General features: G+C 38.6%; 4 protein-coding genes, 1 long non-coding RNA gene and 1 pseudogene across 5 annotated transcripts in view; all 6 read right to left on the reverse strand.

The window, feature by feature from the left end:
• Nucleotides 1-1,308: 1,308 nt before the first annotated feature.
• Nucleotides 1,309-2,553, reverse strand: LOC139738828 (uncharacterized; annotated as a pseudogene).
• An 18,293-nt stretch (nt 2,554-20,846) lies between these two features.
• Nucleotides 20,847-26,691, reverse strand: LOC139738822 (uncharacterized). Its single transcript, XM_071649458.1, has 6 exons — nt 26,604-26,691; nt 26,009-26,137; nt 25,065-25,196; nt 23,848-24,041; nt 23,017-23,232; nt 20,847-22,030 (listed from the first exon to the last, which is right to left on the reverse strand). The coding sequence occupies exons 2-6, from the start codon at nt 26,133-26,135 to the stop codon at nt 21,902-21,904; spliced, it is 798 nt and encodes a 265-aa protein (XP_071505559.1). The 5' UTR covers nt 26,136-26,137; nt 26,604-26,691; the 3' UTR covers nt 20,847-21,901.
• Nucleotides 26,692-28,824: 2,133 nt separating this feature from the next.
• Nucleotides 28,825-31,708, reverse strand: LOC139738829 (uncharacterized). The gene is made up of 4 exons (XM_071649463.1): nt 31,109-31,708; nt 30,359-30,517; nt 29,493-29,840; nt 28,825-29,015 (listed from the first exon to the last, which is right to left on the reverse strand). Exons 1-4 carry the CDS (start codon nt 31,137-31,139, stop codon nt 28,825-28,827), a joined length of 729 nt encoding a protein of 242 aa, XP_071505564.1. The 5' UTR covers nt 31,140-31,708.
• A 2,656-nt stretch (nt 31,709-34,364) lies between these two features.
• Nucleotides 34,365-37,318, reverse strand: LOC139738830 (tigger transposable element-derived protein 6-like). The gene is made up of 5 exons (XM_071649465.1): nt 37,058-37,318; nt 35,737-36,719; nt 35,365-35,544; nt 35,050-35,172; nt 34,365-34,839 (listed from the first exon to the last, which is right to left on the reverse strand). Exons 1-5 carry the CDS (start codon nt 37,316-37,318, stop codon nt 34,365-34,367), a joined length of 2,022 nt encoding a protein of 673 aa, XP_071505566.1.
• An 8,138-nt stretch (nt 37,319-45,456) lies between these two features.
• On the reverse strand, nt 45,457-51,199 carry LOC139738823 (uncharacterized). Its single transcript, XR_011711466.1, has 3 exons — nt 50,906-51,199; nt 49,514-49,658; nt 45,457-46,617 (listed from the first exon to the last, which is right to left on the reverse strand). It is a non-coding gene; the product is annotated as an uncharacterized lncRNA (long non-coding RNA).
• A 17,433-nt stretch (nt 51,200-68,632) lies between these two features.
• The window catches only part of LOC139738838 (guanine nucleotide-binding protein G(s) subunit alpha-like), a 43,352-nt gene continuing 39,895 nt past the window's right edge, over nt 68,633-72,089 (reverse strand). Inside the window, exons 11-14 of the mRNA XM_071649474.1 lie at nt 71,795-71,919; nt 71,047-71,130; nt 70,026-70,099; nt 68,633-68,941 (exon numbers count right to left, since the gene is read on the reverse strand). Coding sequence (XP_071505575.1) covers nt 68,786-68,941; nt 70,026-70,099; nt 71,047-71,130; nt 71,795-71,919 — 439 coding nt within the window. The 3' untranslated portion in view covers nt 68,633-68,785. The remainder of the gene's footprint in view (nt 68,942-70,025; nt 70,100-71,046; nt 71,131-71,794; nt 71,920-72,089) is intronic.

Consider the following 72,089-nt stretch of genomic DNA (forward strand, 5'->3'; position numbering starts at 1 on the left):
GATCTAACATGAGATTTTATTATCAGGGTATAACATTTTACATTCAGTATTCAGATGTCTTTCACAGGCAGTTGTCGAATGGATCAACATTTAGGCGAAGCTATGCAAAATTTCCATCATATTTCATGGATGTATGAAAGGCCACAAGATTACAAAATGTGAGCAAGTAAGTGGTTTTTGCATAATTAATTTACTAAAAATAGAAAATCAAAATTTTTCTTTTGTATGACTATGTAATCTTGAAGTTGACATCCGGCTCTATTTTCAGGCGAAATTTTGCGGCGATCGCGTGATCGGAGGCCGAGATCTCATTATAAAACAACACCTCTTTCGAAAATTGAATACATTCGACACTACTCGCCAATCACTTTGAGATCGCGCAAAACACCTTTCCTTGGCCGCGAGCTCGGGCTCTGCTGCCGCTGCTAGATACGAGTAGCTGGAGCTAAACATGTTCGGATTGTGTATGCATAGTACGCGTGCTCGCTTGAGGGGAGTGTGTGGACATGTGTGATCGAAAATTCACTACTCCTGAAACAAGGTGAACAATGGTTGTGTTTACGCATTCACCGTCAAAATTGCGCAGGGCTGATCAAAACATTTTCTGGTAGTAAGTAAGAGCTTATTTATTAGTATAACACATATGTGAACATTAGAATTGTCTACTTTGAGCATTTTTATAGGTGATTATTTTAAACTGACATTTCTTGCAGAGGAGGCACATGCTCACTCACTTTGTACAAGAGAGAGAATCTCACCAAACCGTGCGGCAGCATATGAATAATCCATGAGTGCCCAAAATCCTGGTATTCTGGGATAATTCGCGATCTGAAAAAAATGGGACTGTACCTCTCCGATAGAACATTTAAAAGCAAATTTCTAGGAAATTAAACATATTGCTTCATAAACGCGACGTTTGTACTCTGTTTTTTTATAAAACGTCCCTACTGTGGGAGGGGGGTATAATCTCCCCTCCCATACCCTTCCCCTGCTCTGTTTCACTTGGCATTTTTCCTTCGGTGTCTTTACGACACTTATTTCAGCATTTTTTAAAAACTTTTTACAGCATTGCAAATGTAAGTCCAAAAGAGTCCTGGTATCAGTTGTAATTAGTCATTGTAAAGCGACTGTACTTTGTTATCCGCTGGTATATAAAATGAGAAAAGAAACAACAACAAAAACTGCACAATGGAAGTTTCACAATGCCATACTTAGGGAAAGCAAATTAGCACCCTCCTTCAAGAATACTTTTAAGTTCAGAGATACCCTTGGGGAGATTAATTCTTGCTTGTTTGTGAACATGAGAAATCCAAAAATTGACATTCTTTTGCTGATGTATGGCAACTTAGATATCTTAGGAAAGAGTGAACAATTCTTTGAAAAGTTACTGTTCTTGCCACACGTATGAAATGGAAATTACACTGTGTTCTGTGTTCTATTCAATTTCGTACTTTTGCAGTGTAACACTAACAGTGCGTTCTTATTGACCATAAACAAGTTCACACCAGTGACTGTGAGTCTTCACTGGCGCGAGTCCCTTTACCCTTCACTGCATGCTCGGCAAGAGCTGCTGCTTCCCTCTCACTTGTTGTCATGATGTCACTTTCATTTTTTCTCCTCGGAGACACAAATATGAGTTCTGGGAAGCGCTCCATCAGTTGCTGTTTCAGTCGGGGTTGTCTTCTATGTCTGGGAAGCGCTCCATCAGTTGCTGTTTCAGTCGGGGTTGTCTTCTATGATGATGCCTCTTGATCTTCATTTTTCCTCACAGCGCAAACAAAAGTTTGCTTCAGAAATGCGAGGCACAGCAGCTCTTTTCCTCAAGTGATCCGTTTCTCAACGATATCGCCAAAATGTTGGAAGGAAACTATTAAAGGACAAGTTCACCTTCATAGACATGTGGGTTGAGTGAATGCAGCAATATTAGTAGAACACATCAGTAAGAGTTTGAGGAAAATCCGACAATCCGTTCAAAAGTTATGAATTCTTAAAGTTTCTGCTCAGTCATGGCTGGATGAGAAGACTACAATAGCTTGTGATGTCACATGAGTACAACGGTATAAAGAAAGTATAAAGAAAATTCACCTTATTTTCACTTTTCTCGCATAACAAAAGAACACTCGACTTCTCTCTTTCAGAAGGCAAGGGGAATAATATTATCCTTAACATACATCAGTAACAAGTCCAAGACATGTGCACTTTATTCAAAAAGTAAAATTTTGTGGAATTCTCTTTTTATTTTCATTATATCGTTGTACGCATGTGACATCACACACTGTAGTAGTCTTCTCATCCAGCAGTAATTGCGCAGATACTTAAAAAATTCATTACTTTTGAACGGATTGTCGGATTTTCCTCAAACTTTCACTGATGTGTTCTACTAATATTGTTGCATTCACTCAATCCACATGTACATGAAGGTGAACTTGTCCTTTAATGAATGTCTCCTTCATCTGGGAAATCCATGCCTGTTGAGCTGCTCAGAGGATCTGTCACACAACGTGTGAAGTTTCTGTAGCACATTTTGTGATACTGCATTTCAGTAGCTACCATATTCCTATCCCTTTGTGGAAAATGGTGTAGATCTGATTGGTTGTGGTTTGGGTGTGTATTATTTGAATGTCCCTAATATTCTATAACATGATGTTTACCTTGTACAACTCAAACGACCCAGCAAAATTAACAATTTAACCAAAACATACATTCCTTTTCCTATTATTTCATTCCAGAAAAATTAAAATGCTGATCGAGGTCGTACAAATTCCTCTTTCTTTCTTTTCTTGAGGAGAAGTACAATCATGCGTTGGCATACAATTGGTCATACGTACTCTTCATCTATTTATATTACGGAAACTGTCATTTTGTCATGTTACTTCAGTCGTATTCAAGTATAAAAGTTCCAGTTTGTGTTTTGACTGTCTCTTGGAAAAGAGTCGTATATCATTTGGGGCAGAATGTCGGACCACACAATCTTTCTTTCAAGTTATCTGGAATAATATAAAATAGAGGAAACCTATTCAGGGCTGCTGGTCTTCAGTCCATGATGACAGTCCACTTGTTTGTCCCATGATGCTGGGAGAAGGACTGGGTAGATCTCAGTGACCTCAGACCGACGAATAACCCTACTATTGAAATGGAAAGTTATGGTCCTCTTCTCCTGCATCGATATCAGGATTTTGCAGATGGGAAATGGTTTCCCATGCCGGTCTCACATCTCCCTTTTCCCTGGCACTTATTAACCATTCTAGGGTTTTATCTTGAGCTGTACTTTTCTCGACTCTTCGTGTCCAAGGGTACGTAGGTTTAGCCGCGATGCTCTTGACATTCTTGACATCAGTGAATAACGTACCTCAGCTGTTCCATTTCACCTGCCCGTCGTTTGTTGAAGAATGAATGTCAATCTTGCTAGAACCAATTCCTCCAAATGTCTGTATTCTACTTTGATGGATACATTCATGTACATTCTCACTTGCTCCATGATCAAGCCTGTGCATTACTCCATCTATATCAGATTTGAGGTTGGTGGAGAATCTGTGAATGTCGTCTGAATCAGGTGTTTCTTCTGTCTAATGCCTGGCCATATTTCCACTGTGCCAAAGCTGTCAGTGCTAGTGAACTTTACTTTCTCAGTCATTACACAACAATCCATCTCCAATGTTCATAGCATGGGTGCGTTCTAGGGTGGACGATGGTGAGATTTTTTTGCTTGTCGTTAATTTACCTTTCTTCTCTTTCCTCCTGTAAATATACAAATCTAGGTCTGTTTCTTTCCAGTCAAATTTTGGCTTAGAGGGTTTCTTTGGCACATAATGCTTCTTTCGTTCCAAGGGAATTATGAATGAGGGTGTTTGCGGTGATACGCATGAAACACTACTGATATGCTGCAATATAAAACACTCTAAATCATACACAAATAGACATTGGCCAAATGAAGATAGGTGAAGTCCATCCAATGCAAAATGTGGCAAAATCTTATGTACAATCAAATACAACTGTAGCCTGGGTAAAGAACGTGATAAGCTTATGACCTGCTCATTATAGTACACCGAGTTCTCATAAAGTTCTTGACAATCCCACCGTGCTAGTATCAAAGAGAAAATAATCACAGTTCCTTTGAAAATTTCAGACACAATTCTGTAAATATCAATGTAAGGCGCTCTGTCCCTCTCTCAAAGGTCACATTAGGCGTGGTCTGACTGGCAAAAGATCGCGAAGTTTAAGATCGGGAAGTCTTCTTGATCTTTTGTCGTGTGGTCACACTGGCAGCCAAACTTCTTGATCTTAAGATCGAGAAGTTTGGCTGCAAGTAGTGCACGTGTGCGATAAAACAGAAGGGATAGTTGTTATCACGTGGCCAACGATCAGCTGTGAACGTTGCTACGTGTTGTGTTTTTTATCTTATAGCTATAGTAGCAGCATTAAACCAGCACCGTGACCACAACAAAATCTCTAACAGGGAGAAGGACGGGGTTGATCTCAGTGACCTCAGATCGACAAATAACCCTACCATTGAAATGGTAAGTTATGGTCCTCTTTTCCTGCATTGATGCAAGGATTTTGCTGGATGGGATGGTGCTGTGTCCTGTGGTCAGTTCGACTCCTTGGGGCAGGAATGAGGAAGCTGGAGACAGGGCCGGGGTAGGGGGTTTACTGAAGGTATGCACCTCCTCATCCTCATCATCTGATTCGGATGAATCGGATTCCTCCATGCTTTGCATTAATAGCATTGCTAATGGTTTGAGAGTTTTTCTTTGAGGGGAAAGGAGAAGGTACAGGCCAGGCCATAAGATTTGGTATAAGCTTGTAGATGGGAAATAGTTTCCCATGCCAGTCTCACATCTCCTTTTTCGCTGGCTCTTATTAACCATTCTAGGGTTTCATCTTAAGCTGTGCTTTTCTCAACTCTTCGTGTCCAAGGGTAGGTTTAGCCGCAATGCTCTTGACATTCTTGACATCAGTGAATAACGTACCTCAGCTGTTCCATTTCACCTGCCCGTCGTTTATTGAAGAATGAATGTTAATCTTGCTAGAACCAATTCCTCCAAATGTCTGTATTCTAATTGGATGGATACATTCATGTACATTCTCACTTATTGCTCCATGATCAAGCCTGTGCATTACTCCATCTATATCAGATTTGAGGTTGTTGGAGAATCTGTGAATGTCGTCTGAATCAGGTCTTTCTTCTGTCTAATGCCTGGCCATATTTCCACTGTGCCAAAGCTGTCAGTGCCAGTGAACTTTACTTTCTCAGTCCATTACACAACAAATCCATCTCATTGTTCACAGCATGGATGCGTTCTAGGGTGGACGATGGTGAGATTTTTTTATACTTGTCGTTAGTTTTAACCTTTCTTCTCTTTCCTCCTGTAAATATACAAATCTAGGTCTGTCTCTTTCCAGTCAAATTTTGGCTTATAGGGTTTCTTTGGCACATAATGCTTCTTTCGTTCCAAGGGAATTATGAATGAGGGTGTTTGCGGTGATACGCATGAAACACTACTGATATGCTGCAATATAAAACACTCTAAATCATACGCAAATAGACATTGGCCAAATGAAGATAGGTGAAGTCCATCCAATGCAAAATGTGGCAAAATCTTATGTACAATCAAATACAACTGTAGCCTGGGTAAAGAACGTGATAAGCTTATGACCTGCTCATTATAGTACACCGAGTTCTCATAAAGTTCTTGACAATCCCACCATGGGAGTATCAAAGAGAAAACAATCTCAGCTCCTCTGAAATTTTCAGACAGTTCTGTAAATATCAATGTAAGGCACTCTGTCCCTCTCTCAAAGGTCACATTAGGCGTGGTCAGACTGGCAAAAGATCGCGAAGTTTAAGATCTGCCATTTAAGTGGTATGTAATTGTCCTCTTCTCCTGCCAGGATTTTGATGCCAGGATTTTGCCGGAAGGGATGATGTTGCTTTCCGTGGTCAGTTTGACTCCTAGATAGATGGTCGATGACCAATTTCATCGTCAAAGATGTCGAATAAGGGGCATGTCTGTCTCCCTGCCCCACTCTTCTTGTTACTTTTTTTTCACATCTTTGTACTTCATTTTTAGCTTCTTCAATTTGTCCCGAAGCTGATCGGAAGTCCGATGGTATCCGGCTTCTTCCATTCTTGTGGCCATATCACAGAACACCTCTTATTCCCGACAGTTCCGTCCAATTGTCGCTGGATTACGGTATCAGACCATAGATTTAAAAAGAATACAACCCCTCTGTCCACTGGGCTGTACTATCAGAAATATGTTAAAACACAAAGGAATAATCATGCGTGGGATATCTCCATCTGTGTCCTTCTTGTACAACTTCAGGCAGTTTTTTTTTGTCTTCATTATAGATGCAGCATTAACAAGAACATTGTACACTTTTGTAGAACGTCCTTGTGTTCTGCCTGGCAAATCCTTTTGAACACTTGCCCCAAGACTTTTAATTTTGTCTTGCAAAGAATGCTGTGTCCGCTTTTGCCCTTTCTGTGGAGGCACACTACCTACCGGATCAAACGATGCCCCCCTGAAAACATTGTGTTCTGCTGAGTGCAGTCTCAGTGTGCATGGTATACCGCATGCCGTGAAGATGTCTGATACTTCTGTGCTCTTGCTCAGTGACAGGATTCCTATTCCAACTACATTTTTGAGGTAATAACCACGAAAGTATGACTGAATTTTACAAGCTGCATGGTGCTGCTTTAATGTAAATCTAAACAAAAATAAACCAAAATGTTTGCTATCAAAGTTGTCCATACCTGACATTGCTGGTGAATCCTCCTCGGATCCAAGTCCCCAAAACACCATTTGCTTAATTTAAAGTGGCCGATCAAAACAAACAATCATTATGTAAGTTATCTGGAATGATATGAAATAGGGAAAACCCATTCAGGGCTGCTGGTCTCCAGTCCGTGATGACAGTCTACTTGTTTGTCCAAGAATGCCTGAAGAAGGACGGGGTAGATGTCAGTGACCTCAGATGGACAAATAACCCTACTATTGAAATGGTAAGTTATGGTCCTCTGCTCCTGCATCGATGCCAGGATTTTGCTGGACGGGATGGTGCTGTGTCCTGTGATCACTACGACTCCTTGGGGCAGGAATGAGGAAGCTGGAGACAGGGCTGGGGTAGGGGGTTTACCAAAGGTATTCATATCCTCGTCCTCTTCTTCCGATTAGGACGATTCGGATTCCGACATGCTTCACATTAGCATGGCTAATGGTTTGCCAGTTTTCCTTGGCGGGGAAATAGAGAAAGTAGGTGTGCAAGCCAGAGATATTGCGGGACTTGTAGGTTTCGTCTCTTTAGATTCTACGGTGCTCTTTTCGCATGGAGCGCTTAATACAGTGCTCGAGGATTGGCATAGTAGGGACCGGGATCGGGATCGGGATCGGAATGTAGGAGGTTTGCTTGCACTTGTTTGATTCATGTGTTTGGTACATGTACTAATATGGTGGTTCAGTTTGCTCCAGCGACAGGTTTCATAAGAACAATTTCTGCACTTGTGCACTTTGCTTGACCCAATGTTATGGGCCTGGTGCAGATGATCAAATAGTTTTGCCATCTGCTGTAACTCGGCTGTGCAGATGCGGCACACATTTTCTTTCGTTAGGCGGTACTGGTTGGCCATTTGTAATGAAAGGGAGAAATGTATAAGTACAAGGGCTTGTCATAGGGTAAGTTAACTGATGACTTACTTCTCATAATCTTGTAAGTACTTTGGGGGGGGGGGCTTCTGCATCGCCTTGGATACCTCGAATTTCTATTCTGGTCTAGTGAGAAGCATGGACTGCCACTGTATCCACTTCCTTGATCATTATGTACATCAGGTACGTATATCAATGGATTTGTCCAATGGGGAGGAAGGGGGATGGGAAACTAGTTCCTCGGTTTTGTCTATTTCACTAGACGTCTTTTCTTCTACTTTACTCTCTCTTCGTTTTCTCCAGCTAACACCTCATCCTCTTTTTCCTTGTCACATTCAACTGTGGGGTGTGATGGATTCTTCCACACCCATTTTTCTAATTCTTTGCCTCGATAGGGCTTGAGTCGATCGCTATGTACTACTACTGGTTTATATCTCAGAGTGGCTTGTATTCGAAATACTACGTCTGATAGCGTGGAAAGTATGAGATAAAGATCTTTTCATCTTGGCTGCAATTTTGGGGAGATACCCTTTCTCTTTGATGGATCTAGTGACTTGTTCTAGTATTAGAAGTTACAATTTTGTTGATCAAGACCTACTTGTTTTCCAACTCTTTTGATGGTTCTCCGCCTCTAGCTCCTCATCGCATGTACCACTGGGCAGCATGGAAAACACGTAAGACCACAGGTGTCAGGCACACGATGTTGAAATCTGCGTTGGCAGTGATACAACCATTTGGTTGGAGTTTTCGGCAGCGGCCAATGTCTCTACAACAAACACATTCCCTGGCCGTTGGCATTCGTGTGCAATTATCGCACACGCACCACACAGTGCTGGCCAGCCTTTGCGTCTCCGTCGGGCACCAGCGGCAGCAGTTCTGCAGTTGAAGTTCCTCAGTAAAGGCATGAACGACTGCATGAGCTGAAATTGCTGTTGTGAACTTTAACGCTAGCAAAAACAGTGCTTCTTTACTTTAAACCAGAAGGGCAGATCATCCTCAGTGCCCTGTCCTAACTTCTGAGCCTTATCTTGCAAGCGTTTATATTGTGACCGAGTCCAATTCATTTTTTCTTGGCAGGCTGCCCAATCTCGTGGGACATACGTAACCTGCACTTGCCAACTGCTCTGCGAGTCAGGCGTATAAGATGGCCTCGTTTCAATGCTTGCCTGTAGGACTTGCGGATTCTCAGGTTCGGTCCATGTTACCAACAAACACCTCAACTTGTTTGGTGCCGAATTTCCAACTTAACTACTTTTTTTTTTGCATCTGTCAGTCTGAATGTGTTTAAGTTGTCTCCAAAGAGCCAATCTACAGTCACTCGTACCGAGCTCAATTTTCTTGTCTTCCTGCTGGGCTCCTGTGAGGCTGTTGCCTTTGAAATGACACTGAAAGTGGGCCCTCATAGGGTAGGCAGAGGCACTATACATATATATCAGTATGCATGAGACACTGCCGTCGTGGTCAATGAGTATTGTCATAGCTCTTACAAGAGATCTGACTCCCTTAAGTAGCAAGTAACAGTCATGCCTCCTCTGTAGTGGACTGTGCAAATGAGCAATGATACAATTGACATCCCATTGGAGAGCGCGGTAATCGCCTCATGGTCGCCAGTCGCTGATGGACTTTTTCGGCACCATCCGGTGGGGCGACAACCAGCTACTTTTTAATTGTTGGACGATGCCGAGTTCCAGCATGTGACTGAATTCCTGTCTTGCTGCTTCAAGGCGATCAGACGCGAGACAACGTGCTCGAGCGGAGATGGGGGAATTCGAGTCTCGATGTGGCGGGTGATTGAGTGCGTGAAGCTAGACGGTGTGTAGACTGACTGAGTAATTGAGGGATGCTACTAAACGAGAGTGTCGAAACGAGTGTCAGTAGAGTGTACCATTTTGAGATTGAGGTACGTTGCTGATGCTCTGCTTCCTGCATGACGATCAGCGGATCGCTCGACGTAGCCATGATTTGCTGCACATTTGTTGGCATACTGTAATATATAGTGTATATCTCCAGAGGTACTTGCAGAAAAAAGGATGAGCTCGTACACAAGGTTCTTCGTTCAAAAGAGCTATTGCTCCTTTATTGACAACAACGATGAACAGGCAAAAGGTAATGTGTGCTGCCAGTGTATGAGAATCGAGCAACTAAAGGATCGGTCTTTACTCGATGACCGTCTGACCAGCTCTCTACATGAATGTCCAGTCTGATCTTATGGCCAGCGTGCTTCTCGACACATCAGCAAATTTGGTAGAGAAGTGGGTGTGGTACTTGGACCAATCATATGAGGGGGAAGTCATTTTTGGAGGGAAAGTTAGCTTGGGGGAGGGTCATGTTTTAGATGGGACTGGCCTGGATGTTTGGAGCCAGTGGGGGAGCCGAATGAACCTTGAAGCTGAGTGGGTCATAATTGGTCTGAATGAGAGCACCTGTTTGGGGAGAAGTCTATGACAAGTGGTCTAATCCTTTGAGAGCCTATGATTTAGACATGATCCAGGGAGGTGGAAGCATTCAGGAAATCAGGGAAGGTTTGCAGACTGGGAGAAATTATACAAGATGGTTCATTAAAAGGAGGATGATTTTAAAGGTGGGATGGGCTCAGGAGTACTGAGCTAGTTTCATACAACTGAATGTAGACATTATCAAAATGTCCTAAATACACATTACAATACGCTGGACGAATGCCTGCTAAAGAATGCTGTCGTCAAATACGCGAATACCCAGCAGCTGCTTCATTCGACGTAGGAGTTGAGTTGGTTTCCGATCCCCCAATTCTTCTTCCATTAGTAACTGATGGAGTCTGCGTTGCTCCAACTCAGATGTCCGAGCAACATTCATTTGAATCTCTTACTTGTCTGTCACCTGTTCTATTTTCTCTCCATGTACGAATTTGTACCACAAATCGTATATATTTAATCCCTATTAAAACATCAGAGTACCTGAGAGGATCAATCTGAATTGTCAGTTCTTCTATATCTTCTTCTCTGAGATTTGGCAATGTAAGATGACAGATACCTACAACATCACTTTGAGTTTCTGCTAAATTAATATCAAATCTGTTTGGCATGTATGTCTATTGAAAAGTTCTCCAAATTGAAATTCTCAACATTCATCACGGCAACTGACATCTTGAACTTGGCATCAGATGCTAGTTGTACATTTATAGTACATCTTCCCTTGCGATTTGTGTACACATAGTCGTCGTCCCCAAGGTGGCATCCATGGAGACCGATGTGTGTGCCGTCAATGACGCTGAGAACTCTCTGAAATGCAGTGATATTGTGGAACTGTTGCACAGTTTTTAGCCACAACTTCAGGATCTTGAGGGAATTTGATGACCTGAAATTTGTTGTCAAGACGAATAATTTGATATGAATTTGAATACTTTGAATAACATTGTCAGTAAAAGTTTAAAGTAGAATACTCACAGTATGGTTCTTGTTAAGTAGTTACCATGATGTTGAATAAATTATTTTTTTCACATCATATAAACCTTACTTGATATCAATTCATTTTCTCTTGTACTCTAGACTATGTGATTGTTTGATTGATTGATTGAATTTATTGCCACTTCATTTATTGCTGGTTTCCATAGGGGTCCACATACATAGATTACATGAATAATGGTAAAAAGTGAAAAATACATACGGTGTACATCTTGAGTAAAAACAAATATCATGAATACAGAGCAATATGTAGAGAACGATCCTAAACACATAAAGCAAGTTTAGATTCAAAAGTTAATTATGTGTTGTTCAGGAGAGACAAAAAGTTGCGAAGCAAATCAAAAAGTTACTTCCCTCAAGGAAAACTTTCAAGCACACCAAAAAGTTACCTCTCTCCAGGGGAGGTTGTTTCCCTCATCTGAGTATGTGTATGTAATTTCCTCCCCTTGCTCTATTTGCCTTGCGGCAAACAGACAAAGATGAGGACACCCCTCAAAATTTATCTTTTTCATGGTGGAATTCGGGGCTCGGTGTTCATCATTCACGTACTGTCATAGGCATCAATGCTACAGATGAGAATTGAGAAGAAGGAAACAATTTATAGGGGTCGATTCAGTGGAAAGTGATCCAGTAATCCTTTGAGAGGACCAATCAGCTGAATTCAACATATTACCAACTTAACCATCACCTTTAATCTTATATTCCCAAAACGTTTCTCAATCTTTCTCTCCTGGTAATAGCCATATTCTGCAACTTTGGTTAACCTGTTCAAGGCGATTAATTCTTTAATTGATGCAATTTTTAGCAATAATGAAGATTTTAAGCATTTTGAAATAATTATGTTAAGTTTTAATGATATAATACTAGTAATTAGTATTATCAAGAATATTTTTGATCATTTATAATGAAATTGATGAAATCTCTCATCTGCAGTTCAGACATTGAGCCCAGCGGTATATTGGGGGACAATTTGGGGCATTATCCTTGATATCAATTGATTTGATATCAATATCCTTGAAAGAATTTGTACCCAAAAAATCAGACTCCCCTGAAAATATCCAAACCCTCAACATCAGAGTTAATGATAATGATAATGAATAACATTTATATAGCGCTTAATACTGATGTTTCTAATAAAGCGCAAAGAGTTCTTGAGAGGGTCAATCTGACATCTCAGTTCATCTTTATCTTCCTCTCCAATGTAAGATGACAGATGCCTACAACATCACCTTGAGTTTCAGCGAAATTAATATCAAATCTGTTTGGCATGTATGTCTATTGAAAAGTTCTCCAAATTGAAATTCTCAGCATTTTCCACTGCAACCGACATCTTGAACTTGGCATCACCTGCTAGTTGTACATTTATCGTACATCGTCCCTTTCGATTGGTGTACACACTGTCATCATCCCCAAGGTGGCATCCATGTAGACCAATGTGTGTGCAGTCAATGTCGCTAACAACTCTGGGAAATGCAGTGATATTGTGGAACTGTTGCACAGTTTCAGCCACAACTTCAGGATCTTGAGGGAATTTGATGACCTGAAATTTGTTGACAAGACAAATTATTCGACATCAATTTGAATACTTTGAATAGCACTGTCAGTTAAAGTCTGAGTTACAATACAGTGTGGTGCATAAAGTAATTAGCATGATGTTGAGTAAATTATATTTTTTTTTACATCATTAAAACCTGTAACATCACTTTCAGTTTCCGTTAAATCAATATCAAATGTGTTTTGTATATCTAATAAAACATTGTCCAAATTAAAATTCTCAACATTTTCTACTGTGCTTATTGCCAAGGACCTACACCAGCTACTGCCTTTTCCAATTCCTTATGAAGACTGAGACTTTGTACCTTCTCAATGACCAGAATTCTGACTGAGTTCATAGATATGGATTTTTCCAACCCGGAGCCAATCTTGATGATATAGCAGCTTGGTTGAAAGTACAAAATGTAGGTAGGTAGGCCTAAAATACAAAATAAACTTTTATAAAGGCAAATAAATGTACTAACATTGTTCTTCTGCTGGCACAAGGCCTCGGCAACAGCATGCACACACTGGGAGACTTTGCTTTGGTGTACACCGTGGATAGATGCCACAGAATCAAATACTGAACCGGTCGCCATGAAATTGAGTGCAATTAATACTTGCAGTTCTCTGGGGATGGCATGGTTCCTTGCTGTGTTTCGCTGTAGATGGTCATCTAGCATGTCAACAATATACATGACACCATTGCTAGTGATCCGATATTTCTTCATTAGTTCCTTGTCGCTCAGAGAGTTGATGTAGCAGTTCATTGAATATAATGTATAATGTATAACATAATACAATAGACCAACAATAATGTTTTTAAAAAGACCAGCTGAATTAAGTTCAAATTATAGAAATTCATTCTCAGTCAGTAAGTTTAGCCTTAATTCTTGGAGGGATCTGAGTAGAGAAATGAATATACATTGTACATTCATGATCATGAAAGTCATGAAAAATCAATTCAACTACTAAAACCAACTAAATTGATTATATTGAGGATTTTAAATCTCTTTTTTTTTGGGGGGGGGGCAAAGATATCGTCGCCTCAATGGAAAAAGGGGTTAACGCATCCGAGCTACGCGGGGCTGCGCGAAAAAAGTTTTCGAGATAATCGACTTTAAAGGTTTTTTGGCTTCAAAATTGGGTTTAATCAAGGTTGATTCCTTCATTTCTTATATATAGTGTACATTAACGATTAATTACTTTACAAGCGTACTTTCAGCGATAATCCTCATTAAATCTTTGAGTAATTACAATTTTTCCATTAGTAACCTTAATACAGCCATATCTTCGCGTGCTTTTGAATGGCAAAAAGGGGTTAACGCTAAAGCGCGCGTCGATAACCCCTTCTTGCCATTTAACATCGCACGAACTGACGGTGTTGAAAGGGTACTGTCACTCCATAACATGTGTGCATTAAGTTTGTCTGTACCCAATAGTGATTTTAACGTAACTGCTAGGCTTTATCAGTCGTGTCTTTTATATACTGTAGTGGGGCCTTATCCCCATTTTATTACTGGAAAATTCTAAATTATAGGATTCAATATATTGTATTTGTGAGAAATGCATTAACCCCATGCATACCAGACCACATTCCTAAGAGGACATCAATCGCTTTTTAGTATTAAAATTAGCAACATAAATTTCTTCATTTCTAAGTCAATTCTATGAAAATGTATGCTTTGTGTATACAATATGGCATAAAAACATGTGGCAATCCTTTCCAATCGAAAAAGTTGCCAATTTGCACCTACAACAGTGTATAGAATTATGTTGCCAATTTAAGGATTTGCAGCTTATTTTGCCTTTAGATAATTCCTGCAAGCTATTTCAACATATTTTGCCCGTGACAAAAGGGGATAATATTTTGCAGCATTGGTTATTTCATTTGGTACATAATTCATAATTTTTAAAGAAAAAAATAATCAAGAGTTACGCATAGATAATACATGTATATTGTACGAGAAAATTTTGAATGTGGTCTGGTACTAAGCACAGAGATAGTTTTGGGAATGAAAAACAGAAAATAAAATAGAACTTGCTCTTTATATCTTAAGACATTCTCGCAAGTGTTTCTAAATAATTTTCACGCTTTGAACAAATATTAGACTAACGATTTATTCATAGTTACACCTTGTAAACTATAGCTGATAATGTGCATGTATTCATTCGAATGCCCTCGAGACCATTCTTAAATAACTCACATAAATTATTTAGAAATTAATGAAGAAATTTAGAGCAATTACTACTGCTCAATGACTTGGCACAATGATCATGATCAAAATTAATACTACAATTTTTTGAGAAGTATTTTTCAAAGGTTTTCAGATTTATCAAAGCTATCTTTGTGCTTTAATGGTCTAATGTAGCTGACCAATGAAATACCAACAATGAAATCAAATCAAACACCATGTATGTTCAAATGAGTTTATTATATATATATATATACAGCCAATTAACATTTAAATTGCGGCATCGGTCTACCTGACATGACACTTTTAAGCTATATATTCAAAATTTGAAGTCGATAAGTCACGCGAAATTCAAATAATACACATAAACAATACATGATTGATAGTTCTTGCTCAGACAATTGACATGTTTATTTGTTGAAATAATAGGTTTCTGCGTATAATTTGAAAAAAAAAACAAATGTTGAACATATTATTCATTATTGTAGAAGATATTTTGGAAAATATTGTAATAATATGGTAAAAATAAGGACTTCACACATCATTACATAATTACAAATAGGGACTGTAATACAGACTGATATTTGTTTCGAGGTATGAAAAAAGGTCGTTTGAAATTTAACGGCATAATGTTTTGCGTGTATACATCAAGATTCCAAACGTGAAAGCTTCAGATTGTCTAAAATTACATTTTAATCAACTTACGATGTTGCATAGCTATTCAAGGAACGAACCATCTTTAAGGCAGTTAATACAATTAAATTCATTTTATTTATTTTCTCAAAGTTACCTCATTTTTCCACAAAATGACCTCTGTGACCTTTGACCTTTAACCCAATGACCCCAAAATCGAACCAAAGTATTATTCCCCCCCCCCCCCCCCCCCCATATACCCTCATACTAAGTTTGATGTCAAACCATCACGGTTCTTGAGATATTGAAAAAAACAAAATGGGACGGACATACGCACGGATGGACGACCCGAAAACATAACGCCTGCGGCCACTTCGTTGGCGGAGGCATAAAATATGAAACAATGCTAAATATCAAAATATTATTCACTTTCTTGTTCATGCTGTGCAGATATAGTTACGAAAGTGAAATCGACAATTAGATTAATACATTTCGAATAATACACAGTGTTGCATCTATGCAGGACTTGTGATGACATTCTGCCAGGTATATACTCGCGTCTCTAACTATGATACTTTTTCAAAACTTGTTGACATTTTTTTACTGTTCTTGCCTTTATTTACATTAATATGAATTCATGCTCTCCTTGCTGTCATTGCATCGCAGAATATCCAAATGCTAATCACAATTATTAGTTATGTTGTGAAAGTAGTCTAAGAAAGTGAAATCGTGGCATTTCAAATTGCAACTTAGAAATCAATTTTCAAACAACACATTTGTAATTTTGCAGGGCATGTCACATTCTTCCAATACTTACATTTCAAAAAATAAAGATAATGGTGTAAATTAAGCATAAATTTTCTTCACTTTGGGCGAAAAACCCCAAATCTCATCAAGTTCATCGGAATATTTTGAAATACAAGAAGACATGTATTCAAATTTCCCAAGGTTTGAGGATTTGCAGATTCGATTCAATTCGTTTTGTAATTTATTATGATACAATTGTCACACAAGCACACATTATACCAGGTATTTCTGTAATTATTGTTAGTGTCCTTATTTGCACTTAATTTTGAATATTTCGAATTACCAATGGAAAAACAGAATTCCTAGAATACATTTTAATTTATCCAAAAATGTGTACATACTTACTGTATTTTCTAAGTACAGGCCTACGTGTTCAATCTAAGTAATGTCCAAGTCCAAGTCATTGCATTCTCCCTTCAATGTGGTGCCCTAGTTGGGCAAAACGAAGTAAGCGACAAAAGTGATACTCCTTGTAATGACCAAAATGTGTCTCAAATTTGCAAGGGCATCAATGGAATATCACAATGTATAACCTATTATATCTCTGAGCAAGGTGAGTGTTTGTGCATTAAATTTGACTTGGAAGAAGAGCACATTAGGTGTAATATAAAAACGTCAATTAGGGGAGACCCAGGAGAGTTGAGCCACTTTTTACATAATTTGTCATATTTTCCCCTAATTGTATTTTGGGCTGAAGACTTTCTTATGGTTGGAAGTTAAGATCATAAGTCATAATCCAGTTTTGTTAATTATACGGAAGGTGATTGCATTTCAGAATAAGAACCCGTTCAAAAAAAGATGTCAAATGGCACAAGTCTCCTGTAGGACGAGGAGAGTTGAGCATACCCGCAATGAGAGTTGAGCCACCCATGGGAGAGTTGTGCCACACTGTACTAGGGAGTGGGAAAGTCGTATATCTCGTGAGGATGGGCCCGCATAAATACATTTAATGTCCTGTTCTTATCGAATATCACTATTTTGTGAATTGAAATACTATGACTCTAACAGAGAACTATGATTTTTTTTTTCAGATAGAAAGAACTTCAAGATAGGCTTTACAAGTTGTAGACAAATTGATGATGTCATCGAAATGTTCTGACTTAGAGTTGGCTACCTGGGGCCGACAATCAATAACTTTAAAACACTTCCATGACATATGCTCCAGCGACAAATGCTCCGGCACGAATTGCTAATGTTGAAGCTTACACAAACCCTTACTCCTACCCTAACCCTAACCCTAATCCAAATGCTTACCCTGCTCTGACCCAAAAACTCAATCATACTCATTAATGTCAGAGCAATAATTGTCGGCGGAGCATACGAGTATGTCGTGTCACCCTTTAAAACACAATAACTTCTTTGAGAAATCATTACTCAAGAAGACAATAATTGAGAAAGCGAAAAACCATTGGCAGCTTCATTAAAACTTTAAAACAACATTAAAACACAACTGATATAACCCTTACTTAGATCTTACAATGCTTTTCAGAACTCGCTCAAACAGATATGCAACCTTGGACAGGAGATAAAGATTGTAGTGCGTGGAAATTAACATGACAATTTGTTTCATTTAGCTCAAGTCAGCTTCAGGCTATGCTATTGATATTTATGTATCATCCTCTTTGTTGTGAATTTCAATTTCCATGGGGTTTCATTCAATGTCTAAAGACAAGGGGCCACAAAACTTTCCAGAATTGCCTGAATACAGTCACATCTTTTCCAGTCACATCCTTTCAAATTTCAGACGATGATATCATATTGTTAACAATATCTGCTCAAAAAATGTAGTCATATGAACAACATAATGCCAACCATTGACTCTTCCATCTACCTGGCAAAACAATACAAAATAACAAAATGACCTCAACAAATGATTTGTTAGATTCAACGAAATGCAGAATACCATGATTGCAGTGTGAACCAACACAACTTTAACAATAATGACACAACAAATGATGGTGCCCTTCACTCTTAGAAAAAATGTGCTGATTAGGACCTCTTCTTGTCCCGTATTTAAGATTCTTTATAGACCCTTTTTGTATAGGGTTCTACAATGTATAAAGAACCCTATACAAAAACGGTCATTTTTCTATTTATCCATGTATCTCTTGTGTGTCATTCGATCTACACCAAATGCTCGAGCGGCAGCTCGAACACTGTTCAACTCTTCGACTGCTTTTGCTCCTCGCTGGAGCAATCCTGGATCACTCCCACGGTCTGATGTCCTTTTGTATATTTATGGCATTGTCTGAAAGAAAAGTAAAAATTTGTATAAATAAGATAATGGTAAAAGGAGAGTTGAGCCATGGATCATGTCTCCTCATGATGAGTGGCTCAACTCTCCAAAGGTCGGCCATTTTTGCATGTGACTTAACTACCACTAGAGCAATTGCATCATATTTAACCAAAAACATCAGAAATAATCAACAATGCAGAGGCTACGCGTTGCCCATATTGCGACCAAAGTAACTGCTAGTATATGAATAATAAGAAGGGTCTTACCTCTAACTCTCAAATCCACTTTTCAGCGCGATATTTGGTTTTCCTTTCACAAAATCTCCCATGAGTTACCATGGATCTTGCTGACTTAACTGGAAAGAAAGTTATATTGTACACTACCAGCAGAGGGAGTTTTAACTTTTTATCTAAAGTGCAAGTGTGAGATTTAGGGGGTGGATCAACTCTCCTTGTGGCTCAAGTCTCCTGGGTCTCCCCTACTCAAATTTGGATGGTATGTCTCTTGATTCCTTTTACCAAAGTAAGGCAGTATGAAATCTAAAGTTCCATTCCATATGCTAATAGGCTCTAATGCAGACATCAGGTTGGCTCATGTTATATACTGTATGTGTATCTCCGCCTTAAAGTTAGAAAGTCCTTTTGCAGACTTCCCTAAATACACCAAACACTGTATACAACTAATGATACTAGTATTTGGATCATGTCTGTGAAATGTCAAAGTCGCAAGATGTGTAGAATTCAAACGATGCACAAGAGTACTACAGCTGTATATGTATTTGTGCTGTCGTCTGTGTTCAAGCCACAACAGTAGGCCTACAATATGATTCACTGTTCGGATGTTTGATGCATGTGTCCATCATTTTCCTCCTCCTCGGATTCATCACTCTGAGACTGTTGTACCTCTGTCGTGAGGTTTTCATAGTAGCTGTGATACATCGATGGGATAATGTTGTCCTTGCACAAACTAAGCAAATCTTGCTTCTTTTCCCTTGAGAGGGCGAGATGTTGCTTGTACAACAGAGGCAGACGCATGTCATTTCTTCGACTTGAGCCCGAGACGCGAACTTCTACGAAGTCTTCGTTGAAATCATACTTTATTTTGATGACAGAGGGGTCTGTCCTCTGTACGCGGATCTGACGAATTTTCAACCAGTTGACGGGATTGCCAGCCCTGTCCTTCTTCATGTACTTCACACAGGGTGTTGTCAACTGACGCAGATCAAGGAAGTCCTCTTTCGTCATGTGGGTAACTTCATACCGATTCCTGTTCCTTGCTGTTTGAATAACTGGTATCCACTGGTCGGGGTGATGGATTGTCACTCCCCTTTTGTTCCTTTCGATGCAGGAATGCATCGCGTCACATTCCATTTGAGTATGTCCGCTGATCAAGAATTTATGGTCAATGATGGCAACATTAGTGTGCAGAACTGCATATAGCAAAGTGCAAGCTATAATTCTGTTCCGATTTTGGCCTCCACAGCAGTCAGAAAAGAAACTTATGTGTGTGGTATCAGGATCAAGTGACTGCATGAACTTTAAGAGGCATGAGCCAATCTCACATGCTCCCCGCTTCGCTGTAGTCTCATGCCAGACAAAGCAATTTCCACATGCAGTAGCCTGGTTGTATACAGTGAAATTATACGTAGACATTTTCCGCTTGTAATAGAACGAAGATGTCTGGCCATAGGGTGTAGTCAAGACCTGCTGAAGATCAAAAGTAAAGGAGCTAAAGATTGGATCGATCTTTGCTCGTTCCTTGTCTCTTTGTTTCTCTTCTCTTGCACTTTCCTTTTCAGCAATGTGTTTCTTGTAGTTCTGCTCTTTAACTTCCCTTTCTTCCGGAGTTGAATTATTGAATGAAGCACATGTGTTACATTCATCTTTCTTCGGATGATGAAATCCCAAATTATATTGGGAATTGAAAATGTTTCTATACACTGCGAAGGAAACTGGTTTCGATACAGACGATTCGTACATTGCGTACATCTTGGAAACGCTTAAAGAAGGGTCCAGATATTTCCTTTTTGAAGACGCACGACAGTAATGTGATTCAACAACAGGAAATGAATCAATGTGTTCACATACTTTTTTAACATCTTCTTCTGAAGTTTTGTTCACTGACGGTAACTTTCCCCTCCTGTCTTCTCGTGCAAACGGGCCTTCATACTTCTTCAATGTATACTCAATAAGCTTGGAACCAATTCCCAAAGTACTGAGAAAGAAATGTTTGCACACTCGTTCCCTTTGTGATGTGAGCGGGAGATGGTATTTGTACATGTGACGCACTCGCTTCTGACTTTTTCTCTTTTTTCTAGGTATTGCTTTGGACCGAGAAATATGGTGATGAATAAAATCTCGCTGACGGGTGTAGGAGCCCGTTTTCCAGTAATCCTCGAACAATGTTTTCCTGTCTTCATCAGAGAACTTAGAGAAGCACTTATGGGGACATTTTGTGTTACACTTCTTTCCTATCTTTCTGGCAGGGATTGTTTTATTACGTACAACATATTCCTCTCCCCGATTACGTTTTCTTGACTGCTGTCTTTTCTTCCATTCTTCTGGATTCCGTTTTCTCTTCCTCCCACGTTTCTGAAATAGAAAATAACACATGATTAACTCTTTCTTTCTCCTTGCTACAAGTAGCACACAGAATGTAAAAAGGAAATTTGTTTCATAAGTTTATTGTAAAAAAGTGGGAATATACTGAAGGTTCAAAAATAATCCACAGAAACATGTCAATATGCAAGTGAAAAGTCAATATTAGATATGGGCCATGTTTCGTGAATACAAAGGTACTGTCCTACACTGAACCGTTTAGCGTCTAAAAACGTATGCGTTTTTCAGCGAGTTTACAGACGTAAATTAGAGGTCGAAAAAACGGCACGAGGCAGTTCTCATATTAGTTTCCCTAAAATTCTGCAACAGTAAGTAATAATGATAATAATGATTGATGAGATTTGTAATGCGGCAAATCCACTCTGTAGAATGCTCCACGCGAAAATAGAAGAGTAAGATAGAAAGTAAATTATTAATACAAGGCATGGGTAATCAAAAGGTAGCATTAAAGAAGTGAGTTTTAAACTACTTTTAAAGGACTCTGATGAAGAGCAAAGTTTATCTAACTAAAAGGAGATTATTCCATACAGTGGAACCAGTCTGATCCTTGTGTGCCCCAAGTTGTAGCGAATTTTGGAATTTAGAATTTAGAAACTAAATTTCTGGCGCGTTTGCAATGGACTTGATTGTAAGCTATTGCAAGTCTGTAATTGAACTACAGTACATAACCCGTGTATGAAGAGCCAATCACACTTTCCGAAATAAGCAGTTACTAAGTGTAGATAATGATTTGACAGAGATTTTTGTTGTTGAAATACTGCTCATATTATCATAATTCATGACACCTTTTATATCATATAATCACCTCAGACTGACTGTCTTGAACCTCGTGCATGTTATCTTCATGTTGGGTATGCTGACCCTCTTGATGCTCGAGGGAGTCACGGTCACCTTGATCTTGCTCCGTCTCATTTATTTCATCCTTCGAGTGATATATGGAGACAAGAAGCCAATGTAAGAGCATTATCTGAATATCTAACTGGACTCAGTAAAACAAAAAGAAACAGAGAATACAAAAAGGGGGTTGAATTTTTAGCAAAGTTTTCATTAGCCTTTCAAAAGCTTTGAAGGTGCCTGTGATGACATGTTAATAGTTTTAACTGAAAGCCCATGCTGTCTTCAGGGAACTATGTTATAAATTCACAAATCTATGAATTAAGAATAAAAAATATCGCTTTTATTCAAAACACGGGAAGAGGCTGCTATCGTTCTGCCTGGCTAAATTTGAAGGAGCTTAGTCAATTGCCGTTATGCCATCAGGAGAAATAAGCAAAATGCTAGTACAAGCACAATTGATATGATTGTTTTAATAAGTTTGTGATTTAGAGGACTTATTGATAAGGAGAGCCTTAAAGACATTATGTCCCTTTTGCATTGAATTTGTGTATACAATTGGTGTAAAACAATAAGGTATATAATGAAGAAGACACTGTTACAAAAACCTTTGTGTAGTTTTTAGACCTGTAGGGTCTTCATTTGTGAAGTACAAACTACCGTTATAATTTGAATTTATTTTTTCGAACCTCGAAAAAATATATTAGTCTCTGACACAGTCCTTTTTAATTACTTTTTACAAAATATTGAATAATGTCTTCTATAATGTACATTATGTTCATAATGTGTTTTGTAATTTAAATTACACACAGATAACTATTATTTCAAGAAACAAAACTTCCAAGTGTCTGAGCAAGACTATCTCTCATGCACTGTTTACGTGCATTATTTGAATTTTACATGATTTAACTATTTCACATTTTGAATATACAACCTGCCCACCATGCTCTAGGGTTTACAGATGTTTGGATGGTTTTCTGCTGATCTGCAAAAAGGACGATATGTCTTTAATTGTGTGATTGCTTGTTGTCACACTGATTTATATTTGAAAGAGAAGAAAAAAATCCGTATTACCTTCTGCTGTTCAGCATCATCAAGGTTAAGTGAGACCTCCGGGTCTGGCTGCTCACGGTCGCTTCGCTCTCGCTCGAAGTCTGCATGGTTAAGTGAGACCTCCGGATCTTGCTGCTCACGGTCTCTTCGCTCTCGCTCGAAGTCTGCATGGTTAAGTGAGACCTCTGGATCTTGCTGCTCACGGTCGCTTCGCTCTCGCTCGAAGTCTGTAACATCCTACATATATATAATTATATATATATAATATATATATATATCAGAATCAAACAGAAATTTAATTCTCATAAAGAACTAAACGCAATTTTAATTATCTATAATTAGTACGAGTCACACACAATGCATCAAAACATATCTGGTTTCAATTCCGACACTATTTCCGTTTACATGTGAACGAAGTGTTGAAGATTTCTTGTTTAGTTCTTATGCTATCTGCATTAGTTTGTTCGCAAGAAGAAATCAATATTAGAAATATTAGTTCATTTCCATTGACTTAAGTTTTTGTTTGATTTTGATTACAACATAGAAACATTAGAAATAATCATATGTTGTGGTACAGTCTCTGAAGAATTAGAATAAATATTGACTGGCAATGTTTATCACATTCAAGTTCATGTATGCATGTGTATATTGAATAACGAGCTCCAAGCTTACTGTAAGTCACCATGACAATATTTTTTATGAGAAGTTCTTGAAAATAACAATAGTATGTCAAGGTCTGTCTACTATGTCAAGTATGTGAAACCTCACGCGGAATTATTGGTGAACTGTTAGTATTTAGTTTCTTTTTGATATTTTTAAATTAAAGCTTAGACTTAACGTGCTAACTCTTACCTCCCAAGCTTTGCCATCGTGACAACTGCAAGGATCCTTTGCGACAAAATGTTCATAGCAGATCAGCTTCCAACATGTCATACATTCCTGGTAAACTTCACGAGTACATCCTCTATTACAACAGAACATAGGTAGGCCCTGTTGCAGTTCATACAACGACTCAGGAAATGCTTGACTTATATCCAAGAAAGTACCTAAAATGGAAAACAAGTTAACACTCGTTGCCGAATTCCAATCACTTTAACTTTTCATTTATATTTCCATTCAATTGATCAAATGCCTCTTTTTAGTAAAACAACTAATTACTTTGAATGATTCCAAACACATTATCAAATGTCAGTTGCCTTATTGCTCACTTGTGTTTTAAGGGGGCGTGGCTCATTTCCATTTTGGAGATGGCTTACTTCAAGTCTTCGACAACAGATTCATTTTCATGTTTTCACACTAATGAAATTATAACCTCTTCGCCCGATATGTTAGAGAGGACTTGTATGTTGTTTTATCTTACACTTTCAAATCAATATTCCCTTATGACCATGAATTAGGTAATTACGTAGAATGTGACAGCCAACATTGTTTTAACTAACTGTTACCAACTCATGGCTTAAGTAATACATAAAATTATATTTCACACAAATAATACCCCACCGTCGTTACCAAGAAAAATGGGGTAGCACTGGAAAATGACATATGCCACTTATTCATATTAATTCACTTCCAAAATTTTAATAAGATTTTGTTGTTGATATTATAACCATGTGATATTTATTTAACTGTAAGAACGTATACATGAATTCTGTATCGTGTCTGCTTTGCTATCCTGCTCCTTAATTCAGTTTCCGGACTGCATACAATAATAATTTTATTTCACTAGGGTTTGCAGACTTGACATCGAATGGATGGTCATAAATGGAATTTAACAAAATTGTAGATGAATTACCCGAACTTGTGTCGATTTTGTTTTCTTTTAAGACACATACTGTCATACAGTCCCATTTGTAAATGCAATAATATATAATTTCTATTCAAGCAACCTGACCAGTTAAATTCAAGCCATTTACATTTCTCTAATTCCCATAAACTCTGGCACATGCCCATAAAACGGCTGTGCGTTCTGCCAATAATAATTTCTTATCATATATATCCACTATTGATCTTTCATTCAGGCTATTCGCAAAGTATATGTTGGTTGACAATTCTTAATCTTAATTGAGTACCTTTTGGGGTCAATTCTGGTAGAGATGACTCATCTCCACCATCCTCGTCATTAGTATCTGTTCCCACCGCTTCCTCAATAGAGTCTCCAGAAAATTGCATGGGCTCAGTGGCCTGGTAAATGTGGTCCATTCCTTTAAAAAAATGTTACAGAAAACTCTAGCATTTAGTTCATGTTTCCTTTTCAACAAATTATGATAAAAGCAATTGGATAGGTTTCACGAAGTGCTAGCAATTTGTTATCATACGCACTGCTGCTAATTAAGGGGCTTTCACAATCGGTCATGTGATCGCTTGCGATTGCTTGCGATCCTGTACAAAGTATACTATCAAGAAATAATGGCAATAGCGATCGCACAACCAATTGTGAAAGCCCCTTTCCCCAGACAAAAGGGGTAGCCATCGAAAAATTACATGTGCCACTTATTTCCTTTCATTGTCTTTCAAAATGTGAACAATATTTTGTTGGTGATATCATAACCATGTGATATTTATTCCAACTGTAAGAACGTATACATGAATTCTTTATCGTGTCTGCTTGGCTATCTTGCTCCTTAATTCAGTTTCCAGACTCCATACAATAATCACATTTATATCACTAGGGTTTGCAGATTTGACATCGAATGGATCATCATAAATGGAATCTAACAAAATTGTAGATGAATTACCCGAACTTGTGTCAATTATATTTTCTTGTCAAGACATATACTGTCATACAGGCCTATTTGTAAATGAAATAGATATATAATTTCTATTCAAGCAGCATGACAAGTTGAATTCAAGCCATTTACATTTATCTAATTCCCGGAACTCTGGCATATGCTTGTGAAACGGTTGTGCTTCTGTCAATAATAATTTCTGAACATCGTATATCCACTCTTAATCTCTCATTCAGGCTATTCGCAAGTTATATGTTGGTTAACATTTCTTAATCTTAATTGAGTACCTTTTGGGGTCAATTCTGGTAGAGGTGACTTATCTCCACCATCCTTGTCATTGGCTGTTCCCACTGATTTCTCAATTGAGTCTTCAGAAAGTTGCATGGGCTCAGTGGCCTGGTTAATGTCATCCATTCCTTAAAAAAAAATGTTACAGAAAACTCTAGCATTTAGTTCATGTTTCCTCTTAAGTATATTATAATACAAGCAATTGGATAGGTTTGACCAAGTGCTAGTCATTTGTTATCTATTATAATTATGTCACAGGAAGACTTTAGAATACGCAGTAGAATACTATAATGAACCTGTCCCTAAAAGTATTTTAAATAATGCAGATAAATTCTCACGCTCATTTAAATTTATGTGTGTGCTAATTTATATTTATATAAACACACTTTGTTCAGTCAATTCTGCCAAGGACAGCTCGTCAGCATTACGGTAGTTGGTTATGTTCATTTTTATCATATTTCATTGACCAGAATGACTCAAATCCAGACCTGCACTTTGTTGTGATCAACATCCATGGACGAATTAAGCTAGGCAATTACAAATTGGTATAGTGCAATGTGTTTTAATTTTTATTTTAAATTTTCCTTTCCATACCTGGCTTAATCAATTCTGCTAGGGGCAAGTCGTCGTCGTCGTCACCACTGTCGTCTTTGTCACTACCATGTTGTCTGGGCTGGGTTATGTGGTTCTTTCCTGAAAGAGTATGCAACAAATCACTCGAAAACAATGGCAACTTTTAGAATGTTTTCTTCCAGCAAATCATAATACAAGCAGTTCGATAGGTTTGACCAAGCTCTAGTCTTTTATCATAATTATGCTCAGGAAGACTTTAGAATACGCAGTAGAATACTATAATGAACCTGTCCCTAAAAGTATTTTAAATAATGCAGATAAATTCTCACGTTCATTTAAATTTATGTGTGTGCTAATTTATATTTATATAAACACACTTTGTTCAGTCAATTCTGCCAAGGGCAGCTCGTCAGCATTACGGTAGTTGGTTATGTTCATTTTTATCATATTTCATTGACCAGAATGACTCAAATCCAGACCTGCACTTTGTTGTGATCAACATCCATGGAAGATTTAAGCTAGGCAATTACAAATTGGTAAAGTGCAATGTGTTTTAATTTTTATTTCAAATTTTCCTTTCCATACCTGGCTTAATCAATTCTGCTAGGGGCAAGTCGTCGTCGTCGTCACCACTGTCGTCTTTGTCACTACCATGTTGTCTGGGCTGGGTTATGTGGTTCTTTCCTGAAAGAGTATGCAACAAATCACTCGAAAACAATGGCAATTTTTAGAATGTTTTCTTCCAGCAAATCATAATACAAGCAGTTCGATAGGTTTGACCAAGCTCTAGTCCTTTATCATAATTATGCTCTGGAAGAACTTCAGAATATGCAGTCAAAATAGTATAATGAACTTGTCCCTGATGTTAATGGAATTGAATATCTGTCAATGATTTTTTTTTTTTTTTTTTTTTTTAAAGAGGGAAATTACAAGCACGTTACTCTCTACCACTTTACCGTAGCTGGTTTTTTTTTCTGTATATACCTGGCTTGATCAATACTGCTAGGGGCAAGTCATCGTTGTCGTCACTGCTGTCGTCTTTGTCACCACGATGAAGCACTGATTCATTCTTGGCATCGGTAGTAGAAAGTTCCTTAAGTGGGCCTTCGAAAAGTTGTCTGGGCTGGGCTGTGTGGTTCATTTCTGAAAGAGTATATCAGAAGAGAAGTGTGTAAATAAATATTGGCAGAGTAGCACAACGTTAACCAAGGTACACAGACCATACGTGTTCTAATTGTTCAGGAAATTATTGCACTCGGTCCTTACACATGTTATTGTTTGAACTATACAATTCTGGTTTTAACAATCAACTTTTTTGGATTCTTATTAAATTTCTTGTTCTACCATTTCAAATCTTATCTTTACTTAACACTGGCCGATGACTTTTGTTTTGAACATATTAATTGTAATACTCACTTTACTCTCCTTATCAAGCTGTGACAACATCTCAGTCTCAGCTAGTTGTATTTCAAATTATTACAATCACATCAACACACCGAAGGTGACTGAGATTAGTTCCATTAATATTGAATCCTTTGTTTTCGTTATCCTATCATTTTAAAGAAATACATTGGTTGATATGGGATGCCCCAATACAATCTCGCACAAATCATTACAAACCTTGTTGGGTTGAATTAGCACGAGGAGACTCCTCTTCTTTTTCGATGTAGGAGCTGGTACTTGGGGCTTCATCATCACTGCAGTCATCATCATAAATTTCCTCAGTGTCTATAATTGTCGCCTTCCAGATGTCCTTCCTCCTTTTACCACATTTCATTGCTATTGTATTCCCTGGTAGAGGAAGTCCGATACATTTCACCTCACTCAGTTTGACGACATTGCGGGATTTATCTCTTTTCCATTCCACATACATCAAGAGGTCAGTTTCAGGTCCAGGGTGAACACCACTGTCACCACTGACGTCTTTGTCACTACCATGTTGTCTGGGCTGGGTTATGTGGTTCTTTCCTGAAAGAGTATGCAACAAATCACTCGAAAACAATGACAATTTTTAGAATGTTTTCTTCCAGCAAATCATAACACAAGCAGTTCGATAGGTTTGACCAAGCTCTAGTCCTTTATCATAATTATGCTCTGGAAGAACTTCAGAATATGCAGTCAAAATAGTATAATGAACTTGTCCCTGATAATGTAGAGTTGTAAAAATGGAATTGAATATCCGTCAATGATTTTTTTTTTTTTTTTAAAGAGGGAAATTACAAGCACGTTACTCTCTACCACTTTACCGTAGCTGGGTTTTTTTTCTGTATATACCTGGCTTGATCAATACTGCTAGGGGCAAGTCATCGTTGTCGTCACTGCTGTCGTCTTTGTCACCACGATGAAGCACTGATTCATTCTTGGCATCGGTAGTAGAAAGTTCCTTAAGTGGGCCTTCGAAAAGTTGTCTGGGCTGGGCTGTGTGGTTCATTTCTGAAAGAGTATATCAGAAGAGAAGTGTGTAAATAAATATTGGCAGAGTAGCACAACGTTAACCAAGGTACACAGACCATACGTGTTCTAATTGTTCAGGAAATTATTGCACTCGGTCCTTACACATGTTATTGTTCGAACTATACAATTCTGGTTTTAACAATCAACTTTTTTGGATTCTTATTAAATTTCTTGTTCTACCATTTCAAATCTTATTTTTACTTAACACTGGCCGATGACTTTTGTTTTGAACATATTAATTGTAATACTCACTTTACTCTCCTTATCAAGCTGTGACAACATCTCAGTCTCAGCTAGTTGTATTTCAAATTATTACAATCACATCAACACACCGAAGGTGACTGAGATTAGTTCCATTAATATTGAATCCTTTGTTTTCGTTATCCTATCATTTTAAAGAAATACATTGGTTGATATGGGATGCCCCAATACAATCTCGCACAAATCATTACAAACCTTGTTGGGTTGAATTAGCACGAGGAGACTCCTCTTCTTTTTCGATGTAGGAGCTGGTACTTGGGGCTTCATCATCACTGCAGTCATCATCATAAATTTCCTCAGTGTCTATAATTGTCGCCTTCCAGATGTCCTTCCTCCTTTTACCACATTTCATTTCTATTGTATTCCCTGGTAGAGGAAGTCCGATACATTTCACCTCACTCAGTTTGACGACATTGCGGGATTTATCTCTTTTCCATTCCACATACATCAAGAGGTCAGTTTCAGGTCCAGGGTGAACACCACTGTCACCACTGACGTCTTTGTCACTACCATGTTGTCTGGGCTGGGTTATGTGGTTCTTTCCTGAAAGAGTATGCAACAAATCACTAAAAACACACAGGCAATTTTTAGAATGTTTTGTTTCAGCAAATTATAATACAAGCAGTTCGACAGGTTTGACCAAGCTCTAGTCCTTTATTTTAATCATGCTCAGGAAGACTTTAGAATATGCAGTAATAATGGTATAATGAACTTGTCCCTGATAATGTAGATTAAATGAACTTTCAATTTCACGCTCACTTATCTCTACATAAGTGCTAATTTATGTATATTACACACCCTGTTTAGTAAATTCTACCAAAGGGCAACTCATCAGCATTACGGAAGTTGGCTATGTTTATTTATACATTAAATTTTAATTGACGAGATCGACTCCAATCCTGCAATTCGTTGTAATCAACATACCTTGAAGAATTAAGCTAGGTAATTTAAAAATGGAATTGCATATCTGTCAATGATTTTTTTTTTTTTTTTTAAGAGGGAATTTACAAACACGTTACTCTCTACCACTTTACCGTAGCTGGGGTTTTTTCTGTATATACCTGGCTTAATCAATACTGCTAGGGGCAAGTCATCGTCGTCGTCACTGCTGTCGTCTTTGTCACCACGATGAAGCACTGATTCATTCTTGGCATCGGTAGTACAAGGTTCCCTAAGTGGGCCTTCGAAAAGTTGGCTGGGCTGGGCTGTGTGGTTCATTTCTGAAAGAATATGCAATAAATCACTAAAAACACTGGCAATATTTAGAATGTTTTCTCTCAGCAAGTTATAATACAAGCAGTTTGATAGGTTTCACCAAGCTCTAGTCCTTTATTATAATTATGCTCAGGCAGACTTGAGAATGTGCAAGTAAAAATAGCGGGATTTATTACTTTTCCATTCAACATACATCAACAAGTCAGTTTCAGGTCCAGGGTGAACTGGAGGAGTGAAACATACAAGTATTTGAGTACTTTTAGAGTACGGTAATTGGGTTAATAGTTTCTGCCAAACTTCATTTCAGTTATTTGCTCTAAAATTAATAGATATTAATCTGCATTCATGCCAAGGAATAAACACATAGATATTCCGTTTAACTTTAAATTACATTTAGCCACTTAGCTGCATACTAAAGTACATCACAAATGTTATAAATATTACAAAATTATTACAAATTAAAAGACGGAGCGAATAGCATTCTTATACATCATGACATGGAAATGTCATATAACATTCCCCTCCCCTAACATTTGAAATTGAATATATCCGGCAACAAACGATGGATCAATTTTAAATGGCATTTTCACCCTTACCATCAGACTTGTTCTCCAGAGGCCCTTCCATGCTGACGTCTATATGATTGTACTGTGAGGCTTCCAGTAACAGTTAAATGGTGTCCTAAAATGATTTAAGAGGATACAGATACAGAAGATTTACATATATTTGATATTTTATATGGAATTCACGAGCCCACTGTAAATCTGAAAATGGTATAGATCTAAGGGTTGTCCAAAAGGTCAAGTAAAGAGGGTAGTTTTCAGGGCAGCTGGACATGTCATGTACGCAACGTGAATACTGAAAACGGTATGAAATTCAGTCATAATGGCTGTCCAAAAAATTGTATATTTTTGTGCTGTTACGTACTTACGGTCCACTCCAGTGTCATTTTTTGTTTTGTTAAATGCAAATGGACAAATGGATGGGTTTACGCAATGCAAATGACGTTTTTTTAGAAAAATAGAATGGTGTTCCACGTCTAGATAGAGATCTAGACAAACTCAAACTACAGTAGATCTAAAGACTTAGCATATTATTGAGGTAGTGGCTATTCTTGCGACGAGTCATCGCTCGCACAGCCACTGACTTAGCCACAGTCGGTATTTTGTGTATCGCGAGATAGCTAGCGATAGACGAGTCTACTTGTCTAGTCTCTAGTAGAGGCATAGATCAATCTACTCGTGAAATAGGCCCCATCACTACAAATACATATGATACGGGACCTTACATGCTGATCGATCATAACTCTCTATATCAAATTACTGATCGCGCTCAGAACCAACAGATGTGAATTGTACAGACTACAGCTAGGGCCTACAGGATTTATACGGCAGTGGGGCTGGTGAGCACAGTATCATAGATCTACTCGTGTTTACGACCCCACCAAACGGCGTTTGCGCGCTGTTACCACATTGGTGGGGCTGATATCCACCGTGCATCTTTTATATAACCCTAAACCTAACCTATCAATATGTCGCGATTTCCTTAACCCTCGGCCTTGAATCAGTCTCCTACATGTATATCAGGATTTCCCCAACCCTACCTAGGCCGTGAGTCTGCCTCCTTATCGCGATCTTCCTAACCCTAGGCCGTGAATCTGTCTCTTATATCGCGATGATCGATTCAAGTAATGGGGCCGGAAACACGATTTTGCCTCTCTAACGTTAGAATCTAGAAATATTACCTAACGCTAGATCTAGATTTTACACAAAATAATGAATGGGGCTGTGCGAGTGACGTGACAATGTAGGACTTAAGTTCGAAGCCGATATCGACCCTACCCGTGATCCGATCTCGCTCAAAATTTGGAAGACTGACTTGATGTTTGAGAACATTTCCTGCGAGTGTAACTTATTTAGATCTAGATCTAACCACTAGTGTTAGGTCTATCTAGAGTCGAGCCTCTAAATGTTAGGTCTAGAAATTTCGTGAAATTCTACTCGGGAGAACATATATTATGAGCATGGATACGAAACTACATTAGCGCCCAAACTAACATCTAGATCTAGGGTCTAGAGTAAGTGTACCAGTTTGCGGCCGCTTAAGGGTTTTTCCACTCTGAAATGCAAACGTGCAGATTGCTCTAATCCAGGTTATATCATAGAGATTGTCCACTTACCAATACAACATATTGTCACCATTGCAAGACCAATGTCCATCCCGTTGGTCAAAAAAGACCGCGGCCGCGATCCGGTACAGCGCGTTCCGGATTGCGGCCGGGGTGTTCTGGTTCGCGGCCGCCTCGCGCTTTTGGGTTTTGTCCAGCGCAAAGTGATTTGTTTTTTTCCATCAAGAATGAAACATATCAAACTGTAAATGCTATTTTCCCAATCTATAAATATTAGTTTTGATTAATAGAACTATTTCCTCAAAATTTTCCCCAAATTACTGAATATGAGCCATTGACAAATTGGAAGAGGAAGAGGACTTCAAGGAATATGAGGGACAGCTATGAGGCACGCCCTTACAAGTCATCAAAGTATATGGATGCATGATCTTATTTTTCAATTTACTTGTTTTATTAATAAAAAAAATATATTTTTTGTTCTATTTCAAATGCTTTTCTATATTATGTAATGTTTCTCCATTGCTGTTTATTGAATCAATTATAGAAGTTTTTATTTTAATCTAGAAGCTAGTGTACATCAACATTGCCAGCATTATTTTATGCTTAAAAACATAAATCAGTATTGAATTAAATTGATTGTATGTATGTATGTGTGTATGTGTGTTTGTGTGTGTGTGAATTTTTTGTCTGTGTGGATGTATGTGTGTTTGTCAATGTGTGTGTAGCTGCACATATACATGTAGATCTATCTAGAGATCAGTAGTCTACGTGATATAAAACTCTAATTCATCTATATTTCTCAGTGTTTAAATGATGTTGATCTCCTTTTTTGACACCTGTTTTTATCAAACTCACTCATCATCCAAATGCACGTAGCCATCTTGCAATAGTCCATTAATTAAAGTAATTTCACATTTCACATTCACGCAACCAACTTTGTAATAAAAGACGTTTGAAACTTGTTTTGAATTGGACTTAATTGTTTGAATTGATTGTCCATAAAACTATGACAACATGACAACAGTCAAATATCCATACATGTTAGTCACATACGTCTTGACAAATCTGTACGAAAGTTTGAAGTTCAAAGTACAGTGATGCACAAATTACATGGATAAATTACAAATGCACTGGACTGGATCCATAAAATGACCAATTCACAGATGAATACAAATGTGTGAAATGTAATCCAGCATGAATGCTTAATATATGATGTGTATTGGCAAGAAATGAGGTAAAGTACTGAAAAAATTGTTCTTAAGAACATAAATATGACATGTATTTGCACATAAAAGCTTGAGTCTGTGAGGTCACAATATAAATTGTTGATCATTTTAAATAATACTTGTACACGTTGATTACTGTTCAAAATATAAAACAAAATTAATATATGCCAAGATAACAAAGTTTGTGAAATTAAACGCTTGATATCACACAAACAGTGATCATGTTTTAACATTTGGAATGAAATTTTTTTACTGAACAGATTTTTTTTTGTTTAATAATATCGCATTCATGAGATGACACGGATGTATCCGTTTTGTAACCATCTCTGACCACCTAAACGAAATGTTAAGTTAAGGGTTAGGGTTAGGGTTAGGGTTTGGGGTTAGGGTTAGGGTTATGGTTAGTTTTGGGTTAGTTAGTTTAGGGGTTAGGCTGTCAGGTAGTCAGGGTGGTCAGGCGGTCACAAAACGGATACACCCAGATGACACATACTTGATTTACATTTCATTACAAAACTGACATGAGAATTCTTCCATCGCTTCTACATCTTCAACATTCATGCCGATGAGGTCTGTGCAGTCAATGTGAAACCATCTTGCACAGTGGCTGCACGACACCCAGTCCTGCTCCTCTTCATCGTCTGAAAGTTGACAATCTGCACAAGAATCCTCCCGGATGTTCACGCCAGATTTCTTACACTTCTTCTTGGCTTCTCTCTCCTCTCTCCTCTTGCGTTTCCTTTCCTCCTCTGCTTCCTTTGCTTCCCTTTTCTTTTGTTGATACTGCCTCATTACTCTGCCTGAAATGGCCTTGGGCAGATCATCTGACGTTTTCTTTCGCTCAGTTCTAGTGACTTGAGGAAAGACAAGGTACTTATCGAGGCTAGGAGCAACAAAATCGCGACCTCTTCCGCGACCTTTTCTGGAGGTAGTGGAAGGCATGGAGGTAGAAGAGGAAGTGGACGGTGTTGATCTGGATGTAAGATAGAAATATATATAATTATTGACCATATGAAGTTAATATGTAATTTCAAATAGCAAGTTTAAGTAATTTATCACAAAATGATGATTAATCTTCTCTTTAATTTTACAATCTATTTGCAAATTAGAATTATGTTATTGTGGGATAAAAGAACTCGAGTATAAATGAAAATACATATCAATTATTATATTTATATTATACCTCGAGGTGGAAGTGGTGGCGGGAGCAGCAGTGCTGGTGGAGGGCAAGGACCTCAAAGTGGGTGTGGAAGCGGGTGCAGAGTTGGATCTCGAGGAGGAAGTGGAGGCGTGTGAGGTGCTGGATCTGGAAGAAATTAGAATTGGGATAACAATATGGAACTATTATGTAATTACGAATAATATCAAGTAAAATAATTTGTCAAATATATTGATCAATGTTTGTATTCAGTGATTTATTTAAATGCAAGTTTAAGTTCAAATGATGTTATTGTGCAACACAAGAAATAAGTATCCATGTTACTAAACGAATTACTACCTCGAGGTGGAAGTGGAGGCAGGAGCGGCGGTCCTGGTGGAGGGCGCGGATCCCAAAGTGGGTGTGGAGGAGGCGGAGCTCGTGGAGGACGCGGACCTTGCAAAGGTGGATGTGGAGGCGGGTGCGGCAGTGGTACTGGAGGGCTTGGACCTCGAGGAGGAATTAGAGGCGGGTGTGGTGCTGGATATGAAGTAATAGAATTAGTAATATTTAGAAATTTAATCCTGTAACAACGAATTATAACAAGTAGAAATAATTTATCAATATATACTGATATTCAGTTTTCTATTTGAATGCAATTTGAAATGATGTTATTGTGCAATATAAGAACTTTAGTAAAATGCTGAAATTGTTTATATTAATAATCATTACCTGGAGGCAGGTGTGGCGGTTGCAGGGGAAGCTGAACCAGGGTTTGCAGCCGTTGGTCTAAAGAGTTGGGACGCCTCAACCTTGTCACGCCTGTACCGCCTGCTGAAGGGATAAATGCCCGCGGCCCTGAATCCACTTCTAGCAAACTGTGGATCGATGCCGGACCATGCATCCGCGAAGATGGTTGCGAAGTTCATCTTCGTGATGTAGTGCCCCGGGTTTTCATCCATCCAGGTCTGGGATGCTCGCTTGTACAGCTTCTTCAGTGGAGCGAAGACACCGATGTCCAGAGGCTGCAGTACATGGGAGGCATGTGCCTCGATGCGATAAAGAATGATGTCATTCTCAGCACAGAAGTTGCCAACTCTCTCATCCACGTGACTGGCATGGCCATCGGCCAGTAGGAGGACTGGGAAATGAACTCCGATTTCCTTTAGGTATGGATGGAAGTGGTTGGCCAGCCACAGGTAGAATAGTTCGGAGTTCATCCAGCCACTTTCGGAAAAACCGTAGAACCACTCGTCAGGGGCTCCTTCGAGAGGTTTCCAGTTCTTGGATGCTCGGAGCCCGGGGTAAATCAGGTAGGGTGGGCAGTAATCTCCACTCGCCGACGCAGCGATGAGTGTCGTCAGGGTGGTCTTTGTGCTACTCTCGAAATTGTAGACAAACCTTGCACCCTTCTCGGCCAGAACTCTCTGCTTGACAGCACCCAAAGCGAAGCCACTCTCGTCGGCATTCCAGATCCGCTTTGGGGACTCGAGAATGCTCAATACATTCTCCTCTTCAAGATAGGAAGACAGGTCTTCAAACCATCTGTCCAACTTCTCGGGTGTCAGAATGGCTCTTTCTATGCCAAGGCCCTGGGGCTTTCTCATGGCCAACTCAGGATTCCTGGTCATGAACCTCTGAAACCAGGTTCTGCCAGGCCTTCCATCTTTGAAAGGTGTCTCCCGGCCGTCTTCGTTGACGATGTTTTGGGCCATCTTTATAAGAAACACAAAGAGAAGAAAGAAGGAAACAAAAATATCATTAATGTCAAAATGAGAGAGATTTTTATTTTCAAAAGTTTTATCCATAATATGAACAATTCATATATATCTGTCACAGAAGGTATGCTTATTCTGTTTGCTACAATTTATTTCCATATTCTATGTCATCATAAATTATACTTTTTACATTACTTTACCTATATTTCGAGGAATTATTATGTTTTCTAAAAATATATATATATTTATATATATAGAGAGAGTCGAATATGGAATTGATTTTTTTTTTTTTCAAAGCTTTAGCTATAAGCCTATATGTTTAAAAGTTTATTCACCTTCGTGATGTGCTGTGTATTTCGGCCGTAACCGAGTTTGGACATCTTGACCGCCCATTTGGAAATCCGGGCCTCCTCAGCCATACTGAAGTATGGTGACGGTCCTGGCTTGTTGATACCTTCGGGCCGTCTGCCCGTGATCTTGTCATAGATCGTGCTTCTCGGTATGCCATATTCCTTCGCTGCCTGCCTTTGGGAAAGCTCCCCTCCCTTCACTCTAGTCAGAGCCTCCTGAAGTGACTCGGCAGTATACTTCGCCATGTCTGAGGAAAAAAAGTACTACTCTTTTAACCATAGCCAAAAAAAAGGTCATTAATCATATTAAAGAAATCTGTTAACAACGCTTTTGTATCTCTACATGTTTCACTTCAAATATATAATCATATATATATATATATATATACATATATATATATAATTATTTATATATATATATATATATATATATATTATTCATTCCTTATTTATGTATATATTTATTTATTTATTTGTTCGTTTATAGTAATGTGTGTTGCCCCTAGTTAGGTTCCGAAAAAGTACAAGATACCTAAAAATAAAAGAAAGAAAAAAAGTCTAGACGCCCTAAAGAAGACGCCAGCCCGAGTCGATTTTTTTAACAATAGTCTAGATGTAACTCAAATTTGTAATCTCATTTATATCTATAATTTATTTATCTATATATTTATTTATTTATTTATTTATTTATTTATTAGTTTATTTATTTACTTATTTGTTTATTGATCATATTTACACCCTTAATATTATGCAAGCGACAAATACTGTAGGTCTTCAGATTATTTGATATCTATATCTTTTTTTCGGGGCGGGGGGATGACTTGAGCCCCAAAGCCCCCTCCCCCCCCCCCCCCCCCCAATAAAAAAATGCCGACGAAAGGATCTAGCTAGAAAGGGTGTGGAGGGGGTGTGGAGAGGGAGTGGACGTGTAAAAATTCACACGTCATAATAGATTTTGGTTCATTTAGAAAATGGGGGTTCTAGATATCTTAATTTATTACTTTATTTCTTAAGAGATATTGACAAAAATTATTAATCCCCTGTTCCACCCCCTTTGATTAAAATAGATGATTCCACTTGGGGTGATACTCCTATTAATTATGACCGCAAGAAACTCGAATACGTAAGACCAAGGTATCTTGGTCTAATCTATACAGCCCGCGCACCTGTTCAATTTCTGTACCCTTATTTTGGCTGGCGTTTTACCCCCGGACGCGATATAGAGCAAGCGCCCTCTATGGTGTTCCGGTTCGCAACCTCCCCCCCGTTTCCTTCGCGATTCGTCATTTTCAATGTATCGTCCGTGGTGAATAGTCATCACATTCTAACCCTCCTCTACGATCAATATTTCAACAAGAAAACGACATATAAGGACATGACAGCCGTCTAGCTACGTCCAGAATAGTTGACTTACGTGTTAATAATACCTGAAATTCAAGCTCTTGCGGTGAACACCTTGATTTCGTAGAAATTTTACCGCGACTAAACCTCGCACTGCTCTTAGTCCCAGGTATGTTGATGTTGTGCAGGATATACTCCGTTGAATGGTGACAAGTTACCGGGCTGCCAGCCCATTGGCCAGATTTTATCAACTGGAGACCGCTGGCCCGGCCGCGAACTGGTGCATGGCCGCGAACTAGTGCACTTACTCTATACATATCTATACATATCTATATTCTATAATATTAAAATTATAGACCAGATCTAACTTTAGTCTCAGACTAGATTATAGTCTAGGTCTATCTAACTACTTACTAACTTAGATCTAGAGTTTCTAGATCGAGGTCCAGCAAATCTAAATTGTAAGTAATCCTATGAGAATCATGCTGCTAATTCTACAAAAAAAAAAAACCAACAGCAATTAAAATAGTGTTAACATAAAGTCGTCTAACTTAATTAGATCGGCATTATCGTGAAATAAGTCCCCAGTCCATTCACTGCCGTTTATTTCGTCAGTGCTGTTGCCCGTTACCCTCTCCCATCGACTTTGTATACGGAGCGAGCGCACGAGCGAGGTGAGTGGTGGCTGATTTCACGATTTGGCCCTTAGATCGATCTAGATCTACTAAGGTTTATCCTTACCATTTTTCCGATTCGTCTGAACTCTGACGTTCGTCGTCGATCACGGGTAGATCTACGGAGTATGAGATAGTTGACGTCCTTCAATTCAGCAGTCCAATGCAATTAATGATATCATATTGAAGTCAATTTTAATACCGGTAGACTCTGCGTACTAACCGTACCCATTATGCATACTGTACATGTACATGGCATATTGAGCATGCAGCCGATGCGCTAGCTCATCTCAGGCGGCGCGCGCGCGCGCGTCAGTACAGTTAGAACGACGATAACGCCTTTTCACTTGTCAGGACGCATTGCAAGCGAAATTACGAGAAAGCGTTATGTGGTTGTGCATGAACGATAACCCCTTTATGCTTCTCGTACCATGCTTTAGGCAAGAGAAGCGAAAGAGCGCATTCACGTTAACCCCTTTTTGCTACCACAAAGACGTGCATACGGCACGTTATCGCCTTTTTCTTTTGGGATTTTTTACAAAATTAGATCGAATTTGACATATCTGTTGATATGAAAATGTAGCTCATATGAATTTTAGAACCCCGATTTCTTTCACCTAATTTGAAGCTTTTAATCAGCCGGGTCAGCTGTACGCGCATACACTAACCGACTAAGCGTACAATGTCCGATCAGCTGTGCGGTTGACTCTGAGTGGATCTGATTGGATCGCGTCAGGTCCGCGACCGTTCTATTTAGAGTAAGGGGGTGACACGTACGGAGCTCGGTGCCTATTTACGTGGCAGGGACACGAAGGCGATTTATTTACCCGGTCACGCACTGACTGCATCGGAACTGTTTCTTTTGCAGCAGATTTTTTGGCTAAATTGCAGAATACCCCGGCAATCCTTCATTCCGAGCGTGTCTCCCATAGACACTGTGCTTTATTCCGTCAGCGTACGGCCATAGAAACACGTTATTAAGGGGAAGCACGCACAAGAGTGCTGGGGTATTCTGCAATTGCTCAGATTTTTTTTTTTCTTCAGATATAAAAAAAAAAAAATTCTATCACTTTTTACTTTTTTAAAGGCTAGGATAGGAAACGGCTGCCCTCGCCGTCTAATGTGGGGCATGAGCGTTCAGCTAACGTTAGCCGAGCCCGGGTCTGGCCCGCTAGACACAGCCGAGCGAACAGCGCTCGTGCTAACGTGTGCATGCATGTATACATGCATCTACTGCCCCCTATAAAGCTAACAAAATAGGTCCAGTTATGTTTTGTTGGTGGTTACAGGATGTTTAGATACTAGTATGTGATTAGATATGGTATTTTGTGGATATTATATTTCAAGTTTAGATACAAACAAAATAAATCATTTTTACAACGAACATGTTTGCAAAAGACTGAATAGCTCAGTTGGTAGAGCACTGGACTGATAAACCGAGGTTTGCAGGTTCAAATCCCATTTCAGATTTTTTTTTTTTTGTTCACTTTATGTATTCAAAAATGATTTTTCTCGGTTACTTTCTTTCTACTTATATGGAATTTATTCCAAAAACTTATTGTGAGAACAGCTTTACAAAATGATCTGATCAAACCAGTCAGTCCATTGACCTGCAAATGACATGGAAATATTCATAATCTTTGGAGTTTTAGATGTTGTAATTCGTGTAGTCATTCTGTATATTGTCTCCATGAATCTTGCATTATTATATTGACATGTAATCTATGAATTAGAAATGAGAAATCTGGCTCAAATTGCTGCAATCTCATTTCAAATTTCTTACCCGTATAAATAAACCTTACAATTCTCTGGGAAAAAAGAGGAATGTCTTTTGTACATAACAAATTGATATTTCCAGTGTTGGGTTCCTCTCTCTCCCATTCTTTCACTCGTTCTCTCATAATTTCATCTATCTCCTTATACTTGTCGAAATCTGCCCCCCCCATCCCTTCCTCTCTCCCCCTCTTGCACACACTCTGTCTCTCTCTCTCTTGCACACACTCTCTCTCTCTTGCACACTCTCTCCCCCCCCCCCCCCCCCTCTTTCTCTCTCAATTGCTTTCTCTCCTCTGCTCTTTTTATTTGTTTCTTCCTCATGTTTTGTTTCTGGAATGTCTACACTTTCATATCAGATAACTCGATTTCTCACTGACCCCAAGATTGCTTATTGCTTCCTCTGGCTCTCAAAATTTTGATAATTTTAATACAAATACTACACGTGGAAGTTTGGTTTCTTTTTCCAACAATTTATTCAAATGTGATAGAATTTCAATGGCAGAACAATTTTAGGCACTAAACTGAACTACATTTGGCAACACAAGCCAATGCAATAAATATACTAACAAATTCATTATTTGCTCAGAAATAGCAATACTGAATGGAAAAATTTTACAGTAGTTTCCATAACACTAAAATTGTAGCACTCATTTACAGGGGAACTTCGTTACGAGCTCCTTGGGACCACAGAAATTTCCTCATTATATCGGGTATCTCGTTATATCGGCTTGTACCGAAAGGTTGGGTTGCGTCGCGTCGCGTCACGTTGACGCCAACGCTCCCAACGCTCCCAACGCACCCTTTCGGTCAAACCGGGGGAGCTTTGGCCGAATGGTCGCGTTCGCGTCAACGCGACGCGACGCAACCCAACCTTTCGGTACAAGCCCGTTATATCAGGGATAAAAACAAAGAGTATAAAAAGAATGGGACCTGAAAAATTACCTCGTTATATCCGAGCTTGTTATAACGAGGTTTCACTGTACATATGCAGAGATGCCAGGGGTGCTATTCAAAATTTCCCGAACTACTATCTGTAACACTCACCTGTTTATAATAATTGCAATTTACCTACAAGAATGGACGCAAATGTACTGTAGTAATCATTATTTTCTTCTTTCACAGTCTTTTCTTCCCTTCTACACTTATTATTCAGGTACAAACATTGTTTAAATTTCCTGAAGTTCTGTTTTTCCTTGGAAAAATTTCCTGAATTCAGGAAATTTCCTGAAAAGTGGCATCTCTGTATGTGGAACATATTTTACAAATAATCAAATCTATTTAATGAAAAGCCTAATTACTGGCTTCTACTTGTCAATAAGATATTAATATTCATTGCAGTATGTTAGATCAGAATCATCAGATGTGTTGAATCCATAGAGTTACATACTACTAAGTACTAAAGTGCGCACTAACCCGGAAGAGACGCCCTTCATTGAACGCGCCCTGACATTTTAATAGGGGACTGTGCAACCATTGAACTCTATGCTGAAGACAAAGCTAGCTGGCTACTACTTGGCTACTGCCTACGTGACGCGTCAGATCGCCCCAACCAATGTGTGTAATTACGCATAGGTGCACACGCTAAAGGGACTGCGCTGTAGTTCAATTAGGGCTGTTTGATAACATGCACTGGTACGCGTACTACTCACTCTAGTCTTCGTAGTATGTAACTCTATGGTTGAATCACAGTAAACAACAAACCATGAGAAACTGATCAGAAAGAAGTAATCGTAGTCATGTTGCATGTTACTGCATACTTCGATATAAAAGGTATCAAAATCTTCACTAGCAATAACATCAAGTTAAAGCCTGTATCATATAACTCATGTTGAATGAAAAATATGATCTATGGGTTAAACTTCTTTTTGGTATAAAATCAATTCCCAATCTTCTCACTCGTGGAATTAGCTGAAAAATGCACGATATAATCTTCCTATGCAGGTTTCTCATACTAGTATACAATGACTACATTTTAAGAAGGGAAGGGCATTTTTTAAAGAAAAATGAAAACATTACCATGAAATGGTTTAAATATCCTCAAAGGTGAAATTCAAATTTTCCCAAAGAATCAACCAATGATAACAAAGATGTTATTGTCACTACGCTTTTGTAAGATTTGAATATTGGATACACTGTAGTCCAATATGCCTAACATTATCTAAACTTTAGCGAAGCTTTAGAAAAGGCTTTAAGTGAAGGCCAATGTTTTCCGAATTTTGCAGGCCATTAATGTGAATAATCAGTAATGCACAACTCCACATTCATGTTTGGTTGCTTTTTGTGTTTTTTTTCAGGACAGGTACGCTTGTTGTGCCCAGAAACTCCACACACACTGCATGTCTTTCTGTAACCTTCACGTTTACATGATGGTTCCAGGTACTCAACTCTATTTTGGATGTTCATAACTTGTCTCAATGCTTCAATATTGCGTCGATTTGAAGAAGAAAAATACCAGCTAGTTATTCGATCGTTCAATTTTTCAAAAGTTTGTTGTGAAAACTTGCTGAGATTGCCATGAAGGCGGATTGAGTCACTGACATGTTTTGCAAATACATGCATGTATACTGTGATATCACCTGAAGTATGGACTCGGTAGAATTTGTCAACCCATGCACAAGCTTGTGACTGGAATTCCACCAACTCGTCCTCTGTCATATCCTTTTTCATCTGGTTAACTAGCTCTCCAAATTTCGACCACAAAAACTTGATATCTTCAAGCTTAGGATTATCAGAACCATAAAAATCCTCTAAACATATGGCCTTTTGAATTTTTTGATGCTGTGGCCCAATGAAGTCTTGATGAGTGAGATAACCTTGTTTATCAACATAAAACTGCCATTCGATTCCGAGGTTTTGGACAAACTGTTCGAATTTCAACATAGATGGGCAATTCAATTTGTCAACATTCTTGTCATTCTTCTTAATGTTGTCGTTTGTCCTGATGCGTAGTACAAGTTGACGGGTCAGCTGGTCCGAGATGCGGAGATACAGATGGAGGGGATCTGGTATGACGTGAGTGACTGGAATGTGGGGGAAGATTGGAGCATGCAAACAATTGTAGTTTTCCGTTTTCTTGGTTTTCTTCTTTTTGCACAGCTGGTTCATTTCGGATATGTTCCTTGCAGTTCCAGATTGGTTGAGACGGTGAAATTCCCCTTTATGTGTTTGGCACCACACACAACAATAATTTGCCGAGCAGGCACCTAAGCCAAGGATGATATTAGTAAATTTCAAATCAGCACAAATAATGTATTTCAGTTTGATAGTTCTGCCATGAACTGTAATTTCCTGAAGTGACTGGGTATCTCGTACTATGTCTTGTAGTGCATCTGCCAATTCGTTGTACTTTTCAGGGATCTTTCCAATTGCTAACAATAGGTCATCCGACCGCCAAGAATCTGTAATTACTGTCATTCCAAAATTGGTTACATGTAGACGGCCAACCGATGTTCCATCACCTGTGATTTTGATTACAAGTTCATCATCAGTTATCGGCCAAGCACTTTCCAAGAAACGTCTGAGTTTTACTTCAAGTCTCTCTTGAACACCTTTTTTGTTTGGAAGTAGCTGTACAGAAAATGTGGCATTTAATTCTGCCCTGCGTTGTTGAATTGCATAAAGTGATGGATAATTGGTTCGTATAGGCAGGTGATCTTTGAATTGGTTTAAGAATTGTTGATTTTCTATGGCTAGTTCTTGGTAGGCATCATCTGAAATAAGGTTTGAGTCCTTTATGTATAGCATCCGATCCACCGAGGGTCCAGAGGGCAAGTCGTCTGTTGGATAATCATGGTAGCCTACAGTATTTCCATAGTGATCTTTTACAAGCATTTTCTGGATTTTGATGTTATCTTCTGCCAGCAGGTCACGAGCAAAGTTCACACTTTCATTAAGTTTTTTCTTTTGTACACTTTTCCAGGTTGGCCCATATTTTGTTTTAGGTAGGACTTTCCTTTTGTTTGTGCGTCTTTTAAGGAGTCTTCCTAATAACACATGTGCTGTTTTTGCACTCTTCTGGCATTCTTTCGCTTGTCTTTTCTGGCCTCTAACTTCGTCTTCTGCTACCTTCCTACGTTTCCTTTCATTTTCTAGTTCATGTTCCATTTGTCTTTTAACTCCACCGAGATTTAATTTATATATGGTGCTTTTCAACTTGTCCAAAAATTGTTGACCTTGCCTGCCACCAGCACTCAAAGCCTTTGATGCAGGTCGCATAATATATCGTATTTTGTCATCGAGACGTTTAACAATGCCAGCATCTGCATATTTTGCATCAATGCTGTTCAAATGAAATATTTTCTTTAGTACAGATTCACTCTGTTTGAGTCCAGGTCCCATATCACTTTCGCGTACTAGCTGGTACAAAGTAAAGCAATTGATGTAAATTACCCACGATTCTGAATTTGTTCCAGAAGGTGCACCAAATACTGCAGGTAGAAAACTTACACTAAATACTAAGTATAGTGCCAAAGAGGAAAAAATTAGCTTCACAGTCAACAGTTTCATTTTTTTTTTTTTTTTGGGGGGGGGGGGGGTTTAAACAGTAATTTTTAGCACAATAGTCATAATTCAATACAAAGTAAAGTCAGCTGGAAACTTAGGTTTTTAGATTGAAGCTTACACAATTCAAGCAGTGTAATTCTCACTGTAAGTACTGTGTGTCCAAAGTTGAATCGACCAAAATGAGTCAGCGATGAACACAATCAAAAATCTAAATCAGTTGGAAGATTTCAAAACTTCCACCCAGTTCAAACACCAGTGTAAGTTACATCATTGTACACACACAGTTTGAACTCAGATACACGCATATCTGGAAAAGTTTCAATTAAATATGAATTTGAAAGTTTGATGAGCTAAACAACCATATGAATCGGTCCGAATGTGTACTTGAATTACTTGAAAGTCACAGTTTGAACTCAGATATATCTGGCAAAGTTTCAATTAAATATGAATTTGAAAGTCTAATGAGCTACACAACCATATGAATTTGTCCGAATGTGTACATGAATTACTTGGAAGTTACAGATGAGATAACAAGCCCATGCTTTATAAGGTGACCCCTACTTTGCCTAGTTCAAACTTGTTTCCTCGATCTTTCACGAAACGAAAAACAAGAAGATGTCCACGATGGAGTAGTTTTTTGTCAAGTTGTTTTGTTTCCACATTTACAACATATTGTTCCAGGCACCTTCTTTCATGTATCCATATCTGTATAGTGCTCTCCACAACATAAGCAAAGTCTCCTGCTGCATTGACTATGCGAAAAAACCAATCAGTCCCTAGAAATGTGGCAACGGATGCCCAATCAGCTGTGAAGATGTCTTTCCTTTTCAAACGGACTGGATGACCATTTATGACCTCCACAAACCTATTGAATGTTTCTACTTGTATGGGAATATGCAGAGTAACTTCGGTGTCCTGAACACGGGAAATATTGAGGTTTTCTTTCACCTTGACAAGCAAATCCTTTTTCACAAGTTCCAGAGCATCTGATTTTTCCTCATTCACATCTACAACTTCACTTTTAAGTCTCCATTCATTGTACTTATCTTCCCATCCGACATAATGGACTAAAACTTCATCACCTTTATCAGATATTCTTTCATCGAGGACTTCCAAGCGGAATAGCGTAGCTGTGGACCATTTGTCTTTCTTTTCGTGAAGACGTTCATTTAAGTTCACACTGACATCTTCAAAGCCATGGTCGTGAATTGAAGCATAATCCACACGCCTCTTCTTTCTCAGATCCATAACCTGAAAGAAATATTTACAAAAAGAACACAATTTTTGGCTCTGTGCATGGTCCCTAGTACATTTTATGAAGACCGAGGTGAAGTGGAACAGGAGGTGAAGTGGGACGGCTTAGTGCAAAAAGCGCGGCGCGTTAAATGGCCCGTCAATCAGCGCGTTAAACGGCGCGTTGCAAAAAGCTCAATTCTTTTCCGAACAATTGGTATTTGCGCTGTTGGTATTCATACAATGACATGCACTACGTGTTACAAAAAAAAAACATTTCCCACTTTTGATCCTTAATAGTTCGAAAACTAAATCAGATAACACTGTCATGGATTTAGCTGAATAGTGTACAATAATTTAGTTGGAGTCGATTTGAATATGAAAGAATAGGTTTCATTAAATCCATGATTAATTTTAAAGTTAGGGTCCAGATTTTGGTCAGAGTGTGTGCTTACAATGACCCTGAACAATGGACATGAATACCACTTTTTCAGAGCTCTGCCGACTAGGCTTCTTGTCTCTTGCTCCAGGGCACATAAATACTTTATTATCAATTCATGTGGCTTGCCCTGGGCTCTGCTAGTCTGAATTCATGGTATCGAAAAAAAACTATAAATTTGTCAGATTACTAGTAAACAATTGTGTTAAAAAAACTTTAGATTTTAAGCTTATACCAAATTTAGTGATAGCCTCATTGAGACAAATTTTGAAAATGATTGTCAGCTGGAATGAAACGTGTGGTATGCAAGCACATGGAAACAGGGCTTACTTTTTTGTGCGTGCATTTTACCCTTTGCCATGAATTCAGGTTAGCAGTGTCTAGGGCAATCCAACATAAATCATTAATAAAGCATTCATGTGCCTGTGAGCAAGAGACCAGAAGCTTAGTCGGCAGAGCTCTGAAAAAGGTCATGAAGGTGGTATCCATGTCCATTGTTCGAGGTCATTGTAAGCACACACTCAGATACACAACATTGCTTTCTGTGTAATTAAAGATCAAGTTTTCTACCGAGAATTAGAATTTGACCAAAATCTGGAATATAACTTTAAAATCAATCATGGATTTATTGAAACCTATTTATGCTTTCGTATTCAAATCACCTCCAACTAAATTGTACACTATTAAGCTATTTCTCATATCCACGACAGTGTCATCTGATATATAGTTTCCGAACTATTAAGGATCAAAAGTAAGAAATGTTTTTTCTAACAAGTAGTACATGTCATTGTATACCTTACATACATTTAATAGCACAGCCATAGACATGACATCGTCTAAGTTACCGACCCAAAGTTAAATGAAATTCGTGGTGAGTAGCTTTTAATACTTGTTTTGCATATTTTATTTCCTTGTGAAAACCGCAAAACTAATTCAATAGAATGTCCTAATCAATTTATTCGGCGTTGATTGATTCTAATCGTCTAGTTTTAAATAGGGTTGGCCGCTCATTTCCCTATTAATTACAGACGTCCTTATAAAATAAGAGGCCAGTGAATTTCCGACAGATTTTCATTCGGTCTATCCTACTGGCAAATCAGTTGACCGATTAGCCAGCAAACATAAAATACCATATGTGGGACTGCACTGGTATTTTCACCAAAACACGCGCAGAATGGCTCCTAAAACTACAGACGATTAGAATCAATCAACGCCGAATAAATTGATTAGGACAATCTAAACTGAATTAGTTTTGTGGTTTTCATCAAAAAAGAATAGAATTTCCAAAACAAGTAAAGTTACTCACCGCAAATTTCGTTTAACTTTGGGTCTGTAACTTTGACGGTGTCATGCTGACTTTCCGTAACGCTCCACTACCGCCCATCAGCTACAGTGTATGCAATACCTATGGCATAATTATGCTGTGCTAATGTATATGTATATGTATATGTATATGTATAATGATCGACATGTATAAATACCAACAGCGCAAATAGCAATTACTCGAAAAATAGAAAACTTTTTGCAATGCCACAAAAATCTATATTTTATTCATTTTTTACGCGCCGTTTGACGCGCCATTTCACGCGCCATTTAACGCGCCGCGCTCTTTGCACTAAGCCAGTGGGACAGCTCTATAACTCAAACACTAATAAACTGATGAACAGTCTGCTTTTGAAATATCCCTTAACAGGTGTTGCTAAGCACTCTTCATCTAGATTTAAAAACGTGTCCTTTTTTCACAGGTCTTGCTGCCTTCTTGAAATGGTAAGTAAATTTACAGATACCATACAAGGCTGTGGAGCTATTACACCTGAGTTACATAATGGTCTGGTAGATGTGTAAAAGAATTCACGAAATTTCTTAGGATAATACCTAAACCTCTGATTATGAGCTAATTTTTAGTATTTTTTACCAATGGGGTAAACTGACACACCGATTCTTATTGCACTCCCTGTCCAACTTCTCCCCACGATGTCCCACTTCTCCCAAATAAGTTTCTTACTGTCCCACTTTACCCCTGCCAGTGTCCCACTTCTCCCCAGGGTGTCCCAAGTCACCCCCTAATTCCCCAAATAACAGTTTGTAAAGTCATTGATTACATACAGAGGAAAGACGAAGGCCTAATAAAAACTACTGCACAATACACCGCAGTACCCATTGTCTTTGACGTGTAAACAGGAGCTGGCTATCCTAAATATTCTGGGAGTTACAGGGTAGAATTCATAAAATTGAAAATATGTCCCACTTCTCCCCAGTCTCCCCAACATATGCATAAATCAAAACTGAAATGACAATAACTGCCAGTATGACTAAAACTATTATTGACTTTTTTTTTTTTTTTATTCCAAGCAAATTATACAGTTTAAGTCCTAGCCTGGCTATTCATAACATGAACAGAAACAAAAATATAGTGATACTTTAAGTTTCTAGCACAGTGACAGAGAAGTCAAAAAATTCATGCAGTGATTTTACCAGTTATAATTCTAGCATCTTGCTGTGCAGCAGGTCGACTGAACATTCGCTTGTACATCCTGGCTGATCAGAGTATTTCGTCTCTGGCTGAGCACCGACTGAACATCATGAGCTGCAGTAGAGGATGATGGCAGTGGAGGTCTGTCTGTGATATATAAAACAAAAGGAAATTGTTTTTGTCTATTGATGACTTTTAAAGAAAAAAAGAAAATTGTCTCAAATTCCTTTGGCTTGGGGCTAAAATCGTGTTTTTTGTTGTTGGGTTTTTTGGGGGGCCGAAGAGAAAACAGTAGATCTATAGGCTACACAGAATTTTTTCAAATTGCATTTTTAGGTAATTATTTTGCATACATGTAAATTTGCTTTGCAGCCAAATGAATTTCCTTTTATTCCCTTGAAGTGATGCAAGAAAACAAGAAAACAAACAAACAGAAAAGAAAGCCAGACCCAGAGTCTCTTTAAAACCAAAGTGAGAGAAAAAAAGGAAATGCAGTGTCAGTGCTAGACAGAAAGATCCGTCTGTCCGGAGGACTCTTTTGTATTTTGCCATTAACGCCGTCCTCCGTAGACAGACGGAAGGTTGTAGTACCCATTGCTGTGTGGATGTTCTTAACCACTGTCTCTATTGAAAATTGGGTGAGGCCGGGTACCTCACCCTTCTCGATTGCGTCTAATTCACGGCCCTAGGTCGGCAAATTTAAGCTTGAATAGTTAAATCAACCCTATATCCCCCCCCCCCCCCCATTGAGAATGATTTTCATTCAAGATTCTCTTGCTAGTCGGTGTGCGGTGACGGGAAAAAAGTGCCCCCCCCCCCCCCCCCCCCCCCCCACTGAGCATAATTTTGGAGATTCTGCTGACGGCGGCCGACGATGGAAAAAAGTGAGCCCCACCCCCCTTTAGTTTAGGCTTTAGAGGTTTCTACTAGAATTAGGGAATTCCTGGATCCACCGCTGCTAGGACTAAGTCTAAGCCTGTTCATCGATCAAATGAGTAAGATTAAGAAAGATGATGAATCATTAATATAGACATACAAATGCACGCACACACACACACACACACACACACAGTTCAATACAATTATTTTCCTTCTGTATGCATGCAATGCACGAGTTCTGAGAGTACCCAGTAAGCGCAGCCAGCTGATCCGCGTTATTGAAACCCCTTGACTTCCCCTGAGCAAGGATGGTACGACCCGGTTCGCTGGCTGCCTGCAGATTTCAGTGTAACGACATCGTACCGAAAGAATTATGGATTTTATTCAATCATCCCTTTTAACGATTCTGTGCATGCCATCAGGCTCAACATACTTTACAATGTTCCTCAAACGTTTATTTATAAACAGGTATAACTTTGGTGATATAATATTAAAGAGAAACAAGTTAAACTTACCAAAATTTGCGGCTATGCCCGAGCCAGACAGGAGGCAACACAACCGGTGGGCAACGTAACACACGTAAATCAGTGCAATTCCGGTTTCCGCGGAACTCATAGCAAACTTCCCAAAATGAGACAAAGCTCCCAATTGGTTTAATCTTTTGACGGGGGTATTATTCATCCAATGGAAATGCTTTATATATCAAACTGTTCAGAATAACCTGAAGGACTTCAATCTTTTTCCGGTGATGAAAAATAGCCCACTCCCGGCAAGAAACCGCTAGATATAGTCGGAAGAGTTCAGTAAGAAAGATCGATACCACAGAAATTTTGACCAAATTAATGAAAAGTGAGCAATAAATGACGGTGCAATGGAACAACAAAAAATCTTAATTTTTACATCATCATAAAGAAGAAAAGTTAAATTTTCTAATGCTCTTTCCGGTGGTGAACTAGGCCGATCGAATCAGAAGATATGGTTGAAGAAAGGAGGAAATTACACATTTTTACTGCTATTTACTGCAGCGCGCGGTGGGTTTAAAGAGGTTGATGCTTAAGTGTATGGGTAAAATCCATATGCATGCCATCTGCTTTCGAATGACAAATTTTTATTTTCTTGGAAAATTTGAGCCCGAAGGTGCGCTAACCCCTTTTTCCATTGAGCCGACGATATATACAGCTACTGCCTTTTCCAACTTCTTGCAAAGAGTGGGATTTTGTACCTTCTCAATAACCAAAATTTTGTCGGAGTTCATGAATGGACGTTGATGTTTCTAATTCAGAGATCTGTATCTTAATGCTGGGAAAAGAGAGGATTCAAGTGATCCAGTAGCGAAAAAAATTTGAAAATTAGATTGTAGGCCAACTTGTTTTTTCCCAAAGTCTATCAAGTTGAAGTTGTTGATAACATCTCCAAACAGCCAATCTACACTCAATCGTACTGAACTCATTGATCTGCTATAGTCCTAATATGCTCCTATAAGGTTGTTGCCTTTGAAGGGACACTCTAAGTGTGCCCTCATAGGGTAGGCAGGGTCACCATATACCGGACACATTGCCGTTGTGGTCAACTGAATATTGTTCTAGCTCTCGCAAGAGACATGACTCCCTTAGGAAGTAACAGTCATGCCTCCTTCTCTCTGTTGGATTGTACAAATGAGCGATTATCCCATTTGCACATGTCACAGATTGATTCTTACATGTAGGTCCATGCGCTCTTTTGTGTCTGTTGTTAAAACACCCTGATGTTCTTGCAGGCGGCATATTGGCCTCACAGTGCCGTCAATGTGGCTAAGCCATACTGGAATATTGTTCATCATGGCTCGATTCCGAAGGATCATTATCAGTCTGCTGGAAATCCTGGTTTTTGCGCCAAGCTGTTGTCTTTGGTGTGTTATACCCATTACTCAAGTGATCCAAATAATTCTGTTTACGTTTTCTTTTTTGCACTGCTGACTTCGCAGCCAAGTTCTTTAGGTACACTGTACTGTCCCCTCTTCTTTGACTCGTTTGTCATGTTCACATGTCTTACACAAAATTCTCCAACGGCCTTTCAGCCGCCTAACACAGGTTGGACTGTGATGCGGCAGCTGCTCAGTCTCTGATTGAAGTTCATTTGTTCTGGAGACAGTCGGCCATTGTAGCTGTACGGTTTCATTAGGTTAGGGAGTAGGAGGTATGCTGGACCGCCCAGGATGAGCAGTGGGACAGTACAACCTTCAATTTGCATCTCATGGTGAGGAAAGAGGGAATCCTCCTTGAGGCGCTGACTACCCGAGATTTGTGGAAAACTCTCAGTGAGTGTGATGGGGGGGGGGGGGTGGGGGGTGGAAACCAACAAGCAAAATATAGCTGTAAACAAAATATGGTGATTTGATCCAAGAAGCATATCAGTTAACTTGAAATTTATCCAAAGTTCCCTTTTATTACCTGCCATCTCAGACCAAAAGGGATCTGGATCATTCTGTCTTGAAACACAGTTATTATTGCGTGGCAGGTGTTCAAGACAATGAAGCCTACAGTTGATCTGCCAACTCCGAACAATCCTGCCAAGGTTCGGTACTCCACATTTGTGGCAAGTCTCCACAAAGTGATCGCAAGGCGATGTTCTGGCCGGATACACTTTCAAAAGTTTGTGTCGGTTCGCTCAATCCTTTGACTGATATCTGTCAAGATGAATTGGAAGGTGTCTCAATTTATTTTGCTAAATACACATGAAAGTGAAAAAAAGGGACAACATAAACACTAAGAATAAATTATAGCGTAACTGTTAAATGCCTTTACTGAATACCAAAACTTAAAAAAAAAAAGTAAGGGGATGTTTAGAGAGTGTGTATCTAATCTTCAAGACATGCCCATACACTGAATAAAGGAAAATAAGGTATTGAAATGAATGGGCATGATAAAAGAAATACATTTTTTGTTACCAAAAATTTGCCAAGTAATGGCCATCATCCCATGTTGCAAGTACAACGGATACCCACCAGTCAAGTGATTTTGGCAGTGACCAAACGGTCATGGGAAGTGCTGTCTGGTGCAGGACAGTACCAGATATTGTCTATAGCGGGAGCATGAGTTACCTCTTTTTCTTCATAGTAGTAGGTACGTAAAAAAAATGTTGCCCAATGGCATGTTTTTTTTTTTTAAAGTCTATCAACTTAAAGTTGTCGATGACATCTTCAAAGAGCCAATCTTCACTCGTACTGAAATCATTGATCTGCTGTGTTCCTGCTAGGCTCCTGTGAGGTTGGTGCCTTTAACTATTTATAGTTATTAACTAATTTATAGTTATTCAAAAACAAAAATCTGAAAATCATCTGGAGGTGTCCTTTAAATGGTTGGTTTTCATACAACCCCTAACACACAGTGACACACACACACACGCTCATGTGTATTACGAAATAAATGCTTTCAATAAAGTAAGAAAACAAGAAAAAAATCATTATTTTAAAACTTTACAAACCTAAACAACATAAATTGTTTTAATAACCATTGAATATCACATATAAAAGAGCCTAATGAATAACTAAAGACTTGAAACTTCTCTGTATATGTTTTTATTCACGATAGTCTATCATGTCTTCAGTAACCTGAGATGTCACAATACAGTACTTGTTTACCTAACAATTGCCTTAATTTGGTGTGAGTAATTTACAACCACCATTCAATACATGTACATGTATTGCCAGAGGGACCTTTGACTCACCGACAATTGCAGACACCACCGAAGGGTCCAACGCCGCAAGTTTGGCTGCGTTTATCAGTTCCTTAGCGGGATAACAGCAGGACAGTATAAAAAAACACGCAATGCTTGTGTCTCTCTTCTTTTTCATGGCCTCTGTTATATGCCTCTGATAGACGTAAACCCTCGTACCGGGTGATCAGCTCAACCATCTGCATAAGAAAAGCAAATCTTAAAAAACTTAGAAAAAAAAATGTAAACAGACGTCTAGGTTTGGGAACTAAGTGATGGATTACGGGGTGCATTGCAGTAATAGCTTCGCCCATGAAATAAATAGTGAGAAATGAAGTGTTGAATATAATTACTCGGCTCATTACGGTTTCGTGAAAGAAAGCTAATCATTACATGGTTTTTCTTTTCTCCAATATTTGCTCAATAGTTCTGTTAATATCCAGGAAAGCTGAGTACGTTTGTTTCAATTTATGCTGCAATAAATGTTAGTATAAACTTTTAGTTCTTAAAATAAAAATAAAAATTGTAATCTAAAATACTCAACAATTTTAACAATTTAAATCTTTGAGACTCATGTCACTGAAAATGTTTAAAGAGTCAAATCTCTCTGAAATAGCATTTATTACAGGTTAATCAGGACTCACATCATTCTCATCAGCGACCTCTTATCTGAGCCTTCCTGGTCGAAGCTGATGTTCTCCTGTGTAGGGTTGGGGGTAAAATAAGATAGGAAATTTGTTACTCTTCCCACTTCGGCCCAACTTCCTCCCCTGGGCTTAGAAGTTCAAACACTCTAGCCTCTCATGTTCTTGCCTATATACCCACTGCTGAATATATAAAGCATGGTTCTTACTCTCTTTGTCACTTCACGTTTACAAGAGTTAAGATCCACCTCATGCCTCCCCCCCCCCCCAAAAAAAAGGGAGAAATATTAGACATAAACATTCATACCTATGATAAAGACAGTGTTATCATAGAAGAATAAAGAAGCAAACCTAAGCTTACAAAAAATATATATATATATACATGAAAGGAGATTGTCAGGACCGAATCAAGACATGCAGAATGTAATCTATAGATACCTTCCAAAGTGAAATAAGTAAACTATTCATTACATTCATAATGTCTCAAAATAATTTACTCATGCATTCAATATTTACCAGTTTGGACAGGGAGGAAAATAGCATTTATGATATTAATAAAAATGACATACAACTATGATTCAAATGAACAGTATTGCATGAATCAAAGGATTTTGTCTGCTCCAAACTTACCCTCAATGCTGATGGCTGCTCTCTTGCGTAGAAGAGCAAGCTCATCCTCCAGCGCTTGGATTTGTTTGTTTCTTTGGGCACACCCTTTGCATGGGATGGCTTGGGATGATTTGATGAGTGGTGTTCCAGGCAGTCTGGTGAAAGATTCATCCCTCATGGCTCCAGATTTAGAAGAAGTTGGGGAGGCACAATGGGGCTTAGAGTGTGGGGGGTAGGTGAAATAGATTTAAACTCGTTATTAGGCGATGAGGAAGGAGTTTTGGAGGTGTGGGGCCTAGTTTTTGAGAGAGTAGGGGAGGTGTGGGGCCTAGTTTTTGAGAGTGTAGGGGAGGTGTGGGGCTATTTTTCACAGACATCTCCTCCTCCTGGGTGTTCTGCTATAGTGTCTCCTCACTCCCAAAAACTACCTCCATGTCATCAGTAACTTCAAGAATCTTTAACATGTCTCTGTAAAGGTGAAGAACATGAAAGAAATTTCAAAAGCCTTCGATCAACTTCTTGCTATCTGTATGGTTCTGGTATGTGCGAAGAAAGGGTAACTAGAATAGTAACCCCCTTTCCCGTTCCAACCCCCTAAGTCGTTGACCCTCTGAAACAATAATAGGCCATGACTCACCGGGTTCGAATACATGACCGCTGCCATCCTCGGTGGAGTCGACCCCTACCATCCGGCGACTGGTGTTCCGTCTCGCTCCGTCACTACCAGCTCCAATTACTGTCGGTATCTGCTGGGCTCCAGGTGATATTGTCAAAGCCCCTGACTCCCCAATTTGGCCTGGTTCAACTCCCTGGCCCTGGCTTGGCCCTTCTGTCGATGCCGTCATCGCCGCCTTTGATTTGCGTGGCCGGCCTCTCTTCCTTAAAGTTGACGCCGCGACTCCTCGCTGTGACACAGTCACGCGGGAGTTACTGACGCTGCTTGCTTTCCTGGCTTTAGGCATTGTCAATTTCACTGTTGGAATTGGTCCCGAAAACAAACGGTCAAAAATTCCCACTGGCCAATAAGCTCTTACTGCGCTGAGGGAAGAATTCCCCAAATTATCGTCCCCACGTCTGTAGGAAGATCGTTGGCGAAGGATAGACACCAATGACGAAGATGCAAACCACGAACAAAATACATGAAAATCACATTACCTTTCTTTTCTCTGCTTCGACAATTCTCATCTCAGTGCCTTTCCGGACCATAGATGTCTCCGGTTTGTGTAGAAATCGTGACGGAACCGCCGATTCTTTCAGACGTTTTCTTTTCTTCGCCTCCGTGCCCAAGTACTTGGCCATAAGATCCTCCTCCCAGTCGGAGTCCACGAAATGGTCACTGCAGATCACATCACTTTTCGACCAATTGTAACCTGGTTTCAAAAATTTCTCCATTTTTATTGCGACAAAGCAGGATTCCTCTCCTTGTTAGGAATGGTGTGAAAGGACTTCTGACTGCCCTTTTTAGCCCGATTCGAACATCCAAATGCCTGACAGAACACCATGGTGCTACTGACTTACACGCGTTAGCCTGCTTACACATCTGGGAACTTGGGATCCGCTGGTCCTCTGACACGTCACAACTCTCGCTGAGGAGCGGCGATGTCGCACATTATGGCGACTCGCGTGGAAAGACGTAGCAGACGACGTGGGACTCTTTCAATTTGAATTTTATGAAATTCTAGGCGGCCACAAGGGCTGAAATTTGGCAGAAATCACTATTGAGTTGCCGCGCCAAGGCGCGAATTCAATGCCTCCAATTGTGCTGACACCAGCATCATCACAGGCTCCTCTCCTTCATGTCAATGATGACATCCAGGCAATATTTCTTAATTCTATGCGATGCATCTCTGTTTGGTTTTCGGGTTGAAACCTTGCCTTTAGTGCTGCCTCTTCTGACTTGAAATCGTGCCTTTTCTCTGATTCGAGATCGCTCAAGACGGCTCGAGCATCTCCCCCTCACACTGGCTGCTAGTTGCATTGATTTTGTCTTGTAACTCCATCCATTCAGTTCTGCAATAACATCAAACTGGACTGCAAAATCACCCCCAAACTGATGATCTGTCATAAGTTGGAGCCTTAGCTCTGTTACTGCATTTGTTTATTTGTTTGTTTTTTGAGCTTTGCTCAGCTTTAAGAGCCTATCAAGCATCGTTGCTTTTGTAAATCTTTACTCCAAGTTTTCATTCTAAGTTTCCATGCTCCGCGGTGTCCTTCGCAGCATTTGAAGCCCTTTTCTTTTTCAATTTTGAATCATTGCTGAGCTTGTATGTGATGACATTACGGATGGCAGAAACTTGACTTCTGGACATAAAAAGCTGAAATAAAAGATAAAAATGAAGGAAGGGAAAGCAAACAATGAAGATAACCAATAAGAAGGTAGACTAGCATAATGTATACATGTAGGTCCTATATTTTACGAAAATGTGATCTTGCTGAAGAATGCCACGCTACACTGCATTCAGATTTCTCACTTGTGGGATGAAGATCAAATACGACTGTATGGGTAGTTCATTTGAACTGAACAGCTGCGACTTGGGGACCGTAACGGCCTCGGCCAGGAGGAGAAGAGCCATACCTTCTTCGTCTGAAGTACACTGGCGTAGTATCCATTTTGATGGCCCCAAAAGTAGGACACGCGTGCCAACTTTTGTGACCCCCATGCCCGTATAGAGTATAGCGTATAGCGTATACCTCTATGTGAACCCAGCCCAAGAGACTGCGGTGCAGTGGACCAAACTCTTTTTGGATAAATTAACTTAAATGAGATGCACTCTAGTCTCTTCCGTAGTCATGCTCAGTACCGACCGATCGTCTCAAAGACCTTCCACATACCAACCTTTCCCTGCTACCGAGTTCCAGCTACACTGCATTCAGATTTCTCACTTGTGGGATGAAGATCAAATACGACTGTATGGGTAGTTCATTTGAACTGAACAGCTGCGACTTGGGGACCGTAACGGCCTCGGCCAGGAGGAGAAGAGCCATACCTTCTTCGTCTGAAGTACACTGGCGTAGTATCCATTTTGATGGCCCCAAAAGTAGGACACGCGTGCCAACTTTTGTGACCCCCATGCCCGTATAGAGTATAGCGTATAGCGTATACCTCTATGTGAACCCAGCCCAAGAGACTGCGGTGCAGTGGACCAAACTCTTTTTGGATAAATTAACTTAAATGAGATGCACTCTAGTCTCTTCCGTAGTCATGCTCAGTACCGACCGATCGTCTCAAAGACCTTCCACATACCAACCTTTCCCTGCTACCGAGTTCCAGCTTTCTCCTGGCTGTCGCTGTAGGTTGCACACCAATGCTAGGTCCTTCTGTGCCTTTCGCCAGGACTCCAGTCTTTTTTGTACCTTCTCGAGTTTGTGATTAGCTGGACTGATGTCGCAGTAGGGCCTATCTAGCAAACATGTTCATGGGTAAAGTCATGGTCTGACCCATTTGTTAGCCTAGTGTATGCACAGATCATTGCATTGGCTGGTTCTGCGAAGGTGTAAGGTTCACTAGACCTCCAAGCCACTCTGAATTTGGAGGAAAGAGTCTGAATTTTGGCCATTCCCAGCTCTCATGTCAATAGGATTTTCCTATTTTCTTGGTAATTTTGCTACACAATCCTATGGGAACTGCTCTTTCTTTCCTACTTGTGAGCAGAATCATCCCTACACATATTTTTTTAGTCAGTCTTGCTGGACTCTCTGCTATTTGACAAGCCTCAGCTTCTACAACCACCCAAATTGCCTCAGTGAGCAATGTAGGATAAGCATTATACACTCCGAATCGGATATCAGGGTCCTGAAATTGCATCTATGAAATGGTCTTTAGCTAGAACATCTTGCAACTTCGCCTTTGCTGTGCGATACGCCCTCCTAGTAAGGTGCCGCACCGCTTGCCCCAGCTCTGGTAAGGATTCATCCTTCCCCCTCCTCCTGTTTCTTAATTCTATACGATGCATCTTGGTTTGGTTTTCGGGTTGAAACCTAATCATTGTTGCTAAATCTTTACTCCAAGTTTTCATTCTAAGTTTCCATGCTCCGCGGTGTCCTTCGCAGCATTTGAAGCCCTTTTCTTTCTCAATTTTGACTCATTGCTGAGCTTGTTTGTGATGACATTACGGATGGCAGAAACGTTATATCTGGGGAAGTGTTGCTGGCCATAAAAAGTTGAAATAAGATAAAGGAAGGGAAAGCAAAGCAATGAAGATAACTAATAAGAAGGTAGACTAGAATAATGTATACATGTAGGTCCTATATTTTCCAAAAATGTGATTTTGCTGAAGAATGCCACGCTACACTGCATTCAGATTTCTCACTTGTGGGATAAAGATCAAAACTGTATGGGTAATCTATTTGGACTGAATTGACAGCTGCGACTTGGTGAACTAAACGTTCATGAGAGGAAAAAACTAGAAAATAGAAGCAAACTTTAAAGGACGGTTCACAAAACAGATTTAGAAATATGCAACTAATGTGGATGCCATGTATGTCAGGTTATCTTTGATATCATTTAACACAAAGGATCTTTTTTGCTAGATCTGAAAATTTTAATGTTAACCCTATTTTAACTGGTCTGCTATAGAGACCAAGTTTTAACTGGGGGGGGGGGGGGGGTAATTTGACTTCCCTTAAGATCTCGGCTGCCGATGGCGCAGTCGCCACAAAATTTTGCGTGAACATAGTAGAGCCGGATGTCAACTGCAAGATTACATGGTAATGCAATAGAACAATATTGAATTTCTATTTTAAGTATATTGATTATGCAAATTTATGCATGAAATCATATTTTCACCTATAACTCCATCAAAAAGACTGAAGGATTGCTAATTTTTTTTGTGTCAGAATTTCTCAAGATACATCAAATGAAAATCAATTCAAATTTTCTCTTTTTTATTGTTTTCTTAATTTCTTAAGTATTTCATTTTTTTCAACCTTTCGTTTTGTATTGTTTATTTGCCAAAATTTGTTAGCCCACTGCAACAGCACCTTCATTAGCATCTTAGATAATAATAATAATAGTTATGATAATGATAATAGTAATAAGAACAATAATAATGATTATAATAATAATGGGAAATAATGATAAAAAATCTTCATTAATGTCTCCTTCGAGTTCAATCTATTTCAGGTGAAGTTTCCATTGCTGGAATTACTTCTCCCATTTGATGTGTGTGATGGAGTTTGGGAATGTAATTTCATACTTTCCTTTGATATTGTTATTAAATAGGTTTTCTGAAATACATTGTAGAAAACAGCAAAAATGAAACAAGACAAAGGTTAAAGCAGTGTGTAGTAAATTCATGTATGATTTCCGACTTTTCTGTGATCATTATAATGTGAAATATTTATTTAAAAAAAATCAATGTATTTCGCATCGAGAATGTTCTGTGTGATATTATGTGATTATTCCATGTACTGTAGAAGTATGACAAGAGGACACAATGTAAATTTTATTTGAAACAAAGAAGAGTACTGGACTCATTGGTATGTTATGTAAAAAAAAAAAAAAAAAAAAAAATGTATGGTACGTGTATTTCGTACCTGACAGTGTTTCTCGCGTAACGCCATGCAAGTACACTGTGGTCTGGACGCAGCCCATGAAGTCCTGTACCATTATGTTTAATTCCTTGTTAAAGAATCAATCACCCACGCTATTTGGTCCTGTATCCGGTAGCAGTACCGGGGCAGGCGAGCGTTGAGGGCTGAACAGGTCTACACTGTATTTCGAGGGTACCTAGATCTAGAGCTGTTATCAAGCACTACAGCACTTCTCTTGGAGAATCCACTCTGAGGGGAGATGTAACCCTCCAGATAACCTTTATAAATCCTCTGCCGTTAGCTATAATGTTCAATATCATTTTTTTTTTGACATTAATTCATTCAAATTCATTCAAAGTATGCATTGCTTCTCTTACACTATACATCTCTGTGCGTAAAAATAATTTGTACTGTACAAATTGTTCGTCTTTAGTTCATTACGTGTATACTTTGTATGAATTATCACTTTTTGTTCGATGGAAATAAAGTAATTGAATTGAACTGAATTGTGGTCCCACCATTGTCATCATTGTGATCATCAATTGTGGTTAATTATGTCAGTGTAAACCTTCTCAAGGGAAGGCCATCCAAAGATAATCGGCGAGCAAGCAGCTTCGATGCACTTTATGATAATATTTCCCTGCGTCGAACTTCCCTTAACCCACTTTAGCACTAAAATACTGCATCATAGATCTTTGTCAATGCCTAATACAGTTATACTTCCATGGTGAAACACCATTCATTGTAATCGACGAATATTAAGAAACTCATGTTGCGCAAAATTGTGTGAACAAAGTTTGAGGCTATCTTTTTTGTATCTCCAGTGACTAGAAGACTAGCAACTCTGTGTTGGTCATCCGCAGAATTTGAAGATCGAGCTGTAGAAAGAGTGAGTGTATTTCCGAATCTGTGTGTGCGTGGTGTAATGCGGAGTACTGTTGAGTGGACAGCTTTTGGGATGATTTTCGTTATTCCGTAGTTTTTATCGTTAATCCGAAAAAAGATATAAGGTTCGTTACTCTGAAGGTTCGTTAATCCGAAAATGACATAAGGTACATAATACCGAAGGTTCGTTATTCCGAAGAACACATATTCCCTAGATCTAGATGTTCATTAATGCGGAAATGAATTGGGTTCGTTATTCCGACGGTTCATTAGTCCGAAAATGAAATGAGGTTCGTTACGCCTAAGGTTCTTTAATCCGATAATAATGATAATAGTAATAATAATAATGATAATAATAATAATGATAATAATAATAATGATAATAATAATAATAATAATAATAATAATAATAATAATGATAATAATGTAAAAAAAGGTGCATACATGAACCTCTGGAATTATGAACTTTTTTGTCATTTTCGGATGAACGAATCTTCGGAATAGCGAACCTTCGGAAAAACGAACCCTTGTGTGTGTATGTATGTGTGTGTGTCTGTGTGTGTGTGTGTGTTTCTGTTCAGATTAATGAAGCTTTGGACTAACGAATCTCCGGAATAACAATCCTCATTTAATTTTCGAATTAACGAGCCTTCGCAATATTATAGTAACGTCAAACTTGACACGAAATGAAGTATACACGCTTGTAGCCGCAATTATTGTCTGTCATTCTTCTCCATTTATTTATTTCTGACATAATTATCAAAAGTGAATGATACGAACAACGCATGTCACTCGATCTTCGTGTAATGGTAGCAAACTATACAGATTCGCGAAGATTTCAAAATTGTTTGTGTCTTGTGTAGAAAGGAATATACATAAATAAGCTTGCTAATGAAGAGCAAATATATAAAATATGCACCCAGTGCATTTTACGAATTCAACTGCAAACGTGAATTGCAATAGACAGATATAAAAGGCTCTCACGCAAATGAGAATTTCAAAATTATTCAGTCTACATGACGATGAACTACAAGCCCTCGATAACTCCAATGACGTCATAATAAAAAAATGCACTCTATTACCACACATGATGGTGCTCATTCTGGACAATGTTTCTTGCGTGACAAGTAAAAAAGTACTAGTATAAATCTGAACGGTGACTAAAGATTTCTTACACGCATCGTATTAAAAGTGGAGAGTTCTAACTGTCAGGATTCCACTTGCAATGTATTTTCTCCAAACGTAATGCACACTGGAAATGTAAGATTCAGTTGAATTCGTTTCACTATTCAGAACTCTATAACTAAGCGATGCAATGCTTCATCCGATAAAAAGAACACTGTTTGAGATTCCTCTCCCTGAACAATTTGTTTTTAAACACCATATTTTATTCAAATCGGTTTCTCATCCAATCAGGTGACTTTGCTTATATCATTTTAACAATAAACCAGTTTATCAATACATTGTATTCCAAATGTTTGCATTTCTCTATAATTACAAAATTATCGACGACTTTCCCTGGCAGCCAGAAGGCTTGCCCGGTGCCTGCCCGACACAGCAATAAATATTGCTTGCAAAGTGCAGTTCACGTATTGAAATGCACTGGGTATTTTCAGGTAGATACAATAACTTGCTATTTCGTCCTTAGAAGAAATTCCCCGTCAATTTGAAAGTACTTGTAAACTGTCCTACATCGCTACATAATGTGATGTGCTTATATTGCGCTGGCATTACATTAACAACGTGAGCATTCATGCATTGCCGTACTAGGCATTTTGACGTCTATTACGTGATTTTGGTACAGCTATACATGCTATTCTGAGGAAAGTCATGATTTGAACGCGGTTACTAAATCAGCGAAATTCTGGCACAAATGCGGACCACCAGATTTTAAAATAAGTATTACTTTAAGAGATTTACGACCGTTGAAATCACCGTTGACTGTTTTGACCAGCAGTGTGCATGCTCTGTAGAAATATTTGCAAGTGTTATAAAAGCTGTGGTAATTGCACATACTCTGACGGAACTTCATTTACAAAACCAAAATTCAAAATCAAATTCAAATACTATTACGTCAAACTGCAATAATTGCAAGTATAAAAGAAAAAAGAAACAAAGTAAAACAAAAACAGGTCCACTGTGAACTGAAGTCATGCGCAGAATGTCCCTTCCGTCGTAATAGGTAAAAAATTAAAACAAAACAAAACAACAAACAAACCTGAAATCAATTATGTTACTAAGAACAGCCCTCAACAGACTGAGGATTGTGCGAGTGCACTTGTGTACATATTGATAAAAGATACGATGACATGAAGTCTAAGTGATGTCATTTCATACTTAACTAATTTAGAGATAAGTATTGGTCACCTAAGGCTGTTTCATTAAGCTCTTTAATCAATCCTAAGTTCAATTAAAATGATCTTAGGAACAACGTTACGATCAATCAGTCCTCAGAAGTTAGGAACTGTTTTACTAAGTCATTTGGGAACAATATCTTGCGCCCACCTTCCCACATTGTATTATACATCTTGAATGTCTATGTATCTTTCCCAACTTCACTAGATCTGATCTGAACCAGTCCTAACTTTTGGGTTCATCAATATTATTGGTTCCGTAGAGTTCCCATGTTGGTGACACGGGCCCTAGCTCAAGCAAGTGTTTCAAGGTTCATTTCTCGCTTTTTTTCTCCCGACATTTTTCTAAACATTTCACGGAACACAACATACTTCTGTGATTTCAAACTTACAACAGCATGACATAAAAAAAAAAGATTCATAGATATTATGATATTGCTGACGTACAATAGATTCTGTTGCTATATTCAGTCGATCAGAAAGGCAATGCATGAATCGCTCAGTGCCGAAGGAAAAAAAAATCCCTCAGAATATTCATCTTCATAAAGAACAACCAATTAAGCTCCAAATTCCACGGAGTTGAATATCATCAAATAAACCAAAACGAAACTCGCGATACGCGAGTTGCTTTATTACCAAAAAAAAAAAAAGAAGATAAATAAAAAAAACTAACTAATCAAATAGGAATCAGAATTAGAGATAACTCCTTAGTTTGGTACCACCACCATTGGTATCATAATCAACGTCCTCGTTTTTAAAGTACCGCTTTAGTTATTCTTCATCATCATCACCGTCAGAATCCTAGACCTACAGCTCACAGACCCGACATGCCTGAAGTGGACATGTTCATTTTCTTACTGTGCTGTCATTGTATTTGTTACTCGTTTTAATTCTCGTCTGACGCTCAAGAAATGAGGTATCATAGCTTTCAGTTAGGGATATGTCTGTCGTTACTCTTGTATGAAATTAAGAAGAAAGACTAAATTCCGCATATTCACAACTTCAGAAAGTGAAATTTGCATATTGATATAATGCACACGGTCACAGATTGCATTCAATCTATTGCTACTGTCTTACAGCCAAATAAAGTAAACCCACAAACACATAACACGAAGTCATCAAATCTACTCTTTATAGTGTGCATCGTTACCCCACCCCCCTCTCCGTACCCAAACAACAACAACAACAAAACAGCAACAAGAAAATTGCATGATACATGCAATTCATCGTATCGCAATTTATTGCATGATACATGCATTTATCGTATGGGACGGAATTTTAAGTTGTTACGATGTCCGTCTAACTTTATACTTTATAAATTTATACTATACTGTATGTTTAATCAAATTGGGGGAAAATGGACAAGTGAGAGGGAAGGAGATACAGACACAGACACAGACACAGATACAGACAAACAAACGAATAGACAGAAACTAAACCACATACTAAAAAATTCGCTCAAACGCAGACACACAACCCTTTCCTTTGAAGTTCACTTATCATACAGTGTGGCGAAATCCAGTCTAAATAGTAAGTTAGTCTAATAAGAAAAAGAAGAATATTACGAGTTCAACGGTAAAATTCTGATGGAAATAGGGTGAAAAATAAGGAAGTTATGACATTTTGAAGTTTCGATAATTTTATTGGGAAACAGTTCTTGAACGATCAATATGAATATTCAAATGGCAAAGTGAGCATGTCGTCCCTCACAACTTGCCCTATAGTTTGTACACAAAATCGTGAAATTTCCAGTTTTTCATTCAAATGCAATTATGCTCGAGGCTCAAATCCTGATTTATCTAACTGATCACTACTCTGAAGTTATTCAACCACGAATAACATCATGTTCCTGACTTCAATGATAGAAATATTGAATTTTCGTCATTTTTTGTACATGATCAATAGAAAATTGTGAGGTTATTACATGGTTAGCTCACTCAATTGCATATTCATATCCACTGTATGAGAACTGTTTTGCAAAAGTTAGCAAAACTTCAGTGTCATAACTTCCTTATTTTTTATCCGATTTCAGGCATTTTTTTACTGTTGAACTCGTAAGATGTTACTCTTTTTTATCAGACTATCTTATATTTAGACTGGATGTCCCCTTTAAAGGGCTGGCCATCTGATATACAGTGAATTGCATGAGTCCATGCACACACGAGATTACGTGCATGCTTATGTGTGAATCCTGTCGAGAACTACTTTCTTAATACCATACTCTAAAAATGAAAAGGTAAATCAACATATTAATGTTGTCACTCCTTCAGCCTTTAGTTAAATGTTCAATTTAACTCCCAAAATGTTTATCTGCCATTTCAGAAATGGTAAATCCAGCATTCTAGGTGTCAAATTTTACTTCCAAAAAGATTGGAGGAGTGCAATTTTAAATGTTGATTTAATACCATTTCTTTTGTTAGAGTGCATACATACTTCTTAATGAGCAGTATGTTTCGAGCAAAATGTGCAATGTGAAAGGAATCATACAACCTATGGGACATTATTTTTTATTTGTGGGTATTAAAGCAAGTGACAATAGGACTTGTTTTCTTTTTTTGCGCAAGGAAGATAAACTTTCCTCAGAGAATGATGAACTGTCATTTCATTTCATTTCATTTTTAGAGTGTATACGCACAATAATTGTCCCTTTTCTTAACCCTAACTTACCTGGGCTATTTAGCAAGCTTGAATTCCTGGGGGGGGGGGGGGCATTAAGGCCCCCCCCCCTTCAGATCTCTGCCGTTGATTGCGCGATCGCCGCAAAATTTTGCATGAACATAAAGCCGGATGTAATCTACTAGACTGTTAAGTTAAATTTTCAAAAAATATGCAGTTTTTATTTTAAATTAATTAATTATGCAAATATATGCAAAAAAACTCATTTTCGTCTATAATTGGCTTATAAAAGCTTATGGAATGCTGATTTTTGTTTTAAATATTCCTAGTGACATTCCGAACATTTGTGCGTAAAAAAAATTCAGTATCAAAATTAATTTCTTATGTTTTTTATTGTTTTATCATTTTTAATGTATTTCTTTGTTTTTTCGAACTTTTGTTTTTGTTGTTTTTTCAGCAGAATTTGTCATACACATCTTTAGAAGCATAGCTATACTAAAATACATTTATTTCAGCCATCAAAATTAAAAATATGAATCTTTATATGAATTAATTGAAAAAACACAATTTGTATTGACTTTGTACACAAAATCACGTTTTTGAGCAATTTTGGGGTGGACGAACATTTTTTGAAGGGGCGTGGCTTCGGAACGGTATGCCCGGTCGCGACAAATTTGGTCTCAAAAGTTGTGCGAGACTTGAAAGTAAAAAGTCAGTGAGCGGCGCGGTCAAAAAATTTTGCGCGGCGGAATGGTCGCGGAATTTGTCGAGGGGGGGGGGGCATTATGCCCCCCCCCCCCCCCCCCAGGTAAGTTAGGGTTAATGAGCAATGTGTTACGAACAAAATGTAAAATATGAAAGTAATCATACGACCTATGACAATAATATTGGGGATAAGAGAGTGACAATACGATTCTTTTCGCTTATGAAAGATAAACTACTCAGCGAATGAACCGTGTAATGACACGGATATTAGCCCGTTGTGTTTTGTTAGTGGCGTTTGGCACAGCAACCCCCATAGCATTGTACACACTGTCCGAAGTTTCTGACACTCGGTTGCTGAAACATACCTTTCACATCTGCGTTCGTCAGTTTCGTGGGTTTTTTTTTTTGACAAAGATAAAAAGAGTTGGACATAGTATAGTGTTGCGACAGAACAACAGAACTACAGAAAGAACCGAATAGAAAGAAAGAAAAAACTTCTAGTCTTCTTTCGCGCCGTATATTGCTACAGAAGGGCACGCAGACCTGCTGAATGCCTTATATTGAAGTATCCCGGGAGTATCTTCTCGTCAAGACTTACAAGACTTGACAAGATTGATTTCAGCTTATCGACGCCGAAGAGGGCGCGATAATGCCTCACACCATTGAGCCGATTAAGCTGCGTGACAGCTTAGCCCATTCCACATTCGTTCAAAAGGAAGTTATCCTGTCACGTACTAAAAGTAATCCTCGTCCCCTGTTATCCGCGACCACCCCCTTTGCATCATCATCCTCATAATACTTCCACGACCATTCATCGCTCCTTTTTTCCCAAACATGCAAGATTGTAGTTCATTCATTAGGCATTACTGTATCCATTTTGTAATATGTAACAATTAATATGAGTAATGGCAATGATGGTATTGTAATAAAACTGTGATAATAACTGTTACGTAGCAATAATGATAATGAGAATAATGCTTGTCTTAAACAATAAAAAAGTCACAAGTAAACGAATGATAAGACTGTCACATTCCGTGAAGCAATTTATCGACTTCTTCGGTATTTCTCGATTTGCAAGAACCAAAAATTGTGGAAACTGAGAAGTACAAAGATGCTAAACATTCAACAATTCGAAAAATTCGACAAGATTGTGTAGATTATATCCAACGAAGATCCAGTCATAGTCGTGGACGGTGCGATGAAATACAAACCAACAAAAGTTCAATAAACTTTTTCTCTGTTCATACAACTGTGACGTCAGCCAATGAACCGATATCCCGGTGAGCGCATCAACAGTAAAAAGTCGTTATTGTCTGTCGCTGCAGTGGCCATCCTTCCATAAGGACGTTAGATGCCGCTATAAGAGTTCGTACTTCTTGAGGTTCTCTCTCTGAATAATATCCTCACAGTAATGGAAGACTTTCTTGATGTTCTCCGTGTCCACCGCGCACGTGTAGTGAGGGTAGCAACACTTCCGGAATTTGATTTCCGTGTTTTGCACCACGCTAATATTCTAAAAGAGAGAGAGAGAGAGAGAGAGAGAGAAAGAAAAGGTACTTGAGAAATAATAGTGATAATAGTAATATATATATATATATATATATACATAGAATATATATAATTTGGGGCATAGGGGGAATTTCCATGTGAAAACCAGGTATCCTAAGGGGAATCCGTCCTTTGGGCGAAATATTCGATTCCCCTTAGCGTTTTCAATGCTTGTTTACGAGTTTTCCTGTACCCCTACACCCTTGAAACTGCGCGAAATGAAATGTAGAGGGCAGCAGAAAATATTGCACTATGGGAGAGTTCTCCTAATGCACCCTATATTTTGTCACATGAATTTGTTATGTAATTCACCTTAGCGCATTTTAATACACTAAGGGCAATTGTTAATATACAAAAAATCTATGATGCAATATTAATCATATACAACAAAGAAAATAATATTCTTTGGTTATACAGTAAAGTGTAGATAGGCTGCTAGTTTTCATTTATCAATTAGGGATCAGTTGTTTCATTAAAATGTTTGTTTTTGTCTTTTTTATAAAATTCTCCCTAATTACCAAATTATCATAAAAATGTTAACAAATTATGAAATTCCCCATATGCCCCCAAATAATTGTCATTGAGTGTGTGGAATGAGATGAGATGACGTCATGCGGAAAGAGATATTCCAATGCAAATGGCCGGTTTCGAAGTCTATTACCGCCAAAGTATGCCAATATGATTATCACCTTTGTACAGAACTCTGACGACGACACAATAAAATAGAGTCTGACACTTTCCAGCATGGTAAACGCTACAAGCCACTGAAATCATTAAACACGACATGTCTTTCGTTGTTGTTTTGTTTTGTTTTGGTGTGTGTTTTTTTGTTTTTTTTTTAGCTCTAGGTGCTATTAAAAACTAGAACGTGCGCTACATTTCCAACACAAATTAAACATAAAAATATAATACATACTTATGTAAATTACACATAAATCTATGAATATTCATCATCGTGTCAAAGACATGGTTTTCTTTTAGGTTTTTTTTAAAGCTTTTTCATTGTTTTTCATCCTGTTTCATATTTGTCACGGTTGAATAGGACTCACTGTGAACTTGTCCTTGATGAAGCTCTTGGCCTTGAAGAATTCCCTGCTCCCGATGAGTCCCAACTCGGGAAATGCTGTGGGGAGGAGGGAGGGGGATCAAAACAACAGGTGTACAGTCTATCTGTCACAATAATACATATTATTGATGTGTAAACGATTTTGCTTAATGATCGTTGAGCAAGTGATTTCTTTAGAATGGAAAGCGGATAGTCGTGCTAAATTCATCTCACTCGAGAACAAACAAACAAAATCAACAACAGGAGTGTAATATATCATATCTCTCGATGAACTAAATTAGTACTATTTTCCTGACCAGGTCAAGTTAAACTTGCTACAAAAATGACGCCGCAGAATGCAGATCAAAGAGCAATCACGTATGGTAATGATGTAACTCGTAAAGGTAAACCGTTCCTATAATACGGAAAACACAATTGTTTGATGAAAAAAAAAATGAGAGCATTCCCAAATATTTATCGCCATGTCTATATCCCATAACAAAGACACATTCGATAACGTTGTAACAACACTAAGATTGCACCTTTAAACAGAAACAGAAAGGAGTCATCCTCGAAATTGAAAGAACATTGTATTCCTTGAGCTATATTGGTTGTGCAGAATTCCACAGTTTTCTCCAATGGATTTACTATAGGCCTATATGTAAAATATTTCGGGCAAGTCAAGATTGGTGTAATGCTAACTTGGTTCCTTTTTGTTTGGGGGGGGGGGGTGTTTAGATTATGACTCAAAGCTCATGAAATATAAGGAGAGAAAGCTGTGCAGACGTGGCTGCATGCATCTGCTGCTTAACCTTCTTATATAGGACCAATACTTTCTACTATCACTGATATTGTTTGACGAACAGGCTGCCCGCGGTGCTGAGAGTTTCTTTTTTTATCAACCTGTTACGAACCACGATCACACTCACATACAGTATATAGCTCTGTCAGATTAATCTATGTGGACTTGAATTACATAGGATGGTTATATAGCGTAATGGCGGATAGCCACGTGGTTGTTGTACCTGATTCCTTTCGGCGCTGTCTTTCTTCCATCGACCTGGTAACGAAACACCCACAGCACTGTTCCTCCACCGGCTCAATGGTTGCTGTGAAAAAAAAAAAAGAATTGAGGAGAATGCACGTTAGAATATTAAAATGTCTATCAAAAAACCAAACGCACACAAGCAATACCACTGTATGTACGTGTATTAGCATTGGGCATTAACATTGGGTATTAACTTGGGCTTGCGTGTTTCTGTGTAATGATTCATGGAGGAGATTCACTCTTGGTAAATCGAGGGAGATTGAGAAGATGAAAAATGTCATCACAGTTGTTACATTCACACATTTTATTATATATAACAAAAATAAGTTTGTCTTAAATGAGAGAAGTTCATAAACAGATACAAGTCCCGTTGGAGTCGGTGTCATTGTAAACCTTGTCACAAATGCGTTCCCGTTTTTGTTTTTGTTTGCATAAAAAAGCGCAAAAAACTACGAATGTAATTCTTATAAGTTTGAATCAACATCAACATTTCATTAACATTTATGTTACGCGCTATGTCCTAAACAACCAGGGAAACAGAATAAAGCGCAGTAGAAAAATTACAGAATCAATCATAAATTATCTTATCAATTTCAAAAAGTCCTTATTCAGCATAAGCTGTTTATGTATTTGTTCACATATATTATGATGTACGTAAAAATGTATCAATTAGCCACGCCGTCACACAAATATGATGATCACTGTTGATTACAGTATGCACTCACGTGGTGGAGTGTATTCAAGGTACTCTGGAAAGTAAGTCTCGATTCGAGTTCTGCCATTAGCTATTTTCTCAGCCAGGATATCTTGCTTGTTGAGGAAGAGGATCACAGATGTCTCCTTCAAAAATCTGGTTATATGGAGAGAAGAAAGCACGCAAGAATTACATCTCTCTATGATATCTAAAGAGTTTGATCGCAAATCAAGTACTATACGCCATATATTTCGCGATTCTAAATTTCCGCGAGTCAGGAATTCCCGACGATTTCGCGAGTGGTTAAATGCGTGGAGTCTTGTACT

The sequence above is a fragment of the Diadema antillarum genome, unplaced genomic scaffold, assembly GCF_040938485.1.
Source record: "Diadema antillarum isolate AM-2024a unplaced genomic scaffold, OU_Dant_1.0 seq00000769_RagTag, whole genome shotgun sequence".
NCBI lineage: Eukaryota > Metazoa > Echinodermata > Echinoidea > Diadematoida > Diadematidae > Diadema > Diadema antillarum.

Coding starts and splice junctions, on each gene's coding strand:
- LOC139738822 (XM_071649458.1), bottom strand. CDS start 26,135: ATGGATGACATTAACCAGGCCACTGAGCCCATGCAACTTTCTGAAGAC. Junction 25,197..26,008: donor ACCAGAATTGACCCCAAAAG/GTACTCAATTAA, acceptor ATTTTTTTAAAG/GAATGGACCACATTTACCAG. Junction 22,031..23,016: donor ATGATGCTGAACAGCAGAAG/GTAATACGGATT, acceptor TATCACTCGAAG/GATGAAATAAATGAGACGGA.
- LOC139738829 (XM_071649463.1), bottom strand. CDS start 31,139: ATGGAAGGGCCTCTGGAGAACAAGTCTGATG. Junction 30,518..31,108: donor TCTGGAGAACAAGTCTGATG/GTAAGGGTGAAA, acceptor ATATTCTTTCAG/AAATGAACCACACAGCCCAG. Junction 29,841..30,358: donor AGCAGTATTGATTAAGCCAG/GTATATACAGAA, acceptor ATACTCTTTCAG/GAAAGAACCACATAACCCAG.
- LOC139738830 (XM_071649465.1), bottom strand. CDS start 37,318: ATGGCGAAGTATACTGCCGAGTCACTTCAGGAGGCTCTGACTAGAGTG. Junction 36,720..37,057: donor ATACACAGCACATCACGAAG/GTGAATAAACTT, acceptor TTTCTTATAAAG/ATGGCCCAAAACATCGTCAA. Junction 35,545..35,736: donor ACCGCCACACCTGCCTCCAG/GTAATGATTATT, acceptor CTTCATATCCAG/CACCACACCCGCCTCTAATT.